The sequence below is a fragment of the Phragmites australis genome, chromosome 4, assembly GCF_958298935.1.
Source record: "Phragmites australis chromosome 4, lpPhrAust1.1, whole genome shotgun sequence".
NCBI classification, from domain to species: Eukaryota; Viridiplantae; Streptophyta; class Magnoliopsida; order Poales; family Poaceae; genus Phragmites; species Phragmites australis.
Window position 1 is genome coordinate 29,116,503 of NC_084924.1, and position 55,136 is coordinate 29,171,638.

The 55,136-nt window shown below is 48.1% G+C and overlaps 1 protein-coding gene and 1 pseudogene across 1 annotated transcript; one reads left to right on the forward strand and one right to left on the reverse strand.

Annotated features, from left to right (window-relative positions):
* The first annotated feature begins 26,338 nt into the window (after positions 1 to 26,338).
* LOC133914302 (probable polyamine transporter At3g13620) lies at positions 26,339 to 29,831 on the forward strand. Its single transcript, XM_062357423.1, has 2 exons — positions 26,339 to 27,334; positions 29,009 to 29,831. The coding sequence occupies exons 1-2, from the start codon at positions 26,401 to 26,403 to the stop codon at positions 29,587 to 29,589; spliced, it is 1,515 nt and encodes a 504-aa protein (XP_062213407.1). The 5' UTR covers positions 26,339 to 26,400; the 3' UTR covers positions 29,590 to 29,831.
* Positions 29,832 to 31,882: 2,051 nt separating this feature from the next.
* Positions 31,883 to 32,530, reverse strand: LOC133914709 (xylanase inhibitor protein 1-like; annotated as a pseudogene).
* Between the last annotated feature and the right edge of the window lie 22,606 nt (positions 32,531 to 55,136).

Sequence of the window (55,136 nt, forward strand, 5' to 3'; positions counted from 1 at the left end):
CAACAATTACACGAGTATGCTACAGAGTATAATGACAAAGAATACATGCAATTCAATTTAATTTAACACCATATATATTACAATGTTTTTCTCTTTTTTCTAGACAACCCTATGAAAACTTGAACAAGGCAGTTATTTCGATAAAATATTTAGTTCCAACAATTACAATATATCAAGACAAATCTATTTTCAAGACGCTACTCCCTCCTGTTACAGACAAGTGTCATTTTGACATTGTTGGGGGAAAATAAGCCAACCTAAGAATAATGGTTGAAGATTACTATCTAAGTCCCCCGGAGCCTTGATCTCCAGATCCTCAGCTAAAGGCTCGACCTTCGAAGTCATCAGGTCCCTTCACGGTACCTCTTCATACATGCGAAGCCTTCCCTTGGCTTAACCGGCTTGGCCTCCCGAAGACTCAGCCTCCCGAAGCCTTGGTCCCTTGAAGCCTCTGGAGTCCTGCTTCCCGAAGCGTTCACCTCCCGGATCCATGCCTCTCGAGGCCCCTGCCTCGGGATGATCGAACCACCTTCCCGAAGGCTGCAAGGTGATTCAGCAGTCCCAAGGAAGATCTACTGAAAGGGGAGCGCCGGTCGTACTTTGCCTGCCAAGAAGTGACCGGCATTAAAGGCCTAGGTTGATGGGCGGCACTCTGACACCCTGGCGTAATGGAGGCTATCCTGACACCCCTGACAGTGCAGTGCCGAGCCGCAATTGGCGACCGGCTCACCGCACTTCTAGGGGCAGGCACCACGATAGTTACCACGGTGGATATTTATCTCCCCGATATGATAGAAATTAGTTATCCAGGATAAGGCCCAGTAATTCGGTCGGGTCCCAGATATTCGTACATTATGATAACTTGTAGGCCAAGCTACACATGACCCTATAAATAGGGCGCCATGGTCGTCTGGGGAAAAAGGGAGGGACAAGGCAAACAAAAACGGTGGCGACGGACACAGAACAGGAATCACAACAAACCTGTGATTCTCCCCCCAGATCGATCCATTTTTCCTATCATTAATATACTCGTGGTGTTCCTTCCTCTCAAACTTCGTCTCCAAGCTTGAGTCTCCTCATTAGAAGAAATTCTCGCCGTATTTGCTGGGGCAAGACGAACTCTTGCTCCAACAGCGCGCCGTCCGTGGGGGCTTCGAACACAGAAGTGCTAAGAGAGGTAGGAGTCCACCAGGAAAACCACCAGAGAATCGGCTAAAGCCATCGTACCCATCGTTGCAAGGATGCAACCGTATGCATGGCTGTCTTAGCCATACGCATCGTATGCATGCTCCAGCCCCGCTGCCGTGTTGGACGGCGTTCTTCCGACCTTGGCCAACCCAGAACCCTAGGTCGGTACAGGAACTCCAGGCGGCGCAGATGCCTTCCAGCCCCTGCAAAACGAAGACCTCACCACCTCAGGAGAGGACGTGGCCGAAGCCACAGCTAAGCAGGCCGCCTTCCAATGGTTCTAGGCGGTCCAACCCAGGAATGCTCCCAACTGGGCTTGGTCCCCGGGTATCCCCTTCAACCACACCTGGAATACCCCGAGCGAGCCAACATCTTCGAAAAGTCTGTCCACCCACCGCCCTCCTTGGGCCTCTCAGGCAAGAAAGGGTTCCAAGGAGACGGAGGGCTCCGAGAGGCGCGAATACCGCCAGCGCCTCCGATGCCGCCATCACAATGCCAACCGCGCGCAGGGAACTCCAAGCCTGCCTCATCTGGGGAGGCATAGTCATAACCACTTCGGTGCCAAAAACTGGTTCACCGGGCGGCCTCGATGGTCTCCAAAGGGGGAAGGAAACCCTGGGGAAACCACAGGCTCCGGGGCACACCGCCTTTGGCAGTAACCCTAACGACAACTCCAAGCTCCGGTGCCCCCGGAGGCATACGAGTGCGTCCTGCACGGACCAGGGTGCAGCCACAACACCAACGACTGTCGCACCCTCATTACCTTCTGGGAGGAATACCTCGGAAGGCAAGCTGAATACTCGGCCGCAGAAGGAGCCGGTGAAGGACGACGTAGAGTTCGGAGGCCTGTGGCAAACTCCTGGGCGAATCCTCGGCCCCTCAACCTTCCACCATCACCACCAACCTTACTATCAATGGTACCATACCCGGCAATGAGAACTGAGTCGAGGACACACTATCGTCAAGCTCCGGACGAAGTACCTCTGGAGCCGGGCAGTAGCTGAGGGCTGAGGTGGTCGAGGACCGCCTCTCCCAACCAGCCTTCGACCACACCTCCCACGTGCCGCCGCCAGGCTCCAGACTAGTTACCTCCAGAGCCGGGCAACGGCTAAAGGTGGAGGGGGTCAAGCTCCGCCTCTCCCAGCCTAGCCACAAGCTTCGAGGCCGCAAGCCTCACAATAGAGACCTCATTCCTACAAAGGTACGCCCACTGTTAACTACCCAGTTGTTTACCTAGTGATCTGTCTTTCATGCAGCAAGGTTAGAGTCTGTTGGGGGCCTCCAACTATATTGTTAGAAGTCTTTTTTCAATAGATAGCTACTAAGTAGATGCAGTAGAACTTAAGTTACATTCTCATATAGCATGAGCAGTTGTTTAACCTAGCTATGTTTCATGCTACAAATAGTTTCTTGTTGCCAACAGTAGACTGCCAAACTTAGCTAGTATAACCATGCAAAATCCTGCACTCTCACAGACACATCATGCCTAGGTTGCCTGGGGGGCGGGTCTGCCCAGGTTTCCTATAAGGCATTGTGTGGCCTCGGAAGTGTAGTTGCCACGTATCAAGGGATTTCCTTGATAGACCGTGTTGCTGCGCCACTCGTAGGACATCTTCGGGTGGAGTGATAAGCCCACGTATCATGTGATGAGGACATCACTCCCTCGGATACATACAATGATCCTCCATTGAACTTTCAAGGTCCAATCACAAGAGCTCGCGCACGACAATTAAATTTAGAGGTGAGCTCGTTCCTAAGCAACTCTTTATATAATTTTGAGAATAGATTACTACCTAATGATTATGTGTTGCTTAGGAATCATGGAGAGGACAAGGAGACACATAGATGAAGGCTTGGAGGCTTGGAGGAGCAGCTAGGACGTCCAACAACAGCAGGAGGTCTAGTCCAACTCGAGTCCGAATCAGTCTCGACCTCCAGGACCAGCGAGCACTAAAACGGACGCCCAGGACGCATCCGGACTCCGTTTTCGACGATTCACATATGGTTGGAAAGATAATTTCATAAGGAAACCAATGGCGTTGGTTTGAGGTCCAAATTACTTCTGAGTCAACGGGAAACGTCGAAACAAGTCAGCGTCCAGAATATGTCCCGGTGTTGCGTCACCGTTTTTGGTCCGTTGGGCCGTGTATCGTCGTTGAGCCCATTAGGGGGGCGTGACGAGGGGGTGTGACGACCCTTAGACCCTTATTATCAGCCGCCGTCGCTCTCGTTAGGGTGGGTTTTTGCTTAGATTATTCTGTCAAGAACAGTTTCGCCGTTTCGTCGGTTTGTGAGACCCCAACTCGTGAGATTAATCATTCATCTGCAATTTGGTTGCATTCTTCCTTGTTCTTGCTTGTGTTCTTCGATTCGCAGGCAAGGACTTTAGCCTTCTTGGCGAGGTCAACCGTGCAACGCCGGTTGATAACCAGAGGAGACGTGGTGCTGCGATTGCGGGGTTTCGGATCGTGTTGTTCGGAAGCCGGATCGACTTGTGTCTCGTTTCCACCAAATCGAGAGTTACCAGAACCTTTCGGAAGATCGGGAACCCTTGTTCATTTTAAGTGGTATTCAGAGCTTCAGGTATACCATCAGGTTCATATCTACCCTTAGTTTCGAGTGTTCTCGCCTTCGTTCCATAGTCCACTGCCATATCGGTTTTTTTTTTCCTGTCCTACAACCCTTCCGCGCCTTTAGCTTTTGCATATTTCAGTTTCAGAGTCCGTCGTGTTGAGTTTGTGTCCTGGTCAAGGTCTTGTTGCTGGTTAGGTCGTGTTAGAGTCCAGTTCGTGTGTTTTCCCCCACCGTTTCCATCAAACCCTAGCCTCCGTCGCATATTTTCTCCACTTTCTTCCCGTTTTGTCCTCTAATTCGGAGTCGTTTCTCAAATCGGGCATAACTTTCGCGTACGAACTCCGTTTTCAGAAAAGTCACAGAGTTTTTCGCATCGAAACGGCGTTTCGGATCCGTTCGTCCCCGCTTCGTCGGGTTCGGCGAAATCAGAACTCCCAAATTCGCCTCCGAAGTTTGAGTTTTCAATTTCAAAATATTTTTCTCATTTTCTGGCTGAACTTCAGAAAATTCTACAGGCTAAGTCTTTCACTTGTTTAAGCTCAAATTTTCTGTGGTTCCCTCTTGTGTGCTCCTAAGTGAAAAAAAATATCAAAAAAATAAAAAGAAAAAGTCGAATTTTCCCAAAAAAACAACGACAGCCCAAAAAAATAGAAAAGAGAGAGGGGCAAAAGAGGAACAATATCTAGAGGAGCACATAGAGAAGGGCAAAGTGAGCTGTGTTAGCGTGTGCTGTTTAGTTCTTTGTTTCTGTTGCTCTTGCTATCCATCATACTTGTTTCTCCACCTTGTTTATCACACATACTTGGTACTTGCAACACTTTAGGCCAGCAACGAGAACAAGTACTTGGGACTATAATTCAGCATTACTATCTGTTTCTGATTTGTGTTCCACATATACATATTTGTTCTCTTTGTGTGCCTTCCAAGCTCCACAGATTCTTCTGGACAGCACTGGTTTGCATCCCTGCAATCGCTCGCACGCCTTCCAGGTATCCTTTGCTTTGCTGGTAAGAACCCTGGTAAGAGCTTGGTAAGGTGTCTACCTTTGCTGATCTTGATTGAGAGGCACCACTCCACCTTTGTAGTACGATTATTAGGGATAACCTTCACTGTTTGTTGTTGTGTTTGTTTCCACAATGTCAGTTGATGGAGATAAAACGCCAAAGGACTTCAAGGAGTGTGTCAGCCAAGAGCAGCTACAAGCTGTTGTAGACAATGCTCAGAAGGAGATGAAGGAGACAGTCATCAAGGCTGTCACTGAAGCGATAATTGAGATGAAACTAGCAAACGCGGTTGAGCGGGTGGACAAACGGTTATCCGAGCTCACCGACAGGGTAAATGCTTTGGAAAACCGTCCTGTGCACAACGAAGATGTGAATGGAAGCAACACCGGTGATGAGTTGTATGATGACGATGGTAATGTTGATCCAGCGGCGACATTGCAAAACAGATTACGGCGTCGTCTTCGCACTAACACCACAGGTATGGGTGGCGTTCCACATCACCACCACCATCGAGGTATGTATAATCGAGCTCCTGAAGATCCTTATGCTAAGGTTAAATTTACTATACCTTCTTTTTCGGGACATTATGATGCTGAGGGATATCTTGATTGGGAGATGACAGTAGAGCAAAAATTTAGTGCCCACCAAGTACCTGAACAACATAGAGTTAGACAAGCCACTAGTGAGTTTAAAGATTTTGCTATTATTTGGTGGACTGGTTTAGCTGCAGATGGTGCCACACCTCGTACATGGGAAGAGCTTAAGGTTGCTATGCGTGATAGATTTGTTCCCCCATCTTATCATAGAGACCTGCGTAAGAAATTGATGCGCTTAGAACAGGGAGATAAATTTGTGCAGGATTATTATGGTGAGCTTCAAAAGGGCTTGATGCGTTGTGGCATAGTAGAGGGAAACGAAGATTCTATTTGTCGATTTTATTCGGGTTTGAGACGTGAAATCCAAGATATTATTGATTATAAAGAATTTAACAATGTCAACCAGTTGTTTCAGTTTGCTATGCTTGCAGAGAAGGAGTTGCAGGGGCGTGAGCAGCAGGGCAAGTACAAGGCCAGCACCACATACACACCGCGCACAGGACCATCCTTGGGGCTGTCCAAACCATCCACTTACAAGGCTCCCTCACCAGCGAGCAAGCAACAAGCAGCTACGGCACCAAATCCGGTCACTACACGACTTTCAGGCTCAGGTAAAAATTCTGTTTTGCAGGGACCTTCCAAGAGTGCTTCCTCTGTTGCATCAACGGGACGCACCTCTGGCATTCAGTGCCGTCGCTGCCATGGATTCAGTCATGTGCAGAAGGATTGCCCAAGTCAGCGGGCATACATTGCAACGGAAGATGGGTACATCAGCGCCTCTGACATTGAGGAAGAAGAAGAAGAAGAATCAGTTGTTGAGGAGAGCAACGAAATCTTGGGCAGTGATGACACAGCGACCTATAGGAGCATCATTGTGCAGCGGGCGCTCAGCACAAAGGTACAACAACCAGAGAAGCTGCAACGCCATAACTTGTTCCAGATTTTCTTCGTCATCCAAAATCGGCGAGCACGTGTCATCATCGATGGAGGTAGTTGTAATAATTTGGTGAGTTCAGATTTGGTCAAGAAGCTTGGCTTGACCACACGCCAACACCCCCATCCATATAACCTTCAGTAGTTTAATGATGCTGGAAAAGCTAAGGTAACACAAACTTGCAGAGTTTCTTTTTCCATTGGTTCCTATGCTGATTATGTTGACTGTGATGTGGTACCTATGGAAGCTTGCTCACTTTTATTGGGTCGACCTTGGGAATTTGATAATGATGCTATACACCATGGTAGAAGTAATACATATACTTTTATGCATAAAGGAAAGAAAATTACTTTGGTTCCTATGACCCCTGCTGAAATTGTACAAGCTGATAAAGAGCGAGCTGCTAATTTGCGTGATACTAAATCTGAAAATCAGCAAGTTGCTAATTCTCTTTACCCACCTAAAAAGGATAAGTCTGCACCTAGTTCTAAAGTAGAGGGCATAAAATTGAAGGGTGGTGTTATGCTTGCACTAAAAAGTGACCTTGCTGAAATTTCTAATAATGATATTTGCTACACCTTGGTTTGCAAACGAGTTTTGTATTCACTTGATGATGTTATTAGTTCGATACCTCCTGCTGCCACTAACCTTTTGCAGGAGTATGAGGATGTTTTTCCAGCTGAGATACCCCCAGGACTGCCACCTATGAGAGGGATAGAGCATCAAATCGATTTGATCCCGGGAGCAACATTGCCAAATCGTGCTGCGTATCGAACCAATCCCGAGGAGACTAAGGAAATTCAGCGGCAAGTCCAAGAGCTTTTGGACCGCGGGTATGTACGTGAGAGCCTTAGTCCTTGTGCTGTTCCTGTGATTTTGGTTCCTAAGAAAGATGGTACTTGGCGTATGTGTGTTGATTGTAGAGCCATCAATAACATTACTATTCGATATCGCCATCCTATTCCTAGACTTGATGATATGCTTGATGAGTTGTGTGGCTCTGTAATTTTTACAAAGATCGACTTGCGTAGTGGTTACCACCAAATTAGAATGAAACTTGGAGATGAATGGAAAACAGCTTTCAAAACTAAATTCGGATTATATGAGTGGTTAGTAATGCCTTTTGGTTTAACTAATGCACCTAGCACTTTCATGCATTTGATGAATGAGGTTTTAAGAGCTTTTATTGGACGATTTGTGGTGGTTTACTTTGATGATATATTGATTTATAGCAAGTCTTTGGATGAACATATGGATCACTTACGTGCTGTTTTTAATGCTTTACGTGATGCACGTTTATTTGGTAACCTTGAGAAGTGCATATTTTGCACGGATCGAGTCTCTTTTCTTGGCTATGTTATTACTCCACAGGGAATTGAGGTAGATGAGATGAAAATTGAAGCCATAAAGAGTTGGCCGGTGCCCCAAACCATCAAACAGGTGAGAAGTTTTCTTGGACTTGCAGGTTTTTATCGTCGTTTCGTGAAGGATTTCAGCGCCATTGCTGCCCCCTTACACGAGTTGACAAAGAAAGGTGTGGTGTTCCATTGGGGTAAGGCACAAGAGGAGTCCTTTGACACTTTGAAGGACAAGCTTACGCACGCGCCATTGCTGCAACTTCCAAATTTTGGTAAGACCTTTGAGCTAGAATGTGATGCTAGTGGAGTTGGCATTGGAGGTGTTTTGATGCAAGAAGGTAAGCCCGTTGCATACTTTAGCGAAAAATTGCATGGCCCTGTTCTTAATTACTCTACGTATGATAAGGAATTGTATGCACTTGTACGTTCTTTAGAGACATGGCGTCATTATTTGTGGCCTAAAGAATTTGTTATACATTCAGATCATGAATCGCTTAAGTATCTTCGTTCTCAAAATAATCTGAATCGTAGACATGCTAAGTGGGTTGAATTTATTGAATCTTTTCCTTATGTTATCAAACACAAGAAAGGGAAGGATAATATAATTGCTGATGCTTTGTCTAGACGATATGCTTTGTTGTCCCAACTTGATTATAGAATTTTTGGACTTGACTCAATAAAAGAACAATATGTGCTTGATCCTGATTTTAAAGATGTATTGCTGAACTGTAAAGAGGGACGTACGTGGAACAAGTTTGTGATCAATGATGGATTTGTGTTTAGAGCTAACCGTCTATGCATTCCAGTTGGTTCCGTTCGTCTTTTGTTGTTGCAGGAAGCACATGGAGGAGGATTGATGGGACATTTTGGTGCTAAGAAGACGGAAGATATGTTGGCCACACATTTCTTTTGGCCAAAGATGAGGAGAGATGTTGAGCGGTTCGTGGCACGCTGTACCACATGTCAAAAGGCTAAGTCTCGCTTGAATCCACATGGTTTGTATATGCCTCTTCCTGTTCCTTCTATTCCTTAGGCAGATATTTCGATGGACTTTGTTTTGGGATTGCCTAGGACTAAGAGGGGGAGGGATAGCATTTTTGTTGTTGTGGATCGTTTTTCTAAGATGGCACATTTTATACCTTGTCATAAAAGTGACGATGCCGTTTATATTGCTGACCTCTTTTTCAAAGAGATTGTTCGCTTGCATGGTATGCCTTCTACTATTGTTTCAGATCGCGACGCTAAATTTTTTAGTCACTTTTGGCGCACTCTATGGAATAAGTTGGGTACAAAACTATTGTTTTCTACTACTTGCCACCCACAAACTGATGGCCAAACGGAGGTAGTGAACCGCACTTTGGGTACCATGTTGAGAGCTATTTTGAAGAAAAATTTGAAGATGTGGGAAGAATGTTTGCCCCACGTGGAGTTTGCTTATAATCGGGCAACACATTCTACCACCAAGGTAAGTCCTTTTCAGGTAGTGTATGGTTTTACCCCTCGCGCTCCTATTGATCTTTTGCCTTTACCTACCACTGAAAGAACACATAGTGATGCTAGTGCACGTGCTGATTTTATTCGTAAGTTGCATGAAACAACTAAAATAAATATCGAAAAGATGAATGAAAAGTATAGAATTGCTGGTAGTGAAGGTAGGAAAGAAGTCAAACTTGAACCGGGTGATTTAGTGTGGTTACATTTAAGAAAAGATAGGTTTCCAGAGCTGCGTAAGTCTAAATTAATGCCAAGAGCTGCTGGTCCTTATAAGATAATTGAGAAAATAAATGATAATGCATATAAACTTGAGTTGCCACCCGAGTTCGGGGTTAGTCCTTCTTTTAACATTGCAGATTTGAAACCTTACTTGGGAGCCGATGATGAGCTTGAGTCGAGGACGACTCCAATTCAAGAGGGGGAGGATGATGAGGACATCACTCCCTCGGATACATACAATGATCCTCTATTGAACTTTCAAGGTCCAATCACAAGAGCTCGCGCACGACAATTAAATTTAGAGGTGAGCTCGTTCCTAAGCAACTCTTTATATAATTTTGAGAATAGATTACTACCTAATGATTATGTGTTGCTTAGGAATCATGGAGAGGACAAGGAGACACATAGAGGAAGGCTTGGAGGCGTGGAGGAGCAGCTAGGACGTCCAACAACAGCAGGAGGTCTAGTCCAACTCGAGTCCGAATCAGTCTCGACCTCCAGGACCAGCGAGCACTAAAACGGACGCCCAGGACGCATCCGGACTCCGTTTTCGACGATTCACATATGGTTGGAAAGATAATTTCATAAGGAAACCAATGGCGTTGGTTTGAGGTCCAAATTACTTCTGAGTCAACGGGAAACGTCGAAACAAGTCAGCGTCCAGAATATGTCCCGGTGTTGCGTCACCGTTTTTGGTCCGTTGGGCCGTGTATCGTCGTTGAGCCCATTAGGGGGGCGTGACGAGGGGGTGTGACGACCCTTAGACCCTTATTATCAGCCGCCGTCGCTCTCGTTAGGGTGGGTTTTTGCTTAGATTATTCTGTCAAGAACAGTTTCGCCGTTTCGTCGGTTTGTGAGACCCCAACTCGTGAGATTAATCATTCATCTGCAATTTGGTTGCATTCTTCCTTGTTCTTGCTTGTGTTCTTCGATTCGCAGGCAAGGACTTTAGCCTTCTTGGCGAGGTCAACCGTGCAACGCCGGTTGATAACCAGAGGAGACGTGGTGCTGCGATTGCGGGGTTTCGGATCGTGTTGTTCGGAAGCCGGATCGACTTGTGTCTCGTTTCCACCAAATCGAGAGTTACCAGAACCTTTCGGAAGATCGGGAACCCTTGTTCATATTATCATGGATGTAGCATGCCTAGGTCAACTGGAAGGCAAAACTGCCTAGATTTTCTGAAAGGCATTGCGTAGTCACGATAGACAGTGAGGCCCACACCCGCGGGCGCCGCCCATGCCTAGGTCACCTGTAAGGCAGATTATGCTCACGGTGCCCTGGAAGGCATTTGCATAGCCTCGGGTGTCGAAGCCACGCCCTGGGGGATATCCTCGATGGCAGAGTTGCGGTGCTCTGAGGAATGCTGTCGCAAGGAATCCTCGTTACACGACATGCCTACACACCACGGGCGTAGCATGCCTAGGTCACCTGGAAGGCAAAACTGCCTAGATTTTCTGGAAGCTATTTGTCGGTGTATCAGGAACCGGGGGTCTCTGAGTCCCGAAGTCCGGCCAGCCATCCGCCACATGGCGCCATTCCACGAGGTCCCTCCTAAAGGATGAGAAAAGCTCAAGTCCCGGGAGAAGGTGCTCGGGGTCACAGTCAGTGGTTCCCGAGCACCCCAGTTCCTCGATGATCCACAGAGTCTAAGTACCGGGAAGAAAGTGCTCGGGGGGGTGCCCGGTCACCCCGAGCACCCTAGTCCCCCGACGATCAGAAGAGCTAAGTTCCGGGAGAGAGTGCTCGGGGCTGCGTGCGGCATCTCCCGAGCGCTCGGTTCCCCGAAGATCCATACAAGAGTGCTCGGGAGATAGTGCTCGGGGCTGCACGTGGCGTCCCCCGAGCACTCGGTTCCCCGAAGGTTCGTGCACAAGTGCTCGGGGAGGTGAACAGTACCCCCGAGCACCCGGTACCCCAAGGACAAGGATAGGCATTCTCGGGAGAGAGTGCTCGGGGAGGTGAACAGTACCCCCGAGCACTCGGTGCCCCGACAACCCAGAAAGGCCCCCGAGGGGCCCGCCAATGAGGTGTCCACCAGTCAGAGGTCCGAGGCCGCATTTAATGGGCGTGCATGGCCTGACACCTCCAACTGCTCCCGCCGCAGCGTCAGTTCCTGCCATGTTTTGGCAGAGAGGCGTGGGGTCATTAATTGCACGGGTCCCGTCTCGTGTAATCCGGTTTGTCTTGGGATAACGTCATCAGGACCAAGGTGTTCCGTCTGGCGCACTGCTGTGGCAGAAGAACAAGACAGGGCGGGCACGCCGGGTCCTTCTGCGGCTGCCCGGTGGGCCCGCTCCGCGGCGCCCGTTGCCAGGGCGTTTATGGTGACAGGTGACAGCGGAGGGGCCACGAAGATGCGTGTGTCACTCTCGAGCGCCAGCGTGTGACCCGGCAGGAGGCCGAGGCTGAGGACCAAGCTTCCTCTTATCTGGTCCACGATATCCATGATTCCCCGGCTCACCGGCGCTCACCGCCAAGGAACGCCACCCGCGCCACAGGGTACGGCACCTGCTGCCGTGCCTTCACTAGTGAGCTCCGCCGGGTCAAATGGCCCTCCAAGTTCAGCCCTGAGCTGCCAGAGAAGTACGACGGGTCCATCGACCCCGTTGAGTTCCTCCAAATATACACTACGGCCGTCCAGGCGGCCGGTGGCAGTGAAAAGGTGATGGCAAATTATTTCCATGTTGCCTTGAGGGGCTCTGCCCGTTCTTGGCTCATGAACTTACCCCCAGGATCTATTAGCTCCTGGGATGACCTCTGCCACCAGTTTGTGGCTAATTTTCAGGGCACGTTCACGCGCCCCAGCTTGGAGTGCGACCTCCATGCCGTCAAGCAGCAGGAGGGGGAGACGTTGCGGCGCTTCATTCAGCGTTTCAGCCAGGTCCGCAACACTATCCCGCGGATAGCCCCCTACGCTGTAATCGTCGTCTTCCGGCAAGGCGTCCGCGACCAGCAGATGCTTGAGAAGCTAGGTACGCACGAAATCGAAACCACTGCGGAACTCTTCGTGCTGGTCGACAAGTGCGCCAAGGCAGCGAAGGCCCGGGCTTGGCATGCTCCACACCCCGAGCGCCCCGCCGCCGACCAGCCAAGTTCTTCCCGCTCCGACAGGCTGGAAAAGAAAAAGAGAAGGAGGCGTGAAGCTGCCCCTGTCGAGCCGGCCCAGGGCCCCGCCCATCGGCCGGCCCAAGAACCCGACCGCCGGCAAGAACCCCGGGCGATCGCCGACAGGCGGCCTGCGCCCGCGCGGGCCTCGGCTCAAGCTTCCCCAAGGGCCCCGGCACCTGCAAGGGCACCAGCGCCCGCAAGAGCCTCGGCACCCGCCCGGGCTCCTGCTCCAGTGAGGGCCCCCGCTCCCGCGGGGCCTGAGCCAGGCAAATGGTGCCCCATCCACCAGACCAGATGGCACGATCTCATGGAGTGTCTTACGGTCAAAGGCCTCATCGAGCAGCGCCAGAGGGAGCACGACGAGTCCCACGGGGGGGGGGGATCCCGGCGCCGCCCCCGGCAACGATGATCTCGGCTTCCAGGAACCCGAGCATACCGTCGCCTTCATCGACAGAGGCGCTTACACGCCTTCCTCGCGGCGTGGCCTCAAGACCATGCGGCGCGAAGTTTGCTCGGCAATTCCGAGCGAAGAGGCCGCCAGGCCCCTGAGGTGGTCGGATGCTTCGATCACGTTCAGTATAGCCGACCACCCCTCCAGTACTGTAAGCGTGGGGCGACTACCTTTGGTAGTGTCCCCCACCATCTGCAATGTCAAGGTCAGCAGGGTGCTGATCGATGGGGCACGGGCCTTAACCTCCTCTCCAAGGAGGCCTTCGAGAAGCTGTAGGTGCCCTCCAGGCGCCTAAAGCCGTTGCTTCCATTCTGCGGAGTGACGCCCGGGCACTCCCTGCCCCTCGGGCAGGTCGAGCTACCCGTGACCTTCGGGAGTCGGGACAACTTCCGCACGGAAAACATCCTCTTCGACGTCGTGGAGCTCCCCCTCCCCTACAACGCCATCCTCGGGCGTCCGGAGCTCGCCAAATTCATGATGGCTGCGCACTATGCGTATCTCACGATCAAGATGCCGGGCCCAGCAGGCCCCATCTCCGTGACTGCCGACTCCGGCGACACCATTTCCTGCACCGAGCAGTCGTACCTGGCCTTGGCCTCGGCTCAGGCTGAGGTCGAGGGCCGCTAGGGGGACCCGGGGCCCTCTTCCTCCAAACCCCGACTCGCTGCCGACACCTCCGTTCCTACAAAGGAGGTTGTGGTGGGGGAAGACGCCTCCCAGGTCGTCCGCATCGGTGGTGACCTGGACGGCAAATAAGAAAGCGCGCTCGTCACCTTCCTCCGGGCTAACGCCGACGTGTTTGCATGGTAGCCGTCCGACATGCCCGGGATCCCTAGGGAGGTGATTGAGCACCACTTGGCTGTGCGACCGGACGCACGCCCGGTGAAGCAGAAGGTCCGGTGGCAGGCGCCTGAGCGCCAGGAGTTCATCCGGGAGCAAGTCAGCATGCTCCTTGACGCCGGATTTATCTGAGAAGTCCTCCACCTCGAGTGGCTGGCGAATCCAGTTATCGTCCCTAAGGCGAATGGCAAGCTCCGCATGTGCGTGGACTACACCGACCTAAACAAGGCTTACCCCAAAGATCCTTTTCCCTTGCCCCGCATAGATCAAATTGTAGATGCAACCGCGGGATGTGATCTTTTGTGTTTTTTAGATGCAAATTCTGGGTATCACCAGATTCGCATGGCCATAGAGGATGAAGAAAAAACTGCTTTTACCACCCCGGTGGGGACTTATTGTTATATGTCAATGCCTTTTGGTCTGCGCAACGCTGGGTCTTCCTTCCAGCGCGCTATCCGCATCACCCTTGATTCGCAGGTTGGCCGTAACGTCGAGGCCTACATTGATGATCTCGTGGTCAAGTCCTGAGACCACGCCACCCTGCTCGACGACCTTGCCGAGACTTTCAATAGTCTCCGCACTACCCGCCAAAAGCTCAACCCCGAGAAGTGTGTCTTCGGGGTACCCGCGGGCAAGCTCCTCAGTTTCTTGGTTTCCAGCCGAGGAATCGAGGCCAATCCAGAGAAGATCTGGGCCATCGAGCAGATGCGACCCCCGGCTCGACTCAAGGAGGTCCAGCGTCTCGCCGGCTGCATGGCGGCCCTCGGGCGCTTCATCTCCAAACTTGGGGAGCGGGGGCTCCCCCTCTTCAAGCTTCTGAAGAAGAACGGTCGTTTTGACTGGAAGCCGGAGGCCGAGCAGGCCTTCCGCGATCTGAAGAAGTACCTCACCTCACCACCCGTGCTGGTGGCTCCATCCGAAGGCAAGCCACTACTGCTCTACGTATCGGCCACTCCTCAGGTCGTAAGCATGGTGCTGGTGGTGGAGCGCAACGAGTGCGTGGGGCCAGGTGCTGGGTCCCAGCTCCCGGTCGCCCCCGGGCACTCACCCGTCCTCGCGGCTCCCCCCGAGCAGGGGGTCGAGCCCAAGCACTTGGCTCCCCCCTGAGCAGGGGGTCGAGCCCGAGCACTCGGTTCCTCCCGACCAGGGAGTAGAGCCCGAGCACCCGGTCAGCCCCGACCACGTCACCGAGCCTGGGGGCTGCGACAACCCCTCGGGTGAGGCTGCGGTCCGAGCCCGCCGGGTACAACGACCGGTGTATTTCGTCAGTGAAGTTCTCCTGGAGGCCGAAACAAGGTACCCCCAGGCTCAGAAGCTGCTCTACGCCGTGCTCATCGCTTCCCAGAAGCTGCGCCACAACTTTCAAGCGCACAAGGTCTCGGTGGTTACCACGTATCCACTGGGACCCATCCTCCGGAACTGAGAAGGCACCGGGCGTGTCGTCAAGTGGGCGGTGGAGCTGGCGGAATTCGACCTGCACTTTGTCAGTCGCCCGGCGATCAAAAGCCAGGCGCTCTCTGACTTCGTGGCAGAATGGACACCCGTCCCCGAGGTCATCCCAGAAAAGATTTCTGCGTATCCCGGGCACCATGCGCTCGGGTACTGGATCATGCATTTCGACGGGTCCCTCTTGCTGAAAGGCGCGGGGGCCGGAGTGGTTCTCACCTCCCCAACGGGTGAAGAACTCCGGTACGTCGTGCAGCTGTAGTTCCACGCATCCAACAATATGGCGAAATATGAAGGTCTCATCGCTGGCCTCAGGGCCGCGGTGGGTCTCGGGATTCGTCGCCTCCTGGTCAAGGGAGACTCCCAGCTAGTGGTCAACCAGGTATCCAAAGAGTACCAGTGCACGGATCCTCAAATAGCGGCGTACGTGGCAGCAGTCAGGAAGCTGGAGAAGCGCTTTGATGGCCTTGAGCTGTGGTACATCCCTCGCCGCGACAACGCTCTGGCCGACGAACTCTCCTGCCTGGCCTCCTCCCGTGCGCGCGTCCCTACCGGAGTCTTTGAAGAAAGACTCACACGGCCTTCCGTCCTGCCTGCCGAACAGGGCGAAGGGGAAACCTCGAACTCAATTCAGGGGACCCCGGCGGCGCCCTCAGCGGGAAGCCCCGTCAGGGTGCCGTCATCCGGTGAGTGCGCTGCACTTGCTGAATGTTCTCAAGATGCCTCGTGGATGGACGACATCCGAGGGTACTTGAAGGAAAAGTTCCTCCCCAGGGATGAGGCGTCTGCCGAAAGAGTTGCTCGGCAGTCCAAACGCTATGCCATAGTAGATGGGGATCTCTACCGGCGTAGCGCAAGCGGTGTTCTCCTGAAATGCATCTCCCGGGTAGAAGGCGGTGGGCTTCTCGCTGAGATCCACGAGGGCGAGTGCGGTGGCCATGCATCGTTCCGCACGCTGGTCGGGAAGGCCTTCCGGCAAGGTTTCTACTGGCCTACAGCCCTCCAGGATGCTTCCGAGCTAGTTCGGCGCTGCAGAGCGTGCCAGTTCCATGCAAAGCAAATTCACCAACCAGCTCAGGCTCTTCACACCATCCCCCTGTCATGGCCTTTCGCGTTATGGGGGCTGGACATTCTGGGTCCATTCCCCCGAGCAATCGGGGGCTATGAGTACCTCTACGTCACCATCGACAAATTCACCAAGTGGCCAGAGGCGGTCCCAGTCATCAAGGTGACCAAGAACACGGTGCTCCAATTCATCCGCGGCATCACCAGTCGCTTTGGTGTCCCGAACTGGATCATCACCGACAACGGCACCCAGTTCACAAGTGCCCTGTTCGGGGACTACTGCGAAGACCTCGGCATCAAGCTCTGCTTCGCCTCCGTCGCTCATCCTCGGAGTAACGGGCAAGTTGAGCGTGCCAACACGGAGATACTGAAGGGCCTCAAAACCTGGACCTATGACGTGCTCGCAAAGCATGGGAAGGGATGGGTCGACGAGCTACCTGCCGTGCTATGGGCCAATTGGACCACGCCAAGCCGCGCTACCGGGGAGACTCCTTTCTTCCTCGTATACGGCGCTGAGGCGTTCCTCCCCTCCGAGCTCACTCTAGGCTCCCCTCGGGTGCATGCCTATTCTGAAGGCGAACAGGAGCAGCAGAGGCGCGACGACGTCAACTACTTAGAGGAGCGCTGGCGGCGTGCCGCCGTCCGGGCAGCTCGTTACCAGCAAAGTCTACGGTGCTACCATCAGCGCCACGTCCGGGCCCGGTCTCTCGAGGTGGGGGATCTAGTTCTCCGACGCGTCCAATCACGCGAAGGAAAGAATAAGCTGTCTCCTATGTGGGAAGGCCCTTTCACCGTGATCGGGGTCCCGCGAGAAGGCTTCTTCTCGCTGGCTGCAGAAGTCGGGCAACCGCTCCCCAACCCATGGAACATCGAGCACCTGCGCAAGTTCTACCCGTAGATGGCCATGCTCGCGGCTCAGGTCAACCAGGCCGGGGGCTTCCCCCCCCCCCCCCCCGCCCAAGTTGACCGGGGGCTACCACTAACTGGGTAAGTTACCCAACCTTGTAAAAAAAATTGTCAATACAGTATGAATATTAATGTGCAATCGTGTGTCAATTTCATTTTTCTGGATTCCATATGTTTAATCTGTCTGGTGAGATGCTCAATTGTGCGAGCAAAGTTCGCTCTCTCATTTTCCTCGCTGATAAAAGAATCCCGACCGGTATGCGCGCGGGCAGTTGCCGCTGACTTACGTCCGATGTGGTAGGCTGTGGTGTTCAGTGTTGTGGCAAGTTTCCGGGCACTACCGAGTCCCTGGGCGCCCTGGGTAATCCTATCGCTCGAGCTGCTCGAGTAGTCCGGAGCCCAGGCCCCAGGGGCGGGCTGTCGGTGCTCGGTCTGGTCTGTCATACCCAGGCGCCACCGAACCATGGGACCTCTAGGTTATGCCCCTGCCTGCTCTTGTCCGCCAGTCTGGGTATTCGAGAGGTCTCGGGTCGAAAACGAGAGCAGTCTATAACAAGTACCGCACTAACAGAGTGCACCAAACAAGGAATTTCTCCATTTTCTCTTAAGTCACAGATCGACAATCAAAGCAAAAGCAGCTCGACCACGAGGGCCTCGATGCCTAGGTCGCTGCTCAGCCCCAAGGGTCCTCGGGTGGTCCTACCGCTTAAGCATGAGTGGTCGAGATCACCCGACCCAGAGCTCCTCACGCGCCCCTTGATGCTCGGGCGCCCCGGCTGAGGGAACCAAGTCCCTGGGCACCCCGAGCTCGAAGCGCACGCCCCTCCTGGGTCGGTTGGCCGAAAGGCCGACAGCTGTCCGGTGAGTGGTTAAATTCAGACAAATTCACGTTCAATAATATTTTGTTCCCGAGTCGTCCTTGGGGGCCCTCGTATTCTAATCAGCCCTGTGAGATGGTCTCCTCGCGCACAAAACCCTACCGCGTGTCCACTTTTTCTTAGAACGACAGAACGGTCCGTAGAAAGGGGTACCGTGCGTGAGGTAATGTCCGATCGAAGTCTTTCATGGTGGTCGTGGTGTTCGATCCGCTTTTAAGGGCCCCGAGCACTACCGAGTCCCTGGGCGCCCTGGGTAATCCTATCGCTCGAGCTGCTCGAGTAGTCCGAAGCCCAGGCCTCAGGGGCGGGCTGTCGGTGCTCGGCCCGGTCCGTCTAAGCCCGGGCACCACCGAACCATGGGGACTCTTGGTCGCATTCCCGCCCGCGTGTGTCTCCGGTCTGCTGACTGAGTGGTCGCAAGATGGAAAAGTGTTCACCGGTCATGGCGTGCTCCGTGCTGGATCGATCTATCTCCCGAGCAAGGAAGCTCCTGCCATTGTCTTTTGACTTAGCCAATGCGAACTCGCGAGGGCTCGGGGCTGAACGCACCGATAAGGATGATCGGGACGACTTCGTTCTCGGGGATGGAAAGGTCGGGATCGGTCCGACTGAGTACTCCTCGGAGCACCAAGAGAAAACATCAGAAACAATACTAAGTAATCGAGAATACCAGAGTTGCGAGCCCAAAGAAAAGCTTCCATTATATTTACAAAGGGAATACAAGCATTTCTAAGGGATCACTCCCGTATTTACATCAAGTCAAAGAAAAATGAAAGAAGAAGAAACTACAAAAAGCCTAGTCGGAGTCGACGTCGGAGTCGGAATCGTCATGGCCACCCCCGGGGGCTGGCGGCGGCGGCACTTCCCGCTTGAAGCCGGCCGCCACCTCGGCAGCGGTGCTCCGAACTACTTCCCGGGCGGCCTCTTCTTCGGCTTCGACCACTCCTTCCCGAGCTGGCTCCAGCGGGAAGTTCGAGTCTCTGCTCCGGTAGCAGGCCAGGACGTGCTCGGCCACCGCTTGGGCCAAGACGCGCCCTTCCCGGGCGGCAAGTTCCTGGACGGCCTAGGGCAGTGCCTCTAGGCCCTCGCAGACCTGCTGGAGTCCCAGGACGAATCGGCCGGGACCGTCGCCCTTCGTCTCCACGACGAGTCGCCCAAGGCCGGCCCTCGTCACGGACCGCCGCATCCGCCGGAGTGTGTAATCCAACATCTGCTGCAGGCTGGCCCGCGCGACAAAGGTGGCCTCGAGCTTCTCCTTCGCGATCCGCAGCTGCTCCTCGAGCCCCTGGCCCCTGACCACGCTAGAAGAGCCGGCGTCGGGTGCATGGCCGGCGGCCAGCTTCACCTGCCCTGCCAGCTCGGACAAGGCCCGCTCGTGGGCGGCTAGCTCTGCCTCGTGCTTAGTGATCTGCTCCTCCCTAGCAGTAGCGGCTGCCGCCGCCTCGGCAGCCTCCGACTCCCGGTGGGTCAGCGAATCCTCTCGGGCACCCAAGTCTGCCGCTGTGATCTCAGTGTCAACCTCCCGGATTGCGACGTCCTCCTCCCAGTGTCAGAGATCTCCTTCAATGTTCTGGAGCTCATTTGCCCAACATTGGAGATTGGCGCGAGTCCGGTCGGCCTCGCCCTCTCGACGGGTTAGGTTAGCCTGGAGGGCCTCTGCCGCCCTCTCGCGGCTCGCAACCGCCTCCTCCCGCTCCTGCGCCTGCCTCTCCCTGGAAAGGGCCTCGGCAGCCTGCTGCCGCGACGCCTCAGCCAGGCGGGTGGCGTCTTCCCGCTCCCGCGCAACTTCCGCGTGGGTGCTCTCCAAAACCTCCCGCTCCCGCGCAACTTCCACGCGGGTGTCCTCCAAAAACTTCTGCTCCCGCGCGCCCTCTGCGCGGGCATCCTCCATGGCACGTTGTTCCTCCTCGTTGGCGACGCGCACCGCGACGAGGCGGGATTCGAAGGAGCGCCAAGCAGTCATAAGCTGCGCTCTCTCCATGGCCAGCGTGGCATGCTCCGCCTCCAGTTGCGCCGCCTCCTCCGCTACGGCCGCCTCCAGCCGCTCTATCGCCTCCCGGACGCTCCCCAGCGCGACCGGGAGGGGTTCGGCGGGCTGGCTGGGCGGTGGCTAGGCGCTGGGTCCCCTGCGAGCCTCCCTTGGGGGGCTCGGGGTCCCCGAAAACTGCCGCACAATCATCCGCCCCGGGCTCAGCACGCTCGAGGTAGGCTCGGATGGCATCGAACGCTCTGGCGGCGGCTGCGTCTCCGTCTCAGCCGCCGCGTCTGCCAGCACCCTCTCGACTGCCGCATCCGCCGGTCCGAACAAGGACATCGCGTCCGCTGGTTCTGGCTCTGCTACAGCGTCTGCCAGTTCCGGCACCGCCACCGTGTCCGTCTGCCCCGTCTCCGCCGCCATGTCCGCTGGCCTCGGCCCGGCCGCCGCGCTTGCCAGCCCTGGCTCCGCCGGCGCGCTCGGCTCGGGGGCTGGCGCCAGCCTCGGCGCCTCCAGCCGCCCCTGGCCCTCAGCGGCCCCCGTAGACGGCCTGCAGGAGAAGGACGAAGATCAAAACCGAAGCTTAGTTTGGGTGAAGCACGCCCAAGAAGGAATGAAGGACGAAACTTACGCGGTCGTAGTCCCTCGGTACTACCACTTGGCTACAGGAATCCTGAACTCCGGGCTCGATAGCGCCGGCCTAGAGTCCTCCCTCCTCCTCTTCCGCCGGAGGCTCGGTGGGGCCACCACGCGGTCCCCGGGCGCCGGATCGGGCCCCAGCCGAACAAGGCGCGGCTCCAGAACCGGGAACGCCGCCTCTGCCAATGGTGACGGCGGGGACTCCGGCACGGGAATGAAGGGGCGCTTCCCCTGGTCCTTCGGCGCCACCGTTACTCCACTACCGGCGGTGCCTCCTCCTCCGGTGCGGTGGCTGCTGCCCGCAGCGGCCCCACTGCTGGCCTGCGGCTCGCCGCTCGCGGCGCCCGGGCCACCGGTCCGCACCGGACTGCTCGCGGCCCCCTCCCTGGCCGCCTCATCCAAACCAGGGAGCTCGAGGGCCTCAGGGCTCCGGCTCCTCGGCCGGTCGACTAACCCCTGGGCGTCGAATTCCGGCAGCTTCGCCTGCATCACCGCGCGCTCGGGGTTGGCGCAGAGCTCCTTTTCTCGCCACGGGAGCTCCACCCGGCTCATGTCCTCCACGCCGGTCACCACCCAGATCATCCCCCTCAGCTCCGCCGGGCCCAGGTCCCAACTTGCGCCGATCTGGGTCCGCGTGATGTCTTCAGGCCCAGTGTAGAGCCAGTAGGGTCGGGCCTGCTCCCGCAGGGGCGCCAGGCGGCAGCACAAAAAATCCTCCACCACCATCACCGAGGTCAGCCCGGCATCGTGCAGGAACCTGATGCGCTCGAAGACCGGCTCCAACCTCGCATCCGACGGCGGCGGTACCTCCCATGTCAATTTCTGGGGCTCCGCCGCCACCTCCGGCAGGGCGAGACGGTCGTGGGGGTCGACGTCGACGAAAAACAAGTCCCGCCGCCACTCCTCCCATTTGCTTCGTAGCACCTGGGGGATGTACCGCTCCCCCATGCCGTCCCGCAGCCGGAGATTGCAGCAGCCCGCGACGTCCGCCGTGGAGTAGCCTCTCTTCTTCCCGGCCGATCCCAGGGCGAAGAAATGCCGAAGAAGCGTCACCAACGGCACCACTCCCACGAACATCTCGCAGAAGTGTGCGAACACCGCCAAGACGACGACCGAGTTGGGGCTCAGATGCACCAACTGAACGTCGTAGGTGTCGAGGACTTGAAGGAAAAACGTCGAGAACAGCGGCATCAGCCCCGCCGCCATGAAGGATGTGAACAGAACAATGCGCCCGGGATGGGTCGTCGCCGGCGGGAAGTTCGCCCGCGTCACCACCGAGGCCCCCTGCTGGCCCTCGGGGACCAGTAGCTTCCTGACCTTCTCCACCGCCTCTTCGTTTGTCAGGCGAGACTCCGGCAGTACGCTGTCTGGAGTCCTATCGTGGCGGCTTCCTCCAGCTCTCGGCATTTCGTCGGAGGGGGAGGTGGTCTGGGTGGTGGAGAGAGAGGTGTGCTCTGATCGCCTAGGAGATTCTAAGGGCTCAGGAGCGTGAAGGAAGCAAGGGCTGGATCGCGAGATGGCGTAAAGAGGAGGGCGGATCGCTCCCCTCCCCCTTTTATACCTCGGAGAATTCAAACGTCTCCTGCCATGGCGCACTCGGCAGGACGGTTTCCTCGATCGACGCAACTACCAGGCGAATCTCCCACAGGTCGTGCGGTGTCAGCGGTTGCCAGGCGTATTTTCCTCGATCTGCGCGGCAGCCGCGCGTGCCGCCCGTCCCGTTGTCAGGCCCTTCGGGAGTTGTGTGGACGTGCGTCCATTCGTCTCCCCGTTGGGCCGTACCAAAGTCCCGAATCGAAGGGGCCACCTTCGGAAAGCTTGCCATGTGGTGTCCACACCGGCCTCGGCCTCGTTCGCGACAAAGGGCCCATCCGCAGTCTCCGGGCCATCGCCTGTCAATGGGCCCGGGGGCTACTGTTGGTGTATCAGGAACCGGGGGTCCCTGAGTCCCGAGGCCCGGCCAGCCATCCGCCACATGGCACCATTCCACAACGTCCCTCCTAAAGGATGAGAAAAGCTCAAGTCCTGGGAGAAGGTGCTCGAGGTCACAGTCAGTGGTTCCCGAGCACCCCAGTTCCCCGATGATCAACAGAGTCTAAGTACCGGGAAAAAAGTGCTCAGGGGGGTGCCCGGTCACCCCCGAGCACCCTAGTCCCCCGACGATCAGAAGAGCTAAGTTCCGGGAGAGAGTGCTCGGGGCTGCGTGCGGCATCTCCCGAGCGCTCGGTTCCCCGAAGATCCATACAAGAGTGCTCGGGAGATAGTGCTCGGGGCTATGCCTCCTACCCTCTCTTCCGACCGACCTTCGGCTTTGCCTCCTACGCGCCGTTGCCAGGCTTCGGATGGAATACCTCCAGAGCCGGGCAGCGGCTAAGGGCCGAGGGGGTCGCGAACCCTCTCTTCCGCCCGGCCTTTGGCTTCACCTCCAACGCGCCATAGCCAGGCTTCGGACGGAATACCTCCAGAGCTGGGCAACGACTAAGGGCCGAGAGGGTCATGGACCCTCTCTTCCGCCCAGCCTTCGGCTTCACCTCCGACGTGCCGTGGCTAGGCTCGGGACGGAATACCTCTGGAGCTAGGCAGCAGCTAACGGCCGAGGGGGTCCCAGACCCTCTCTTCCGCCCGACCTTCGGCTTCGCCTCCGACGTGCCGTCGCGAGGCTCCGGAACGAATACCTCTAGAGCCGGGCAACAGCTAAGGGCCGAGGGTGTCATGGACCCTCTCTTCCACCCAGCCTTGGGCTTCACCTCCGACGCACTGTCACCATGCTCTGGACAGAATACCTCTGGAGCCGGGAAACAGCTAAGGGCCGAGGGGGTCGCGGACCCTCTCTTCCACCCGGCCTTCGGTTTCGCCCCGACGCGTAGTCGCCAAGCTTCGGACGGAATACCTTCGAAGCCGGGCAGCGGCTAAGGGATGAGGGGGTCGCGGACCCTCTCATCCGCTCGGCCTTCGGCTTTGCCTCTGACACGCCGTCGCCAGGTTCCGGACGGAATACCTCTAGAGCCGGGCAGCGGCTAAGGGCCAAGGGGGTCGCAGACCCTCTCTTCTGCCCAGCCTTCGGCTTCGCCTCCGACACGCTGTAGCCAGGCTTTAGAGCCGGGCAGTGGCTAAGGGCCGAGGGGGTTTCAGACCCTCTCTTCCACCCGGCCTTCGGCTTCACCTCCGATGCGCTGTCGCCAGGCTCTGGACGGAATACCTCCATAGCTGGGCAACGGCTAAGGGCTGAGGGGGTTACAGACCCTATCTTCCGCCCGACCTTCGGCTTCGCCTGTGACGCGCCGTCGCCAGGCTCCGGATGGAATACCTCGAGAGCCAGGCAGCGGCTAAGGGCCGAGGGTGTCGCGGACCGTCTCTTCCGCCCGACCTTCGGCTTCGCCTCCGACGCGCCGTCGCTAGACTCCAGACGGAATACCTCGGGAGCTGGGCAGCGGCTAAGGGCCGAGGGGGTCGCGGACCCTCTCTTCCGCCCGGCCTTCGGCTTCGCCTCTAACGCGCCGTCACCAGACTCCAAATGGAATACCTCGGGAGCTGGGCAGTGGTTAAGGGCCGAGGGGGTCGCAGACCCTCTCTTCCGCCCAGCCTTCGGCTTCGCCTCCGACACCTCTACTGACGACCGAAACAGCCCGGCTCCTAAAGGACCATCGAGATCATCGATGTCTCCTAAGAGAATGAGGAGGAAGACGATGCCATACTCAAGTCATGGATAATTGCTTGCTCATGGGCTGTGGAGGCTCCAACCGGGTAACCCCGGCTTTATACCCGAGCCACACAGCCACGTAGGTTCAGAAGATGAAGCTGGATGAACGTCGTCATGTACTCCCATTAAGACTCCTAGGGGAGGGGGTCGTGGCCCTATCCGGTTTCCCTCCAACATGTGGTAGCACTCCACGATGAAATGCCTCGTTTTCTCGTGCGAACGTCCTGTTACATCGTTGACCCAAATCTCTTTCGGCACGTGACAGGATCGTGGGCACAAGACCCTAGCGACCTCTTGCATTATCCAGTCAAAACGCAGCAGTGGCACGTCTTGTCCCGCCAGACGAACATACAGGATTCTCCCCCGCCAGACGAACATACAGGATTCTCCCCCGCCAGACGAACATACAGGATTCTCCAAACCTACACGAAACCTCTACTCTAGCGACTTTGAAGTACAGAGAATCACCATCGGGCATCCTTGATACGACACCAGGCTGGGGTTGATTTTTCCTCTGCATCCTCTCCCCCCTCCGAAACGTCGGGGTCCAAGAATGAGGGGGTATTGTTGGGGGAAAAATAAGGCAGTCTGAGGATAATGGTTGAAGATTACTATCCAGGTCCCCCCGGAGCCTTAATCTCCAGATCCTCAACTAAAGGCTCAACCTCCAAAGACATCAGGTCCCTTCACGATACCTCTTCGTACCTGCGAAGCCTTCCCTTGACTTAACCGGCTTGGTCTCCTGAAGGCTAAGCCTCCCAAAGCCTTGGTCCCCCGAAGCCTCAGCCTCCCGAAGCCCCGGTCTTCCGGAGTCCTGCTTCCTGAAGCGTTCATCTCTCGGATCCATGCCTCCCGAGGCCCCTGCTCGGGATGATCGGGCCATCTTCCTGAAGGCAGTAGAGTGAGTCAGCAGTCCCTGGGAAGATCTACCGAAGGGGGAGCGCTGGTCGTGCTTTGCCTGCCAAGAAGTGACCGGCATTAAAGGCCTAGGCTGATAGGTGTCACACTCTGACACCTTGGCGTAATGGAGGCTATATTGACACCCCTGACAGTACGGCGCTAGGCTGCAATTGGCGACCGGCTCACCGCACTTCAAGGGACAGGCACCACGATAGTTACCACGATCGATATTTATCTTCCCGATAGGATAGACAGTAGTTATACGGAATAAGGCCCAGTAATTCGGTCGGGTTCCAAATATTCGTACATTGTGATAACTTGTACGCCAAACTACACATGACCCTATAAATAGGGGTCATGGTCGTCTGGGGAAAAGGGGAGGGACATGGCAAACAAAAATGGTGGCGACGGACACAGAACAGAAATCACAGCAAACCTATGATTCTCCCCCAGATCGATCTATTTTTCCTATCATTAATATACTCGTGGTGTTTCTTTCTCTCAAACTTCATCTCCAAGCTTGAGTCTCCTCCTTAAAAGAAACTCTCGCCGTATTTGCTGAGGCAAGATGAACTTTTGCTCCAACAGACATCAATTCAATCTCCAAAACATACATTTGAATTAGTTTCTATCATAATATATTTACAAAGTGTAGCAAGATTTTGATACTAAGAAACTACTATTCAAGACAAATCTATTCATGTTCAGTTACAATATATAAAATGGTAATGACGGTCAGATACTTTGACTGCATGCAACCGATGACATCCCTTATTTGTGATTGGATGAAGTATTATACATGAGTAATAAAGTTGTCGTCACACTCGTCGTTTGTTTTATCACACTGTAGTTCTACATTTGTAATTTTTTGTCCAAAGCATGCATGATAGAAAAGGAAAAAAGAATAAGTAAACCACATCTCATATATTCTTGAGAATTCAATGGCGGCGTTTTTAAATTTACACATGCAGTGCTTATAATTAACTAAGACAGAGGAATCGAAATTATAATTAGGCGCCCTTTACCTCGAGTTATATATGCACAATGCCCACATGAAGGAAGGGCACACTTGCTCCACTCTCTAGACCCTAGACTCTAGCTTCGTGAACGGAACGAGCTCTCGCCATGAACCAAGAGATTCAAATAACCAGACAGCCATCGCAGCCTCAACAGCATCAAGAGTTGCCACGAGAGGATGGCACGCCCGTGCAATATCACACATCGCAAGACCGGCAACAGGCGCAAGATCAAGGCCGCGAAGGCGGCGGCGCGGCCGACCATCACCACCGGAGTAAGCTCACGCTTCTTCCGCTCGTCTTCCTCATCTACTTCGAGGTGGCTGGCGGGCCGTACGGCTCCGAGCGGGCGGTCCGCGCGGCCGGCCCGCTCTTCACGCTCCTCGGATTCCTCGTCTTCCCCTTCGCGTGGGGCGTCCCGGAGTCGCTCGTCACCGCCGAGCTCGCCGCCGCGCTCCCGGGCAACGGCGGCTTCGTCCTCTGGGCCGACCACGCCTTCGGCCCGCTCGCCGGCTCGCTCCTCGGCACGTGGAAGTACCTCAGCTGCGTCATCAACATCGCGGCGTACCCTTCCCTCGTCGCCGACTACCTCGGCCGCGCCGTCCCCGCCGTGGCCAGTCCAGGCAGGACGCGCACGGGCACGGTGGTCGGCATGACGGTGTTCCTGTCCTTCCTGAACTACACCGGGGTGAGCATTATCGGGTGGGGTGCAGTGGCTCTGGGCCTCGTGTCCCTGGCGCCGTTCGTGCTCATGACAGGGATGGCGGTGCCAAAAGTGAGGCCGCGGAGGTGGACGGCGCAGGTGAAGGGGAGGAAGGACTGGAGGCTCTTCTTCAACACACTGTTCTGGAACCTCAACTACTGGGACAGCGCGAGCACCATGGCCGGTGAGGTGGAGCGGCCGGAGCGCACGTTCCCGCGGGCGCTGACCGTAGCGGTGGTGCTGATCGCCGCCAGCTACCTGCTGCCACTGATGGCAGCGACCGGCGCCACGGACGCGCCGCCGGAGGAGTGGGAGAACGGGTACTTGGTCGATGCTGCAGGTACGTAGGTAGTATGCTTATAGCTGTCAGAATCTTCACACTGCCTCGTATGGTTAGAGACAAAAATCATGCCTTGCGTATATCAGTATCATGTTGTTGATGTTCTTAATTTTGGACATGCTTGATTCCTTGGGTTCTGCTGATGTGCGCTTGTTCTCTGGACCAATCAATCAAGGGAAAAACTCACATCTTCAAAATTAATTACTACTCCAAATCAGTAAATCTAAAGTCAGTAACCGGCGATGTTTTAGACATCAAAACTCAAATTTGGCTGCCAATTTCTTTTCTATTTTAAAACATATTTTTTAGGAACTATTTTAAACAGGATCTGTCTATAGGATCGTACCGCTGCATCCTTGACTATTTGAAAAAATGTTTACAAAAACCTTTATTTTAAGGGGAAATGTTTCCTTATAAAAACTGAGCAACGGGATGCCATAACCGATCTGGGCTGAACCCAGCCCAAGTAGGTTGGAAAAGGGCTAATCTCCAACCGGGCCGGGCCGTTTTTGGAAATGTATATATATCCCCTACTGGCATTTGAACTTGTGAATTGTTGCTGTGATCTGGAGTTTTTTATTTTTAAATTTTCTAACTTAAAAAATTAAATAAATAGTTTCTGATGAAAAAATTTACAGAAATAGACACATATCATCCTCTCAAAAAGCTGCAACCTTTTGAATGGGCGGTAAGAATACCATGGTGACAAACACAGGCCTTACCGCCTTTTCAAAGAGCGGTTAACCCTTGCAGCCAACTGAGAGGTGGGTAGTTACTCAACGCTTAATTTTCTATTCTCATCTCTTCTGTTCAAAATAGTAATCTTCTGTTACTCCAAAAATCATAAACATTTTTGTACATGTTCCATAATTCATGTGCAACCCGTTTTAATTAGATTCACTTAAAAATCATGTGTATAATTTAAACTAAAATTCTCTAAAAAAAAGGTACTTTTATAATTTCTAGATATTGCTAGGGCATTAAATAAATTCTAAAAAATCTAGAAAAATTCACTAATATTCTTCTTATATGATGAACTAATTTCTAAAATTATTTTCAGCACTAGTTTTTTATATGTTTGAATTCAAATAGAGTTAAAAGAAGAATATCACATGAAATTATAAAAATACACATAAATGGAGCATTACAAAGGAACTCACTTTTTCACCATATAACCTAGGGCTGAAAATAATTTTAGAAATTATTCTATTATATAAAAATATATTAGTGATTTTTTTTAGATTTTTGAGAATTTATTTCATGCACTAACAATTTCTAGAAGTTATAAAAGTACCCTTTTTTAGAGAATTTTAGTTTAAATTATGCACATGATTTTTAAGTGAATCCAATTAAAACGGATTGCACATGGATTATGGAACATGTACAAAAATATTTATAATTTTTGGAGTAACAGAAGATCACTATTTTGAATATAGGATATGGTAACAGAAAATTGAGCGCTCAGTACTGTTCATCGCGGGAACAGTACTACCGCCGCTGTAAGGGCCTGTGGCATCCTTACCGTACTCTTAAATTTTTTTTAAAATACTGCAGTTTTTTAAAGAGAGCGGTAGACGTTTATTTATATAAAAATTTTCATCGAGAGTTATTTATTTAATTTTTTAAGTTAGAAAATGTAAAAATAAAAAAATCTCCTGTGATCTGTGCGTGCAGGCATCATCGGCGGCGCATGGCTCAAGTACTGGATCCAGGCCGGCGCGGTGCTGTCGTCGATCGGCATGTTTGAGGCCCAGCTGAGCAGCGGAGCGTACCAGTTGCTGGGCATGGCCGAGCTGGGCCTCCTCCCGGCCATCTTCGCCCAGCGCGCCACCCGCTTCCGAACCCCGTGGGTCGCCATCGCTGCCTCCACTGCCGTCACGCTCGCCGTCTCCTTCCTGAGCTTTGACGACGTCGTCGCCACCGCCAACTTCCTCTACAGCCTGGGGACGTTGCTCGAGTTCGCCGCCTTCCTCTGGCTCCGCGGCAGGCGGCCCGACCTGAAGCGGCCCTACCGCGTGCCGCTCCCGCTGCCGGCTCTGGCGGCAATGTGCGCGGTGCCGTCGGCGTTCCTGGCGTACGTGTGCGTGGTGGCCAGGTGGAAGGTGTTCGCGCTCGCCGGCACGCTCACGGCGTTCGGTGTCGGCTGGCACGGCGCCATGAGGCTGTGCAGGTCCAGGAAGTGGCTCAGGTTCAACACTGCCGTCGTCGCTGCCGCTGAAGATCACCAAGGAGATCAAGCTGGAGACCGGGTTTGAAATAGTTATCACGCGCTGGCCTGCATGTCCAGCGGTTTTCATGGCGTTTCTTCCTTCCTCGTCCTCCTTCCTATGTATTAGTCCATGCTTTTTTTTTCTTTCAAGGTTTCTTTTGGTGTATATTGACTGTATGATTAAATAAGATAGAGCGACATGGTAACGTCCTTGTTGGTTGCTAAGTCACCAAATCAAGAAACGTCTTCGACCAGGAGAGAGAACCGAAGGTGGCGAGACACGTGTTTGTGTTTATGGGAAAATGTGTCATATCATTAATGTGTCGCATCAGTTACAATGTCAAACTATTTATAGTCCGTACTCAATCACACCACCCCATAATCTACGGTATTACCTCCCTAATTGCTACATCCTCAGTATATTCGGAGGTATTTTGGTATCATTGAGTATATTTACACATTTAAAATTATACCCCAGACTGCTACATGGATTTCGACGGACGGACGCATTCGCCCGAGCCCCCATAAGGCCAGTCGCAAATGGACCTTCAGGGCACACCTTCAACCAGCCTTGACGCTGTGTCCCGAGTCACCGTTCGGTCTCCGTCCGAAGGCCTACTAGAGACTTCGCCTGCGCTGTTACATGGCGTCGCGGGTCGACCTTCAGTCTTCATCTAAAGGCCTGCCAGAGGCTTCGCCTGCGATGATACTTGGCACCGCGGGTCGACCTTTGGTCTTCGTCCAAAGGCCCGCCAGAGGTTTCGCCTGTGCTTCCTGAAACACAACTGCATTATTCATCAATGTACGGCCACCAGTGGACTTTGACTCACCATCCGAAGGGGCGCGTGAGACCATTCCCCAGCAGTAGCCCCCTACATCTAATGATATAGCTGAACACCGTCCCCTTCGCCCCGTCGAAGACCCATAGGGGCTCATTTTACCTTTTAGCGGATAGCCCCCTCATGTTGTTCATCATCCTTTTTCTTTATATATATATATATATATATATATATATATATATATATATATATATATATATATATATATATATATATGACCATTCTGCCCCCACACACAACGGTTAGGGCTCGATGACGCTAAATGTCTTCGCCTCATGCTGAACCGTCTTTTACAACAACGGTTCAATTTCTAATGCACCTCGTTTCAACCACCGTTAACCCTGTTTTTCACCACTATAAATGCGCTCCACCTGGCGCTTCAATTTTTACCACTTGAATCTCCTGAAGCTGTAGCTCTCGTACGAAGACTCTCGCACTCACATTTCTTTCCAAAGCCCAGTGAGAATGGCTTCGAAAGGCAAGACAAGCTACCCGAAGACCTATTAGATTGGGAAATCTAAGGTTGACGAAGAAGTCTTGGTTGGACTAGTAAAAGAGGGTTTGAACAAAAAAAGTGCAAATAACATAAGTCGTTAGCAATATTTATTATATCATCACACAAATTAAGTGTTGACTTCAAAAATTAAGTATTACATGAACTAGAGATAGAAGAATTTAAGAGTGCACTAAAGATGTATGAAAACCTACAATATAGGGTCAAATTCCATAGTAACTAAAAAACTATGTTTGTTTTGAAAATACAAAACAAGTACAAATTCGGGTTAAAGTGTGTACAGTGTACACTGCATATGCCAATGATAATGTGTATTGCCTCCAGGGACTGCAGAGGCATGCTCACTACCATACAATATGGTGTGGCTACTGGATTAGACTTGTCTATGAAATTAACCATTCATGCAACTCTCACCATCTCGTGTGCTACTCGAACTTTCCACCATGAAATCTTTCATACAAACGGAGTAATAACTTAGCAATGATTATAGTTACAAAAGCTTCTTCTAATGAGGAGCTAAATATGATGGAACACTACTATAAAACTAGTCATAAGTGTCACCTCATCAGTGCCAGTTCGGTCAAAATCAGCACTGATAGAGTATCACTGTCGGTTGGTAGCAAAATCAAACATCCATCCATCCATTTAGGCAAAAACTGGCACTAATAACTAGTATCAGTGCCGGTTCGTATTAAGAACCAGCACTGATAAAGCGATTGGACTTGAGATTTGTATTCAATCCATTTTAGTCTCACCACTCGTGTCCGTCAGCTCAGATATTTTTTGAGCAGCTCTCCTCTCCTCTTGATCTTATCCTCTCGTGCTCTCCTCTCTCCTCCCATCCACATCCCCAGCACGTTCTCCGGGAACCACCAGCGCTACCTCGCCACCGGCATCCGCATCGGCCTCGGCTCCATCTCCACCTGCAACGGCGCTGATAGCGGCGACACCCACGATGCCGACCATCACGCCAATCGAAGGAGAAACTATGATTGGCGAGGAAGCTGATCGCCACTCAGCTTCCCTAGCGCGCCACGGATGTTGTGCTTTGCAAGCTCCTTGGGAAGCACCTCGTAGTGTTCGGAGGGGGCCTCATGTTCCAGGAAGAAGTCGACGCCGTTGAGCCAGGCGTCACCAAAGGGGCGGCTAACGCCCTTCTTGGAGCCGCCGAAGTAGGCATTCCAGAGGTAGTCGAAGAGTTCTAGCGCGGATTGCTTGATGGGGAGAGAGTAGTCGCCGCCGAAGCCACCGACAGAGAGGGAGACGCAGATGGCGAGGTACTGGCAGTGCTTGATGTCGTTGCCCGTGCCGGCGAGTGGGTGGCCCGAGAGGTCAAGGTGGTAGCCCATGATGACCATGGTATACATGCCGGAGTCACAGGCCTTGTGGAGGGAGCCCTCGTCCTTGTGCCGGCCCCAGAACACGGTCACATGCACGGTGTTTCCCTAGGTGGAGGCCGGACTAGCGAGGAAGCTGATCTGTAGGATAGCGGTGGAGGTCCCAAAGCTCTTCGCCTTCCAGGCGGCCAGCGATGAGGCGTACTACAGGCTGAGTAAAGGGCGGGGGAGCGGTAGCGGTGGATCGGCGGCAGGAGCAGGAGCAGTGGCGGCGGAGCAGCGGCTGGGGAGCGGCATCCGAGCCAGCTCGATTCCAAGTCGACTCGGATGCCGCTCCCGCCGCCAATTTTCTTTTTTTTATTTGCTGAAAATGGCAATTGTGCTGGGTGGACAACCAGCACTGATACTAGATTAGTATCAGTGCCGAGTAAAGAGTGCCGGTTGAAAACCAACATTGATGACATTTTTCAACCGACATTAATATACCTTTTTGTAGTAGTGGAACCAACCTGAGGTAACTAGTTAACGCATAACCTAGCTTTGTAACCCAGAAAGCAAGAACAGGGCTAGCTAGCTTATGTAATAAGAAAAGAAAAATGACGACAAACTCTTTCTGCCACTCAATATTGGAGAAATAAGCTTGGACAAATGAGTACATTTTATTACCAAGTGTCATGATAAGTTACTTGCTAAATGCAATAATATGCTTAAAAAGCATGATAAAGTGGTTGCATCTAGCAAGTCTCTTGAAGAGAACAACAAGATGCTAAAATTTAAGCATGTAGACTTGAAATGAAAATATCAAGAATTTGGGCTAGCTTATGATGTCATTGATCCTAGAATTAATGAATTGCCTACTCTTGATATTTTTAAGGTCAATGCATCTACTTCCTGTGATGATCTTTTTGATATATCTTGCTCATCTTCATGTGATAAAAAAGATATAGTATCACATGAAGAGGAGCAAGATATATCAAGAAGATCATCACAAGAAGAGGAGCAAGAGCTCAAAGATGAGATTACAAGTCTCACTTTGTGTGTGCCTGGTTGACTAAGGGGGTACAAGTGTAAGAAAATTCTTATGAAGAATACAATGTACTACAACAAGAGAGGTCTTGGGTGCTTCCCAAACTCAGTGGAGAAGATCACCAAGTCACCGAAAATTAAGAGATGTTTCATCAAGGAATTTGGTTCATATTACCAACATTGTGAAGTCACCGGCCACCAAATAAGAGTGTCCAATTCCTACTCAACACCTACCTACATTGCCTTATAACTACAAGTCCACTTTCAATGACAATCATTTCTTATTGCATAAGCTTAAGAGTGGTAAAATTATGACTAAATTCATTGGAATTCAAGCTAAGGACAAGCTTCCTAGGCAACTTTGGGTGCCTAAAGCTCTTTTATCTCATGTCAAAGGTACCAAACTTGTTTGAGTATCTAAATAACAAGCTTGATTACTACTAAGCTAGTGGAAAGCATTGGGTACTTGATAATAGATGTACACAATATATGATCAGTAATGTAAAGATGTTCACCTCACTAAAAGATGAAGTGGATGATCATTACAAAGTTACTTTTGGTGATAATTCTAAGAAAAATTTGGTAGGTTTTATTAAGGTGGAAATCTCTAATGTTCTTTTAGTACAGTCTCTTAATTTTAATTTGCTTTCCGTAGCTCAATTATGTGATTTAGGCTTCACATTCTTATTTAATGGTGTTGATGTTGTCATAAATAGTAAGAAGCATAATGATCTAATCTTTAAAATATTTAGACTTGGATATATCTATATTGTGGATTTTTCCTCTAATAAATCTAGCTTGATAACATGCCTCTTCACCAAGACTTCAATGAGTTGGCTTTGGCATCGGCGACTTGCATATATTGGAATGAGCCAACTCAAGAAGGTGTTCAAGAATGGAATAATGGTTGGTTTGAAGGATGTGGTATTTGAGAATGACAAGTTTTGTAGTACTTGCCAAGTGGGGAAGCAAGTTGCAAGCTCTTTATCAACACCCCTAGAGCTTCTACATACGGACCTCTTCAGACCAACTACCTATAAAAGTCTTGATGGTAATCTCTATAGCCTTATCATTATTGATAATTACACAAGATACACTTGGAATTTCTTTTGAGATGACAAGAGCAAGACCGTTGGAACATTCAAGAAGTTCGTGAAGAGGGCTCACAATGAGGTTGAGGCCACACTTGTGAATATCCAAAGTGACAACAGGACGAAGTTCAAAAATATGCAAGTCGAATAATATTGTGATGATAGAGACAGCAAGCATGAGTTCTCATTAACCTACACCCCTCAATAAAATAGCGTGGTGGAGAGGAAAAACAAGACGTTGATCACTCTAGCAAGAGCTGTGTTGGATGAGTATGGTATGCTGGAGAAGTTTTGGGCAGAATCAATCGACACAGCGTGTCATGTATCCAACCGAGCGCACCTCCACCGACTCTTGAAGAAGACACCATACGAGCTTCTCAGGAAACCCAATATCTCCTCCTTTCGGGTGTTCAGGTGTAAGTGTTTCATCTTCAAGAAAATAGAGTGCCTAGGGAAGTTTGGGCATCATTGTGATATTAGTTTTCTTGTTGGTTATGCATCTAACTCTAAAGCATATCGACTATTCAACAATGCCACTGGTTTTGTAGAAGAAACATGTGATGTGGAGTTTCATGAATCTAATGGCGCCCAAGGAGAAGGTGTTTAATGTGATGATGTAGGTGATGAACCCTTGAGAGACGCAATGAAGAAGATGACAATGGGCGATATCAAACAAAAGGAGGAGGATAAAGATGTACCTTTTACTTCCACTCCACACACCTCCATGGTGCCTCAAGTTGATCAAGATGATAAGAAGAATGATCAACCACTTCTATCATAAGATGTCCATATCTCTCAATAGGAAGCTCAAGCTTAAGATGTTAGACCACCTCAAGATGCACCTCAAGAACCACAAGTGAAGCAAACACACATTTCCAAGGATCACCCAATTGACTTGATTATTAGGAGTCCATCTAAGGGAGTAAGAACATACTCCCATCAATAAAGATGAACATGGTGTGGTGGTACGCAACAAGGCAAGACTTGTCGCGAAAGGATTTGCCAAAGTTGAAGGGTTGGATTTTGGCGAAACATTTGCTCCCGTGGCAAAGCTTGAAGCCATCTGTATCCTTCCTAAATTTGCTTCAAATCATAACATTAAGTTTTATTGAATGGATGTGAAGAATGCATTCTTAAATGGCTTCATTAATGAACTCATTTATGTTAAACAACCCTTCAGTTTCAAAGATCATAAATATCTCAATAATGTATAGGTTGCACAAGGCAATTTATGGACTCAAGCAAGCCCAAGAGCTTGGTATGAACGCATATGTGACTTCCTCATCAACCACGAATTAAAGATCGGGCGGGTGGATACTACATTTTTCACAAATATCATCGACAATGGGCTTTTCCTATGTTAAATCTATATTGATGATATAATATTTGGTTCAACTAACAAAAAGTTTTGCAAAGAATTTGGTGACATGATGTCTAGGGAGATCGATATGTCGATGATTAGCGAGCTCAACTACTTCCTTGGATTTCAAATAAAGCAATTGAAGAAAGGGACGTTCATCCATCAAGAGAAGTGCATGAAAAATATCCTCAAGAAGTTTAAGATGGATGATAGCAAGCCAATCAAAACTCTAATGCCTACTAATGGACATCTCAATATGGATAAAATAGGTAAACAGGTTGACCAAAAGCTTTATCGCTCTATGATTGGATCACTTCTTTACCTTACTACATCTAGGTCGGATATTATATTTAGTGTATGCTTGTGCACTCATTTTCAAGCTAACCCTAAGGAGTCGCATCTTAGTGTGGTTAAGAGAGCATACACCTAGCATAGGCTTGTGGTACTTCAAAGACGCTAGTTTCTTACTCTTGGGTTACTCAGATTTGGACTTTGTCAGATATCGTGTGGATCGTAAGAGTACATCAGGTGGGTGCTACTTGCTACGGTGCTCCCTAGTTTCATGGTGTTCTAAGAAGTAAAACTCCATAGCCTTGTCCACCACAGAAGCTAAATACATAGCCGCTAGAGTATATTGTGCTCAAATCCTCTATATGAAGAAAATCTTGTTAGACTTTGGTATTCGTCTAGAGAAGGTTCCACTCCTATGTGACAATGAGAGTGCCGTAAAACTTGCAAATAATCTTGTTCAACACTCTCTCATAAAGTACATTGATATCCGTCATCACTTCCTTAGAGATCATGTGGCTAAAAATGATATTTCTCTTAGTAGTGTAAGGTCATAAGATCAATTGGCGGATATCTTCACAAAACTTCTAGATGAAGATTAGATTGCAAAGTGAGTTGAACGTGATAGATGCTTCAAACGTCATGTGATGCAAATGAGTGTTTGATTGGGTAAGGACTTCACTTAAACTGGTCCAAACATGTGTTTTTGTTGAGTGGTTATTTGAAGTTTAGACTCAGTGAAAGATTTTAGTTCAGCAGAGAGTTTTTCTTCTCTCCAGACGGTCTGGTGTTCCTTTCTTTCTCCTCAATAGAGCATTCGGCGTTCTGTTCTGTCAGCTTTGCAATATCCCTAGAAAAAGGTACGGCGTGTGCTGTGTTTTCATCACCGGACCTTCCAGTGTTCAGTCAGTGGCAGCAAAATTAGAAGTTCTAAAAATAGTCTAGCGAGTTCAAAATTTCCATGACCGGACCTTCCGGCGTTCAGAATTGGATATTCTCTCAGAAAAGGTCCGGTGTACACAAGTCATTAGCAATATTTATTTTGTCATCGCACAAATTATGTGTTGACTTCTCAAGTATTACACGAACTAGAGAGAAGAATTTAAGAGTGCACTAAAGATGTATGAAAACCTACAATATAGGGTCAAAATCTATAGTAACTAAAAAACTATGTTTGTTTTGAAAATACAAAACAAGTACAAATTCGGGTTAAAGTGTGTATAGTGTACATTGCATATGCCAATGATCCTGTGTATTGCCTCCAGGGACTACAGAGGCATGCTCACTACCATACAATATGGTGTGGCTACTGGATCAGACTATATGTCTCTAAAATTAACCATTCATGCAATTATCACCATCTCATGTGCTACTCAAACTTTCCACCAAGAAATCTTTTTATACAAACAGAGTAATAACTTGGCAATGATTATAGTTACAAAGGCTTCTCCTGTTGATGAGCGAAATATGATGAGTCCAACTTGAGATAACTAGTTAACACATAACCTAGCTTTGTAACCCAGAAAGCAAGAACAGTGCTAGCTAGCTTATGTAATAAGAAAAGAAAAATGACCACAAACTCTTTCTTTCACTCAATATTGGAGAAATAAGCTTGGAAAAATGAGTACATTTTATTACCAAATGTCAAAATAGATAACATGGTATAGCAGTTTTATGAGATGGGACTGTAAGTAAGACTATGTATATCATTTTCACAATTTCACTATGCTCTAAAAGCTTTACAAGATTGAGTAGAAACTCCACACACACATAGATGGCCCTTATGGAAGGGGTGTCACAATTCTAGTGGCTTGATGAATAACAGCACCATCCCTTCTTTCCCCTGCTTGACAATACCAAAGATCACCTGCAAGAAAATGTGCATCACAGCCCTCCCCTTTCCTCTGTCACAAGCTTCACAACCCCTCTAGTCCTCTGTCAATACCCAAACCACCATCTAACATCATTGAAGCATACTCCCCCCCCCCCCTCTCAGCAAGAATGCACACACAAACGAAGGAAGAAGAAACAAAATTGCATGTGAGGAGGTCACCACCGGCTAAGAAGAATTGGCCACCGGCCATCACACAACAGACAAGCCTCATGAAGGATGTGCCCAACAGTACATAGAGACGCATGCGAGGAGGAGAGGGGAGGGGAGGGGCATGAAGGTGGCCGTACTTACCAGTGGATGGCGACGGTACAGATGGTTGATGGTGGACCACATCGAGGCGGGATCCAGGTGGTGTCAGTGTGGATGACTTCAGAGCGGTGGTAGATGGTATCGGCGCTTGAACTCTAGGAGGACAGTGGTGTATGGAGGCAGGAGGCCCCTCAAGCATCGACAACACACAGAGGGAGACCAGAGGGTACCAATAGGAGGGCCTCAAGCGCAGAGTAGGCACCAGCAATGGAACGGAGGCTGGAGGGCACCGGGGAGGGCGTCGACAGTGGCAGTGCACATAGGCAGCCTGTCGGCACTGTCTAAGTTCATCAATGGTGGCTAGGGTTTCGAAACCTCGTGTCGGGCTATATATAGAAATGTATTTCCACAGGCGGTGGATGCAAGAAACCACCTATGCAAATGCATTTACACAGGTAGTGGCCAACATCCTTATGCACATCTTATTTCATATATGCTAGCTCACTCGATCAGGTTCCCTACGTATCTTCAGACCTACGAGCTATCGACGACATATTTAGGTAGTACTCGCCTACTACACCTTTATACAGACACCATGGTCAGCATGCTATATTTTATACTCAGGAGTAGATTCCAGTCAACGAAGGACAGAGTGCAACTGTTGAGGACTAGGCCCTAGCTGAGGTTCAGGCAGAGCTACCACATGCCATCTTTGACATTGACAGTGACAGCGACTCGGACTCTGATGACATTGAGTACTTTCCTCTAGTCGCCAGGTCACACGACGCTGAGGCAGGAGGTTCCTCTCAGGCTGCACCATAGACTTCAGTGCCTTCCTCTTAAGCACCTGAGATAGTACCTCCCGTGACACCTGTTGTCCAACCATCTGAGCTCACTCTCATCCTTTAGCAGATGCAGCAGCAACAGGCAGTCTAAGCAGAGATGCAGGTGAAGCTTCAGGAAGATATGTTTCCCAGCAGGAGCAGCAGTTAGTGCTTATGCAGTCACTCCAGCAGCAGCAACAGGCTATGCTTGCATCACTTCAGGCCAATAGAGAGAACAACGACAGGATGTTCAGCTTCATCTTAGGTTTTTTGGGCTCTCTGTTTTAGGCTTTAGGTATATAGTTGCCAGTTGTACCTCAAGCACCTGCTCCAGCTGTATGTCCTCTCCTAGGAAGTGTCAGCAGTCTTTTGGGTACTACAGATTCAGGGTTTCCTCTCTCACCACTTTTCTCCACTGGAGTCTTCTCTCAGCCTGCCAGGACTACGCAGAGGCCAGTGTTTACTCCATTAATGACACCTTTGACTACAGGACCTCTCAATTTTAAGGACTCACCGTAGCTAACCATCCTTGTTTAGCAGCTGCTAGTTGTGCATCCCACTATCTCGCAGCATGTGTTTGATGAGATAGATCATATGCTTCAAGCAGTGTAGAGCTAGATCGTTCAGGAGATGGTAGCTTCCAGCTCCGACCCCCATCTCGATGCAGTGTTGTTAAAGATTCCTGTTCTTTTAGCTTCTAGTCAACCTTCAGCAGGACCTCTCTCACTTGTCATCGATGTTGCTACCACCGAGCTCGATTCTTCCGCATCTAACTCCAAGTCAAATACTGGCTCTCAGTTCATGGTGCGCCCTTCTTTGGTAGCATCGGCTCCTCTGTCTCCTCTAGCCCCAGGTGTTTAGATGTGTTCTCTTTTTTATTCTTAGATTCCAAAGGGGGAGAGTGTATAGTGTTAGGGGGAGTTAGGAGAGAGAGCTAGTTTGAGTGTATAGAAAGTTTCTTAGTTTCAGGGGGAGCTTAGCTTAAGAGCTTGGGTAGTTAGGTTTGGCTTGTTCGGATGTAATGATAGGCTATTTGGCTCTCTCTATTGATGTGTTTCGCTTGTCATCATATTATGTTTTCTTTCATGCTAAGCTTATTTCTTATTCTACTAGCATGATAGGTTGTTCTAGTGTTAGGTTTTCTCTTGCTTAATTATTTTATGCTGTCAATTGCCTAGTTTGATAGGATGTACTTCAATTCATATCTTAATCTTCTAATTTGTGTTGTCACCAATCACCAAAAAGGGGGAGATTGTAGCATCTAGGCCCCTAGGTAAGTGGTAATTGTTTCGGTGATTAATGATAACTATATCATTGTGATTAAAAAGTTTGTTTTGAAGGGTATCAAAATTGAGTTTGTAATGATGATTGGGTATTCTTGGTCCCAAAGTTGATTCTATAGACAATCAAAGGATGTGGGTATCAAGATTAAGGATCTTCTAGTTCTAATTGTCACAAAGAGATAAAAGACACTTTGAGTAGTATAGATCTCTTTTCTTAGTCTTTTGACCATACTATAAAGAGGGGCTAAGAATAGTAGTTTGACCTAGTTGAGTCTAGACTTGATTAGATGCACACTTGTGAAATTCTAGCACTAGGTAGCTCAGAGAAACCCATGGTTGATATGTCAAGAAGTTGGACCTCAAGAAAGTTTGAATTGGACAAGCTTAAAAAAATTTGTTCTCACCGAATGGTCCAGCGTTCAATGAGTTAAACTCACCAGAGCATTCTAGGCTCAAGTCAGAGGGATGATAAGTACACTAGATGATCCGGTGATCAACAAGTTACTCTCACCGGGGCATTTTTGTCTAGAAAAAGAACAAGCTAACACCGGATGGTCCGGTGTTAGTCTGAAGAGAACGTCAGAGTATTTTAAAGGACTTGTGCAAATTCACATAAGATGGAGTTGGATACACCAGATGGTCCGATGTTCAATGGGATGCAACACCGAATCATTTTCTAAGAGAATTGTGTTTGTCATAGTGGAAATGCTACTTACCGGATGGTCCGGTGTGTGGACAACAGTAGCGTCGGACCATTTCTTAGTAGTAACGGCTAATGACAGCTGACAGTGTGTGAAATTTGAAATTTGTACACACCAGATGGTTCAGTGTGTGTGAGATGGTGTACACCAGAGTATCTGGTGTTCATAGGAGACGTGAGTGGTTGGGCAACGGCTAGATTTAGACCTTTAGCCTATAAATATCCCCTCATTTTATCTCACTAAGTATTCTTGTGAACTGAGAGGAGCCTATACACTGTATGTATCATCAAGAAGCAAGAGAGTACACTAGAGTGTTTTGCATAGAGAGTAGCAAGTGTGCATCTAGCTATAGTTTAGGGTTGATCTTGGTCAAGTGAAGCTATTGGCTTGTTACTCTTAGTGGTTGATAACACCCAGTCAGTCTTTGGTGATTAAAGGTGTCTTGGTGAGCTCTTGGAGTTCTTGTGAGGGTCCTGAGAAGAGCAATGTACTTAGTTTGATACCCACCAATCTGAAGATGAAGAAGTGGTAATCATGATGGAGCACTTGAGTCTTGGTGGCTCTAGAGGGAGTCATATCCTGGGTGGCTGCTCCAACGAGGACTAGGGGGGAGTGCCAACTCCTCGATACCTCAGGAAAATCAGTGTCTTCTTGTCCATCTCTTTACTTTTCCTCATTTACTTTAAGTATTTACATTCTTGCAAGCTTTCAAATTTCACATTTACTTTGTGTTCTAGCTTGCTTGATTACTTGCTTGACCGTGTAGTTGCATTTTTTTTCATCTAGGCTAAGGTTGCTAATCATTCTAGAATTCGATAGAAGTAGTTTTTAATTAGAGCCCAATTCACCCCCCCTCTTGGGCCATTCGATCCTTTCAACCATGACATCAAAAAAAGATGAATAAAAGCACATCTCAAGTTGGCACAGAGTCTCTATCAAGTAACTATGTAGAGCACCCAGTTTTCAGCCTTGATCACCTTCTGTGCAATTGCATTGAAGAAGTGACACAACTGTGTGATGACTACCTTTATGTATCCTGGCTTGATACCCCTGATTGCAATAGGGAGCATCTACGTCATCATCACATGACAATCGTGAGACTTCATACTGATTAGCTTCAAATCTTTCATTAAAGCTAGTTTCTTGATGTTGGATGAGTTACCAGTCAGTACTCTCATCCTACGAAAGCACTTGCACAGTGCCTTTTTCTCCTCAAGTGTCAGAGTAGCTAGCTGGGGGAAGATAATATTTTCCGTTTAGTCTGTCTTCAGGGTGTAGCTCTAGTATGATTTTAAAATATACCAAGTCCTTACGTGACTTAATTTCATCCTTTGTCTTAACCGGTATGTCCAATAAGAGGCCAATGATGTTATCTCACACATTCTTCTCAACGTGCATGATATCGATGCTGTGGCAAATGTCGAAGTCCTTCCAATAGAACAAATACTTAAAAAAATAGCATCTTCTTCCACAGCATGCCTGTCAGAGTCTCACTTTTCTTCCTCTTTTTACCCTTCTGCGACTTCCCAAAAACAACCTTGATGTTCTTAACCATTTCAAACACTAGTACCTTCCTGTAAGGTTTTGAACCAGTACCTTGCTCAATCGTATTGTCAAAATGTTTCTTCATCTTGTGGTATTTGAGTTTTGAGTAAGAACCATCGGTGTCGCGTGTGCACTAACTTCTGTGAATACGAAAGGTACACAAATGTGGTTTCATCCAAGGATACTACACATCTCTGCTTCAATTTAACCTGTCCCAATAGGCAAAAAAAGGGTGGGATAATCACTAATGGTAATGAAAATCATAGCTTTTAGTGTGAAGTATTGTCGTCGGAACTCATCCCACACCTGGACCCCATCGTTTCATAGTTTCTCCATATCTTCCATCAATGGTTCCAGAAATACATCTATATTGTTGCTAGGTTATTTCGGTTATTGGATAAGAATGGATAGCATAAGGTACTTTTTGTTTCATACATAGCCATGGAGAAAGGTTGTTGATGACCAGGGGCACTGTCCAAATGCTATGTCACCGAAAGGATTCATTCTATCGGTACTCAACACGAACCTTGCATTCCTTGGTTCTTTAGCAAAATCTGGATACATGCCATCAAACTTTCTCCATTGGCTAGCATCAACGGCGTATCGAAGCTTAGTTCCATCCTTCTTGCGCTTATCGAAATGCCAATGCATCAATTCAGAGTCCCTAGGATTCGAGTACAAACGCTGCAAGTGGGAGATCACTAACAGATACCACATCACCATGGCAAGACTTCTTCTCTTCTTCTCTGAGTTGGAAGAAATGTCTTCTTCATCACGACCAGTGGTACTCTTCTTCTTCTTTGCATTAGCGGAAGCATCTTCGTCCTCATAATCATCATTCCTCTTGTACCAACTTGCATTGCACACTGGGCATTTATACAAGTCTTCATACTCTTTACGGCAGAGGATACAATGGTTTGGACACACATGTATTTTTTACACATCGAATTACAACAGACAGATAAGCTTCTTCACTTGGTAACTGGTGGTGGGCAAGGAGTTAAGCTTTGGAAGCATGTTTGCTAAGAGACTTAACAAATCCGAGAAACTCTTGTCGGATCATCCTTTGCTGGCCTTCAACCTTAGAAGTTCAAGCATCGAATGCAACACCGTAAACTCATTATCACAGCCCTTCGATTCCTCATACAAAAGTTCCTTCGATGCATTTTGTAACATCTCAAAATTATATAAGCCTCTCCTCTCCCTTAAAATATGTGTTTCTGCATGGCATAACATTTCCTTCAAATGGAAATCATCATCATCATCCATCATAACATCAGTGTCACCTTCAACTCCCTCATCATCACCATCCACTTGATCAGTAGCGATGTTGTCTTTTGATTCGCATGTACATTCTTCACCGTGTTTGGACCAACATGTGTAATCCTCGACAAAACCTCTCAATATCAAGTGTGATTTGATTATGCTTGATTTGTCCCACAATTTTTGGTTCTTACGGTTAGAGTATGGACAGTGTATTTCCTTTATCTTCTTAGTCAAAGCGTCCTTCTTGACTGCTTTAATAAAAGTAGAGAGTCATTTGATATATATTTCTCCATGTCTTGGCACATCGTACATCCATGCTCTATCTATTTTTAACTCCAACCACAAAATTAGATCCATAAATTAATTAACAAAAAATCATAATAAAAAAGATTTTTTAAAAAAATAGGAAAATTGGGCTTGCTAAGATTATAATATGTCTACGCAATTAAATCTACATTGGCGCAAATTTATGACTCAAAACAATATGGATTCATTACTCTCTCTCTCTCTCCCTCTACATCTACATCTAGATCTAGATATATCCAAAAAAATCTCCATTCATGATAAAACCTACTAGAGGCTAAAAAAAACATCAAATTGAAGCTACATTTTTGAAATATAATGCTAGAATCTTGTGAATCTACAAAATTGAATCAACATTGGTCACAATTTTTTGCTAAATCGAGGATCAAAATAGCTAGAATCATGTGCATCTCTAGATCACATTCAAATCCTACTGAAGCCTTAAATCTAGATCTAAACTTCAAAAAGATGCTAGCTAGGGATGTGATACTCTTACCTTAGATAGCAAGCTCCTCCAAGGAATTCAAGAACAAAACCTCCCCATTTGTTTTCAAATCTCCCAGACGCATTTGAGTTGTTCTATTCAGACAGTGGAAGCTTGGTTTTAATGGAGCTTCTTGTGGACATGTATTGTTTATAAAGAGATTATCATAGGCGGGTCACGTAAAGGACCACCTCTGAAAATACATTTTAATAGGCGGCTAATTATGTGACCCATCTATGGTAATCATCCCATTACCAGAGGTGGTTCACATAAGGAACCACTTCTGAAAATAACCTTTTACGCAGGCAGCTTCTTATGTCGGTCGCTTCTAGAAATCATCTCATTACCATAGGCATTGTCATAAGAATTTGTCTGTGGAAATCATTTCCACAGGCAGCCCCAAACCGTAGGAGGCCCCACCAACTGCTCATGCAGTTTGTCATATGAGCCGTCTGTGAAAAGACATCCTGGGTCCCAAAAATAGTTTTTGTAGTAGTGATTTTGAATAATCGAACTGACAAGGATTCGAAGGAGTGGACGCTTCCGGGGAAAGATGGAAAAGCATTGGATGCATGAAGGAGCATTAAATTAGTTAGGATTTTGGTGGTTTAAAGTGGCTTAATTTTGGTTAAAATTGGATGGCATGGTTCTGTGATAGTTCTCATGATGCTATTAAACTGAATTAAATAGGTTCTGGACCACTTAAAAATTTGTTTATATTAGCTCGGTCAAAGCCCAACCTGGCTTGGGTTTGGTGCAGTCCTATCTAGTTGGAGCTGGGTTTGGTTCGAATTTGAACATACAGCGGGATTATGCACTCCCAATGCTAGTTTTTAAACATTAGTTAGGTATCCATCTAAGTAAAAAGATGATGTGGCAAGTAATTTAAGATGGCCAAAAGAAGAGTAATGCTAATTTTGAACATATGAGAAGATGGGGGGAGTGGCTTTTAGCGAGGTGATCCTAGCATCACGAGAGAAAGCATTGACAGAAGGGAGTCCTGGCGATTCTACTAGAGATCCGGTGGAGGAATGGTCGACGGTGGGGCACGCAATGATGGACGCCTTCCCTGCCACCCCGGCTGCGCATTTTTGGCTGATTTTGGTATAGTGCACGCTAGGGTTTGAAAGTCAGAATAATTCATCATCAAATTTGCAGCTGATTTCTCGGATTTGGATGGACTGTCTAGGTGAGAATAGGGTTGTGCAAGATGTCAACCGGTGCGCGTTGGCTAGTTATCCAAAATCCATGGCGATCACTTTTGGAAGTTTATCGGCGGTGCCAGTGGATTTGAGGGAGAAATCAAGTTTTGAGCTTAGAAATGTTCAAGTTGATCCTGTGCATGAGGAATCTCTAGCTGTGCTAAAGGAGGAAGACACCATTGATGTACCTTCGAGTTCACACCGATATGGAGGCCCATTGGTTAGCCCAGATACTTCTGGTTTTTTGGCCTAGCCCATGGCCTTTGGTACTTGTGTGGATGACATATATGGGCATTCTTGGTCGAACTCGTGAGGGTGGCATGGGTTCCGAGAGGGAAAGTGCTCAAGGTGGTGGTTCTAAGTTTCCAAGCAAAGCCAGAGGAGATCTGGTGATTTGGGGTGATGTCACGGTGAATCGTTCGAGCAGTGCAACATAGAGTTGATTCTTTACCCTTCGCAGTGGTGGTTATAGGTGAGATGAATCGTAACTCAGGGAAGGAGAAGTCGACGGTTGGTCCCTCCTTTCGATCCAGTGTGAGAGTTGATCCAAATCAAAGGGATGGGCCTCTGATGGGTAGAGATGGTGAAGATCGATGATGATTTGGCAGAGATCAACAACTTCGCCCAGAGGGTAACCCCAACTATGGTAGAGATGGTGATTTTCTGGGTAGAGATAGCCCTCCCAACTTCAATAGAGATGGCTTTTCTTGTTTTGGTGGAGATGGTCAGAGAAATTTCAATCGAGAGGGGTGACAGAAATTTGACATGCATCAAGAACAGAAGGTTGGAGGGGATCGATCTATGCACTCAGACCTAGGTGGGGTGACTTCCGCTAGACTAACAATAGGCGACCTGATGAGCGACATGGAAATTCTTTAGATTTGGAGCTTGAGCTTCGCAACAAGCTCAAAAGAGATCAAGAGGAGAAGTGCAAGGGTGAGATAGATTTCTCAAAATCTCTCAGAGATGTGGGGTATGAGGGTAAGGGAAAGAACTTTGGTGCCAATTCTTCTGATATGAATTGTTATATTGCAAGGAGACTAGACATCACAGAGCTGTCTACACCAAACCTACCCCTTGCTATAGTTGCAAGAGGACTAGACACAAAGCCACATCATGTCTAGAAAAAAGAGGTATTCTAGGGATGGGTTTCTACAACCTGCATATTCTCTCTAGGAAAAAGGTTAGTAACAACAAAGAACTGTTGGGTGTGATGACTATTGAGAGAGGGAAAGCTACCTCAAACATAATTGATAAAGAGATGATTCACCTTTTTAGAGGTAAGAAGGGGTGGAAAATTAGACAAATGACAGAGAATATATTATGATAACCTTTCCAGATGATGATATGAGATACCAACTGGCTAGATTCAAGGGTTTTGAGTTTCAGATAGTGGAAAATATTGTAATCAAAGCCAATGTGAAACCTACAGAAATGTCTGCAAATGCTTCTAGTATCGTATAGGTGATATGGCTTAAAGCCTATGGCATTCCTACTTTTGCCAAATCTGATGAAGCTATCACTAAGATAGCCTTATTGGTTGGTGATCCTATAGAGGTAGATGAGTTTTCTCTAAGTAGCCCTAGTCCTGTTAGGGTGAAGATAGCATGCAGGGATTCTTGTTAGATTAGAGGAGAGACATAGGTCTTTATAAATGGTGAAGGGCATAATATTACTTGGCAGGTGGAGCCAATTGGCAAGAATAATCCTCCTCCTCCACCTGATAATCCCCCTTCTAAATTTGACAGACAAAATTATAAAGATGATGGTGAGGGAGAAGACTCTAGAGGGGAATCTGGAGGAAGACATGATTTTGGTTTTGCAAGATTGATGCAGACACAGGGTGGGGATGGTGGGACCAGCAAGGGAAGAAACAACAATACTAGCAGTAAAAAACACAATGTTGGGGGTGAGAAGACTGATGATCTACAAAAAGAGACATTAAGTGTGGAGGATAAAGATAATGGCACCAATGGGATAACAATAGACATAACACAGACTCAGGATGTGGGGAAGGATGAAGACAAGCTAAAGGTGACACAGGAAGAGATTAATGATCACTTGGAACTAAATGAATCTCAAGAATTTACTCAGTTGATTGTAGACGAGGAAGTAGAAGAGGAACAAGTGGACTATGAAGTGGACCCACTTGAGAGAGAGAGAGAGAGAGAAGGAAGAGATGCTAAGACTAGAGGCTAAAGTGGAAGAAAGATAAAGCTTTAGCTCCACTGATCAAGCTAATCCTAGAAAAAGATGCTCAGCTGACTCAACTTGAGAAAGTTGTAGAGATGGATTGCTTTATGAAAGATAAGTCTGTTCTTACATCTGCTCAAAAGGATACAGGTGGTCTTAAGGAGGGATTTACACATGTTACATATAAAAGAAGAGTGGGTCATGTGGTTGCTCAGAGAAGAAGCTCCAGAGTTGCTGATGATGGTGTTCCTATTAACCTAAAACCTGAGGCACTAAAAAAAATAGAAGAATGTGATGTGTATTTTGGATCACTTGGACAAATAAGCAAGAGATCCCTGTTAGATGTATTTTGGATAGAGATTTTACCACCCAAGGATGTGATGTGCATTTGCCCGATCTTCCGAAGGTAATATGATAAGTCAATTAGTAGAGTTTCGATGTTGATGATCCAAAGGCTCCGATCAAAACAGATCAAGAACCCTCGCAACCACTACACCACTACTTTGTGGTTATCAACCGTGCTAAGACGCGGTTGACCTTACCAAGAAGGTTTTTCCTGCAAGCGAATCAAGAACACAAGCAAGAATAGGTAGATGCAATATGAATATTGCTAATTACCAATGAAGCACTCGAGTTTGGGGTTCAACAAACTGATAAACGGTGAAACTGTATTAAAAAGAATAATCTAAGCTAACCCAAGCCTAAACTATGACGGCTACTATGTATATATAGGGGGGCGTGACGAGGTCAACCTAGGGTTGTGCAACCATGGAGAAAGGCGTGCACAACCTGGACTCCGACTCCGACTCGATTACAAAACCCGGTAGGGTTAAAAACAGTGATGCATCATCTTATTCCTTTTACTTTGACTAAACTATAAGTAATATTTGGTCGAGCTCATATCCATTGTAAAGGGCTCGTCGTAAGCTTTCCAGAATGTCCAAGATTGCATAAAACAGACTTCGTATGAGAGAGTTATGCCCATTTTACTGACGTGCTGTCCTGGAACTCAACTTCAACCACGACCACGACTTCGACCACGACCATGGCTAGAGCTCAGCCTTGAGTCCGAGTAGACTTGGCCTTTGAGGAGTGACATCCGAGTAAGGTTGTGGTGCTTCTTCCACGTTCCTATCCAATAAAACATCACAAAAATTTAGTAGTAATCCATCCAAGGAAACATGAACAGCAAGGAACGAGTTCACCTGGTGGTCTATTGTCATGCACGTGCTCTTGTAATTGGACCTTGTATGATTTGAGGATTATTGGTGGTATTGATCGTATCCAAAGGAGCTATGGGCTCATCATCCTCCCCCTCTTGAATTGGAGTCATCATCGACTCAAGCTCATCTTCTTCTCCCAAATATGGCTTTAAATCTTGGTGGTGGAGTGTACCGACCTATTGTAAGCGAATTCAATATGTGGTAAACACTCTTCCCACATCTCAAATTTTTCTTTAGAACTAGCAGCAACATAGTCGATAAAGTGTGGTTGACAACCTCTGTTTGATCATCAGTTTGGGGGTGACATGTAGTAGAAAATAGCAGCTTTGTCCCCAATTTATTCCAAGTGATCTCCAAAAGTGACTCAAAAACTTTATGTCATGATCTGAGACGATAGTATTAGGCACTCCATGTAGTCGAACGATTTTCCTGAAAAGCAAATCAGCTATGTTTGTAGCATCATTGCTCTTGTGACAAGGTATAAAATGTGCCATTTTAGAGAATCGATTCACAACTACAAATATGCTATCCCTCCCACTCATTGTCTTAGGCAATTCTAAAACAAAATCCATGGAAATATCCTCCCAAGGTACACTAGGAACAGGAAGAGGCATGTAAAAGCCATGTGGATTTAAGCGAGACTTAGCTTTATTGCAAGTGGTGCAACGTAACACGTAGCGCTCGACGTTACGTCTCATCTTTGGCCAAAAAAAATGAGTGGCCAGCACATCTTCAGTCTTCTTTGCTCCAAAATGTGACATCAATCCTCCTCTATGCGCCTCTTGCAACAACAAAAGATGAATGGAGCTAGCTGGAATGCATAGCTTGTTAGCATTATAGAGCAATCCATCATTCAGCACATATTTATTCCATGCTTTTCGTTCAAAATCAGGGAGTTAGAGCAATGGAGCATGGGTAAGTTTCTCTTTCAACAACCTCAATGCTTTTTCTTGTGCAGGTCCCCAATTCAAAATTACTCCTTTCTTTGTCAACTTCATTTAATGGAGCAACAATGGTGCTGAAATCCCGCACAAATCATCGATAGAAACCCGCAAGACCATGAAAGCTTCTTACTTGAGTAACAGTCTCAGAAGTCGACCAGCTCTTTATGGCTTCAATTTTTTCTTCATCCACCTCTATTCCCTTTGGAGTAACAACATAGCCAAGAAAAGAAACTCGATCCGTGCAAAAGGTGCACTTTTTGAGGTTACCGAACAAATGTGTATCTCTCATAGCATTAAAAACATCACGTAAATTATCAAAGTGTTGTTCTTGTGACTTGCTGTAAATCAAGATATCATCAAAATAAACCACCACAAATCTTTCAATAAAAGCACGTAAAACTTCGTTCATCGATCGCATGAAAATACTAGGTGCATTAGTTAACCCAAAAGGCATTACTAACCATTCATACAAACCAAACTTGGTTTTAAATACAGTCTTCCATTCATCTCCAAATTTCATTCTAATCTAGTGGTATCCTCTTCGCAAGTCAATTTTAGTGAAAATTTTAGAACCACTCAATTCATCAAGTATGTCATCTAACCTAGGGATATGATGACAATATCTGATAGTAATATTATTGATGGCTCTAGAATCAACACGCATACGCCAACTACCATCTTTCTTAGCAACCAAAAGAACGGGAATAGCACAAGGGCTAAAACTTTCTCGTACATACCCACGGTCCAAAAGGTGTTCGACTTGTCGCTGAATTTCCTTAGTCTCTTCCAGATTGGTCCTATATGCAACACGGTTTGGCAAAGTTGCTTCCGGAATCAAATCAATTTGATGCTCAATCCCTTGAATAGGTGGTAATCCCAAGGGTACCTCAGCTGAAAATACATCCACAAACTCCTGCAAAAGGTTAGCAACAGCAGGAAGCAAAGAGGTAGATATATCCTCAAATGAAACTAAAGCATCTTTGTATATCAAAGCATAGCATGGTAGCTCATTATCATAAATTTCAGCAAGGCCAGATTTAGTGGCAAGTATAACACACCCTTTCAGTTTAATTCCAGCGGACTTAGAAGTTGTTGTTGCTTCCTCCTTTTTGGGTGAAATTTTTTTTTCCGCTACTTGCTGATTTTCATATTCATTCTCAAGCTCTTTTCTCTTATTTTCATCTATCTCTTGTTCATATTTCACAATTTCAACAGAGGTTAAAGGTAGAAAAGTTATTTTCTTTCCTTTATGAATAAGAGTGTACTTATTACTTGTACCATGATGTGTTGCATCAGTATCAAACTCTCAGGTTGTCCTAGCAAAAGAGAGCATGCTTGCATGGGAACTACATCGAAATCAGCACAATCATGGTATGAACCAATAGAAAAATGCACCCTAACTGTTTGCATTACCTTCACTTTACCGCTATTGTTGAACCACTGAATGTTGTGTGGATGGGGATGTGTTCTTGTCGGAAAGAAAAGTTTCTTGATCAAATCTGAACTTATCAAATTGTTGCATCTTCCTCCATCAATAATGACTCGAACACGAAAGTCCTTGACTATGAGGAATATCTGAAATAGATTATGGCGTTATAACTATTCCGCTTGCTCCATTTGAGTACTTAACACTCGCTGCATAATGAGTGTCCAATAATTCTCCGTAGCAGCTACACTCAATTCTTCCTCATGGTCGATATCCATCTCGAGTTTGTCCTCTTTACCTGCAAGGTTAGCTGCAAGAACATATTCATCCTCAACATCACTAGCACTTACATATCCACCGTCTCCGTTGCAATGTACTTTTGAAAAACAAACTCTTTTTCCAACGTGTACTTTTGTACTAGGATGCTTTCTATATCTTTGGTCAAAAAAATTTAAGATGAAAGAGAAAGAGTTTGTTTTTTAAAGAAAAACTAGTTCTTTGAACAATCTTAGATGATTGTAAGATACTCCCTCCGATTGTAAATGTAGGTTGTTATAGACTTATGCACAGAGATTAAGAAAGTAGGTCAAATGACCTTGTTGCTCTTTATTTATTTTGTATTAGAAAAGATAACGCATTCATTTGTGAGAGTGGTAGCATTTATTAAACAAGAGTAAGAAGGGAACAAAAAAGAAAAAAGTGCATAGAAGTTTGAGAATGACTTATATTTAGAGAATAGTTGATGAGGCTAAAACGATCTACATTTACAATTAGAGGGAGTAATAAATTGTCTGAAGAGACTTTAAAAAACTAACTAGGCATATATATATATATATATATATATATATATATATATATATTGAAATCTTTTATATATATATATATATTGAAATCTTATTTCTTAACATTAATTTTTTATGATCTCTTCTCTTAAACATCACCTAATAAATAACACATTAGAAGTAGTCTCGGGCAGCTTGGATCGGTTCTGCACTCAATGGATGATGAAGAAGAAAATAATGTGACACAAAAACTTGAATTAGCAGCTCCCGTTTTACAAGCACGGCAATGGCATCGCTTTCAGTGCCAATCACTGGGAGGCGGGAGGCCCACGAGTACAGCTTCTTTCTGTCCCTTTCCCTTTTTCTTTGTTTCTTAAAATCATCTCCAACAATTATCTTATATTTTCATCCTTAAAAATATTATTACAGCATCCTCTATCACTATTACAGCATCTTTTATTTTTTTCATCTCCAGCAGCTACCGCATTTCCTACCTTCTACACCTCTTTTTCTCTCTCCGGTCCTACTGTCAGCCTCTGAGAACATTACAGCTACAGTAACCCGGCGCGTGTTTCTGCTTCCGGACCCACTGGCAGCCACTGTAAAACAGGGGTGCTACAGTAATGTGTCCTGCCACAGTAACCCGAAAAATACAGGTACTCTCTCCGCAACACTGTAGCGTCACTGTTGGGCACTGTAGTACTAGATGAGTAGCTGCTGGACCGATTTCCAGTGCTACAGTACTTTGCGGAGTACTGTAGTACTTAGATAACTCCACTGCTGGAGTTGGTCTAATCCTTGTCATTCATTCAATATTTGCATATACTTTATGATTTTGTATGTTCAAATACACACACAAAATTAAAGTACTTGATTCAACGGTTTTTCAAACCAATTGAACAGTTTGGTATGACATGTTCAACGTTTTATATGTAATTTGTTAAAAAAAACCTTTCATATGCATTCAATATTTTTAAAAACTTCTTTGAAAAGCATTTTAAAACAATTACTCAACAGATTATAAAATCTTATCCAATAATGTTAAAAAAACAAGTTCAACATATTATATATTAGAAAAATCAAATAGTACTTGATTCAACGGTTTCTCAAACCAATTGAACAGTTTGGTATGACATGTTCAACGTTTTATATGTAATTTGTTAAAAATACCTTTCATATTCATTCAATATTTTTAAAAACGTTTTTGAAAAGCATTTTAAAAAATACTCAACAAATTATAATACCTAATCCAATAATGTTTAAAAAACAAGTTCAACGTATTATATTATAAATGTTAAAAGTATATTCGAATAGTTAAAACTATTTGAATTGTTTGATTTTTCAAGAAGAATAAAAGATTAATACAATATATCCAAATTGGATATCATTTTGTTGCATAATCTTCAAATAACATCATGGTTCAAACGAATTTGGAAACAGGAGCATGATTTTAAAAATGTATTTAAAGTTCAACATTCAAAATCATTTTGCCACCCACCCATCCCCATTGGCTAACCATTGGGGGCCAGCATGACCGACCCATCCTCAACTAGCCACATGTTGGTGCAAGAAAATATCTTCTATGAATAAGTGCGGCAAGAGCCTCCTCTAGAGAGGGGACTCAGCTTGAAGAGGAAATAGAGATGAAGGAATACCGATGTGTTTATCACCAAGAGATTGGCCCCTGACCTAATGGTAATGGGTATGTATTTATAGTGCTATTCAGGGTGTAAGTGTATAAATAGGCCCTTACAGAGATAGTGATGTAAGTTACCGTATTGCTACAGGGACTTGAGGATAGTCAAATTACATAGTCTGGATTCAAGCGGAATACATTTACCTCTAACTAGAAGATATTATCTACTATGATAAATACAGTGGTATTGGTGACCCCAGAGGATACGATACTTGGCCGGTCGTCAATTGCTGCGCGGCGCCGCACTATCTCGAATGTCAAGATGACCACCACTTACACCGACATTAAATATTGGTCACTTCCTTGCAGGCAAAGGACGGCTCATGGGCCCCCTCTGGCTGATTTTCTTCCAATGTTTGATGGCCCACTCCTCGGACTTTGGAGAGCTTGCCCAAGCTCTGGAGAACTGAGGCTTCTAGAGGCTGGGGCTCTAGAGAGCTCTAGAGCCCGGAGGCCCAAGAGGTCTTCGGGGACCCAAGATTCAAAGGTATAGGTTGACAAGGCCAATGACATCGGGGGTCCTTAAAGACAGCCCCCAACAATCCCTTTCGAAGACCAGTAAGTTCCCTTGTTTTGAGAGGCAATGGCCAGAGGGGTTCTGAAAGGACAATGATATCGCCTAGAGGGGGGGTGAATAGGCGTTTTTACAAAAATTCAACCCTTTCTACCGTTGGCCTAAACTTGCAGCGGAATATAAACTAACGAGTTTTTCACAAGAGAAAAACCTAAATATGCTAGGCTCAACTAGTGCACAATCACCCTAAATAAGTGTGGAAATTACAATCCTAAGGTGACAAAAATTACTCAATTCTAGCAAGAGATATGCAATAAAACTTAAATTGAAAAAGGCTGAAAATACTGTTTATATGCCTGAAATTACTGTTCACCGGAGACTCCGGTGTAGTCCGGATACTCCGGTGTGTACAGGTCCGGAAACTCCGGTAAAGGCCGGATTCTCCGGGTTCTGTACAGAACAGAGCCCGAAACTGAATGAAATGGATGTGTAGAGAGTTTTAGCTCAAACCAAGTGATGTCGTGTGTTCCCGGAGATGATTCCAAGTAGATCCACGAAGAACCTACACTCAAATACACACAAACAAGTAGATCGAGCAATATGCACAAA

Coding starts and splice junctions, on each gene's coding strand:
- LOC133914302 (XM_062357423.1), top strand. CDS start 26,401: ATGAACCAAGAGATTCAAATAACCAGACAGCCATCGCAGCCTCAACAG. Junction 27,335..29,008: donor GTACTTGGTCGATGCTGCAG/GTACGTAGGTAG, acceptor CTGTGCGTGCAG/GCATCATCGGCGGCGCATGG.